Genomic DNA, 56,262 nt, shown 5'->3' with positions numbered 1-56,262 from the left:
TATTACAAATAACCATTTTCGCATCCTAACTAGTATTGACAGAGAAATAGATGGATGACTTATCAAAATTAATGAGCTGACCAGAAGCTACACAAAATTGATCCAAAATATTCTTTAGATTATGAATCCCATGATTTTCGTTTGACACAAAAAGTAACGCATCAACAGGCAAACAGAACATGAGAAAGGAGGGGACATCCCCTTTTGATCTTTAACCCACTAAACAGGTTGTCCCTAATGCCATTATAGAGCATAACCGAAAGGACATCCATAATGATCAAAAAAAGATATGGGGAGAGTGGGTCACCTTGTCTGAGGCCACAGCAAGGAAGAAAAGAGAAACGATTCTTGCCATTTGTTGTAACCGTATAGGAGATAGTAGAAACAATCTGCATCACCCAATGAATCCATATATCACAGAAACCAATCTTGCGCATAACTGCTTCTAAGAAATCCCATTGGACACGATCATATGCCTTGCTCAGGTCCAGTTTAATAGCAGCAAAGGACTCTTTTCCCTTCCTTTTCCTCTTGAGAAAATGGAAAGCTTCATGCGCAACCAGAATATTGTCTTGGATCTGTCTCCTCGGGACAAAAGCTAATTAGTAAGGAGTAATAATTCCATTCAGAAATTTCTTCAAGCGATTGGCCAAAACCTTGGAAATAATTTTCACCGAAAAGTTACAGAGGCTTATCAGGCAAAATTGGGATAAAGATTTAGGGTGGGGCACCTTTGGGATGAGCACAATATTTGTGTGGTTTAGTTTCTTGAGGATAAAACTCCCCTGGAAGAAACTCTTCACTGCCAGACACGTATCCCCTCCGACCTCATTCCAAAATTTCTAAAAGAAAAGACTCGGGTATCCATCAGGGCCAGAGGTGCTTTCAAAGCTCCCATTTGAAACACAACTAACTCTTATCTCCTCATTCGTAACTTGTTTAGTAAGAATTCTGTTCATCTCCCCTGTAACTGAAGGGGAAATATGGTCAATAGAAGTAGAGAAATCTCTAGGACCATCGTCTTCAAATAGGGAAGTGAAGTAGTGACCAATCTCCAAATTGATATCATCTTCTGATTCCTTCCAAACCCCATCATGAGCTTTTAGGTGAAGAATCTGGTTCCTTTGCCTTCTTTGAATCAGAGTGGTAGAGAAGAATTCAAATTCCTATCCCCATAGTTAAGCCAATTAATCCTGGATCTTTGGTGAAGATACATCTCCTCTCTAGCCATAATAATCTCCATAGTCTTGTGAATGGCCTGTTGAACTTGTAGATTTTTAGCAGTGGGAGCTAAATTCTGAACACAAGTGAGCTAATCTTTAAGCTCCACAAGACAAGTCCTGTTATTCCCAAACTCTTTCCTACTCCAGTCTTTTAGAACCTTCTTTAGAGCTTTAAGCCTGAAGCTCCAACAAAACATGGCAGAGCCCTGTACTTGAATAGGCCAATTATCTCTAATTGTTGGCAAGCAATTTGGGCTAGTAGTCCACAAAGATTCAAATTTGAAAGCCTTCAGAATAGGGGTAGGGGAAACACAGAAATCCAGCAGCAAGGGAGAATGATCAGATCCAATAATGGCATCTTAGAATACCTGAGCATAGGGAAACATCACACGCCAGTCCGCATTCGCCAAAGCTCTATCAATTCTCTCGCGAATATTGTCCAATCCCGATCTATTATTTGACCAGGTATAACTCAAACCCTTGAATTCCAAATCCAGAAGAGAGCAATCCGAAATAAGGCCATTGAAAGCCTCCAACCGAGAAGAAGATACAGGAAGGCCCCCCCACTTTTCCTTTGAGGAAGAAACCTCATTGAAGTCCCCGATATAGAGCCACGAAGAAAATAAAGAACGAGAACAGCTATGAAGATGAGACCAAGCTTGGGCCTTAGTTCCTGCATCCGGATGGATATAGATACAAGATAATGTCCATTTATTCCCCCCATGGGGCAAAGAGACATTAGCTAAAATATGAAAAGCAGAGCTATATATAATATTTACAGAAATGGAGTCGTCCCACCAAAGAGCCAAACCTCCAGAAATACCAACAGGATCAACATAAAATGAATGTAGTAAATTGGTTTTGCACCTTATTTTGTCAATAAAAGCCGACTTATTCTTGGTCTCCATAAGGAAAACCAAAGCAAACCGATAGGCATGGCAAAGCCCTTGGATATTCTGGAACGTCAGAGGTCAACCCATCCCTTGAACGTTCCAAGAGAGCATCAGGCTTCCATGGGAGAAATCTTATCCCATTCGCAATCGGAGTAACATCAATAGAGAAACCTAAGAGATCTTGCTGATTATGTTGAAAAGAGGGAACAATAGGGACTTCATTCAGAATACATTTCCTCTTAAAAGAAGAGGCACGCCGAGCAGCATACTTCCGAGCCTTTCCAGAATCCCCAACAGGTTGAGCCAGAGAAAGAATACCATGTTGGATAGAAGCCTCGAAGTCCCTTGGGGTGAAAGAAGGGATATCAACAGTAGGGGAGGAAGAGGCCTCCACAGGTTGATCAAGTTTTTGGAGTTTGAGGGGTGGAGAAATGTGAGAAGGAGAAGAATAGGGAGATTTTCATTTTAGACATAGAAGTTTATCAAAAATAGAAGAGAGATCAACAATCAAATGAGGGTTAGGGCTTGCAAGGGATTTGGTAGCAAGGTTTGGGTCTATTTGGCTAGGATTTATGAGTGGGCTAATATCAGATGGGGCATCAAGTAAAGGCCTGTTTGGAACTGGAGGCCCAAAGGAGATAGAGGGTTATTGCAGCCCGGACTATTGGGTGGTTCCTCGACAAAGTAATTGGGCCCCGAGGGGGAATGGTTATGGGTCGGGCCAAGACGGGTAATAGAATAGGTGGGGTTAAGGGGGACAGAATTGAAATCGGTAAAAAGGACAAAAGGGGGAGGAGATATACCTTTGTCTTTTGACGAGCACAATTTAGAAATAAAGGATAAACACGTGGCATTACGAGACGTCAAAATACCAGCTAGCTCATCACAAGGAATAACGGTCTTATCCTTTCGTACAAGAATCGTACCATCCTGGTCACTCGCAGCGGTCACCGTTAGCACACTCGCCGCCTCAACCAGAAGAGAATCCATTGCAACAAAATCCTCCGAGGAAGAATTTGAGATGGTCGGAGCAGGTTTTCCGAGGTTGATGGTTTCAATAATAGAGACTTCCGCTCTAAGATAACTCCCATACTCCAAGTTAGAGCGGTCCCCCACTGATTTCTTAGTGCAGTCATTCAAACCATGGCCAATCAGCCTACAGACATAACAGAAATCAGATAATCTCTCGTATTTAAACCTTATCCAGAGATCTTCCTTATCCTTTCGTTTCAGAAAGAAACCCTTATTCAGGGGCTTAGGAATATCAATAATAACTCTAAGGTGGAGATAATCTTTGAAAGTAGCAGTATCATATACCGTCATACCCGATGGATCCGGCTTCCCAATCAGATTTGCAATAGCCTCGCCGTTCTTTCTGTTCTTCTAGCCCAGGGGAAGACTGTGGACTTGCACCCGAAAAGGAGACAAGGAGAAGACGAGATCCTTAACCATCATATCATGATTCCAGCGGGCTAAGACCAAGAGCCCCCCCATAACTGACCATGGGGCCTGGTTCATGATCATGATCAGGTCTTCTTCTAGATCAAAAGTGAAAGCATAGAGGTTGTCCCTCCACACAGAGATTGAAAAATTACCCCTGGTTCTCCATGCTTTGTTGATAATATTATAAACACCTTGTCTGTGGGGTTTCTGAGAAGAGATAATTTTACCCACCAAAACAAAGTTTGGATAATCACTAGAACCCTCAGAGCTTTCATCCAGGAAAAATAGAGTCAGGCGGAGAGGCCATGGACGCAACTTTTTGGGTATAAGATGAGAGAAAAGGAAAAGAGAGTGAAAAAACACCAAACCTAGAGAAAGGAAAGATCTCGAGGAAATCGCAGAAAGAGAAAAAGAGAAAAGGGGGTTTGGTATTGAAAGGGACAGAAATAGGAAAAGAAATAGAAGAAAAGGAAAGCAAGACAAGGAATCAAGGTGGCATAGTAACTACGTGACCTTAATCCGGGGGGCTCTCACCTTAGAGAGAGAAACTCTCAACCTAGAGAGAGAATTTGGGGCTCAAAACTTGGGGTTCAAAATTCTAAATCCCAGTTGATATAGTGAAGGATAAGCCAACTCTTATGATGGGAACATGGAGATTACATCTTTACCCTTAATGCGCCCATCTTCTTGGTTTGAGTTTCGAGGGAGATTTTTGGAATAATGAGTCAAGAGAGATAGATAGAGAAATGCGAATAATAATTGAAGAGCAAATTTATTGGGACAGTGCACGAATACGATCTGTATTTCATAATAAAAAAGTCTAAAGAAATAGACTGGGAAAATCGACGGCCACGGGGTCCACTCTAGACCCCACGTGGATGATCCGAGCCGTTCAACGATTTCAAAAAAAAAATGTGCGGGCCATTTCGAAAAATCAACTCAATCTGTGATATATGTAGGTGCTTGATCCAATTTTTTATTATTTCACGGATCTAAAATTTGAATGAAAAATAGAAGATTAGATCAAGCACATACGCATATCGAATTGAACTGATTATTCACAAGCCCACTCAATTTTAAAAAAAATTATTGAATGCTTGAATCATCCGTGCGGACCTGAAGTGAGCCCCGCGTGGCCGTTGATAGTTAGATTCTCGTTAGCGGATAAACGTTGTGGCGTACACCTTCAATACACCTTAGACGTCCCTTTCTAACACGGCTAGACGCTAAGCGCCAGACCTGATCGGAAATCGCACGGTCCAGGAAGTAGGAACCGGCTTCAACGATGCGCAAGGTCGTATAGGCGTATATTAAGGAAATCCTTCAGATGTGTTCTAAATTGCGCACGTTTGAATGTCCGTCATAACCTAGACAGACAATTTCGTCTCTCTCTCTCTATCTCTCTCAAAATTTGGTACTTTTGGAGGCAACCCCAATAGAGTCCGTTGAAGTTACAGGTCTTACTGTTCATTTTTCTCCCTCAATTAACACTTAGTATTATTATGCTTTTCACTCCTGAAGTTAATGTAGTTTGAATTGCATAAAACCTCCCTTGCAATTCATCACAATCTTCAATCTAGGGTTCGAATGTATTTTTGTCCTACCTTTCGTTTGTAACCTCAAGTAGCAATTTTTCATAATTGAGTACTTGAGCTTGGTTTGCTGTATGGTGGTCTGACGGGTCCGAATCTAAGTTGTAATGGGTGATCAGGAAATACCCAATTGGCTCAAAGGGTTGCCATTGGCACCCGAATTCCGCCCAACAGACACCGAATTCGCGGACCCAGTTGCTTACATATCGAAGATTGAGAAACAAGCGAGTGCTTTTGGTATTTGTAAGGTGATTCCACCATTGCCCAGGCCTTCAAAAAAATATGTGATTTCTAACTTGAGCAAGTCTCTTTTAAAGTGCCCGGAATTGGGCGTAGATGCGAACTCAGTAGATGTTTCTTCTTCGTCGAAAAGGGATTCTGGAAACGAGGCAAATGATGGGGAGGGTAGGGCAGTATTTACCACACGGCACCAAGAATTGGGTCAGAATGCAAAAACAACTAAGAAAGCAGTGCAGCCCCAACCACCTGCTGTTCGTATGCAAGTATGGCAGAGTGGGGAAATTTACACTTTGGAGGAGTTTGAATCTAAGTCGAAGTCTTTTGCTCGGAATCAGTTGGGTATGGTTAAGGAGCTTTCTCCGTTACTAATTGAAGCACTGTTTTGGAAAGCAGCTTCTGAGAAGCCTATACAGATTGAGTATGCAAATGATGTGCCTGGCTCTGGGTTCGGAGCACCTGAGGGATCATTTCGGTACTTTCATAGACGAAGGAGGAGGAGGAGGACATTTAATCGTAATGGTGGAGGAAGCTATAACAGCATGAAATATCGAGTGGATAGCACGACCGATACTAGCGAAAACAAAGGGGAATCAACCGAGAGTTGTACTAATTTGGCTAAAGAGACAGCCAAGGAGTCTATTAGTTTACCAACTACTATATTGTCCCATGAAACACGACAATTTTCTAGGCAGAAGAGTTCAAATGCTTCTTCTAATGAGATGGAAGGTAGTGCCGGTTGGAAGCTTTCAAACAGTCCTTGGAACTTGCAAGTAATTGCACGCTCACCTGGCTCACTCACACGTTTCATGCCGGATGATATTCCAGGTGTTACTTCACCCATGGTCTATATTGGTATGCTATTCAGTTGGTTTGCTTGGCATGTTGAAGATCATGAGCTTCACAGTATGAATTTCCTCCACACCGGCTCTCCAAAGACTTGGTATGCAGTTCCAGGGGATTATGCGTTTTCATTTGAGGAAGTCATTCGTAAACAGGCCTATGGAGGAAATCTTGATCGTTTAGGTATGTGAAGCGTTATTATCTGGTATTAGATCAATATGGATACCTTGTGTGATGTATGGTGCTGTTAAATGTTCTGTTATTTGGTTGTTCAGACTGTCCTTTGATACCTATTGAATTTTGTTAATTGCATACATATGGAAAGAAACTGCTGCTTCTGTAGTAGGATTAGATGGATTTATGTGCTAAGACATTGTTTTGAGTCTTTTGACCAATTTTGATAAAAAGGATGCTGTTTCGATACGATATGTTGAGTATTTCTGCATTCGTATGGATTATGAAGTTGTAACCTGTAAGATTTTTCTATTTCAAGTTTGATTACTGATTGCAAGAAAAGGAATTTATTGAGCAATTTGGCCTTCTTTTTGTGCATTATTTTACCATCAACTGAGATTTTGCATTGTGTGAGGATCCTTTGGTGATCATTTTAGGTGAAGGAGTTAATTTTATCTGTATTTTAGTATTGTTTTACAAACCGTTGAAACATATGTTTGTCCTTGAGGCAACTTCATGTTGGTTTGTAAGGACATTACAGTGTGGCTTGGAATCCATGTTGGCTGATAGACGGATAGTGAAGCGCTCAGACTCGTATTTACATTCTCTCCTTTTGTGTGACCTACCTGATAATGCCTGAGAAAGGGTGGGGTTTTGTTTGTGTGTCGAGATGGTTGATGACCTTATAGACATTTGCATTTTCTGAGGATCTTAAAGGTAGTAGCGCCATTGGTTTGCGATTCTTGCACAAGTTGTAAGTTGAGTGTACTCTTTTCAAGTCAACAAGCCTTCATCTTGGTTACCTGGGTGAACTAATTTTGAGTTGATTTGGCTGAAAGTAAAATTTGATTTCACACCAATTGACAAGGTCATTTGGTTTGTGATTGTTGCTTAACGACGCTATTCCAGTCCATTACTGTTTTGTTGGAAACAGTTTCTGCCACTGACTTTTTTACGGAAATATTATTTTCATCGCATTTCCTAACCCTAGTTTAGTTTTTTTTTTTTTTTAAATTTTCAGCTGCCCTTTCACTCTTGGGCGAGAAGACTACTCTTCTATCACCTGAAGTAGTTGTCGAGTCGGGAATTCCATGTTGTAGGTGGGTTGCTTCTTAGTTCTTATATAATTCACCTTTGGTTCTTGCTTTCATTGTCATCGACTTCAGCTCATGGATGATATTTTCCATAGTTACGTCTATGTGAAGTAGATTTGTGGTGCACTGGTTGGTACTTGGTATCTCCTGGTTCCTGTTTTTCTGAAATTCTACTTAATTTTATTCGGGTTTGCTTTTTTCAGGTTAATACAGAATCCTGGTGAATTTGTTGTTACTTTTCCAAGGGCTTACCACATAGGCTTCAGCCATGGTAATCACTTTTTCCAGCTTTTCTCCTTTCAATCATATGCATTGTTATGCTGAATATAATTGTAGAATTTTGTCATTCAATTAATAGTTCCGAGCACATAGACCGTTATGACCTATGCAGCCTTTGGTGCCTTGAGAAGCTACAATTTGTTTGAATGCTGAAGTTAGAATACAATAGTTGATGGATTGAACCTTTTGATATTACGTGATGTTCGAGGACTGTACTGTCAAGGGATTCATTAAGTAATTTGGGCTGTCTTCATTTAATGTTCGACTTAAAAAGTCTCTCATCCCATCAATAGTTCTATTACATCTAACATGTTTGAAAATTGAAGTAGTATGATGACTTGCTAAATGTTCTACTAGTTTTGTCCTTTTCCATGCATTTCCCCCCTTTATGTTTGTCATTGACATCTTCCCATTGGTGATTAACAGCATGGTTATTATGCTTCCAAAATCTTTGTTTTCATGAAGTACTGTGTGTGGTTTGGTGGTATCATTGTTTATGGGATAAGTTTTGTGAAGAAAAGTTGAGTCTCTTATTTCTCTCTCTTCATTTTGACTGTTTTTGGATTCTTATGGCATTCATTACGGCATCTCTAGGTTTTAACTGTGGAGAAGCTGCGAACTTTGGAACTTCAACTTGGCTTAAAGTTGCTAAGGACGCTGCAGTTCGTAGAGCTGTTATGAATTTTCTTCCCATGCTTTCCCATCAGCAACTGCTGTACTTGTTGACCATGTCGTTTGTTTCAAGGTCAGTTTATGCTCTTTTGGTGGATTCCCTTTGGAACATTAAATATTGGATAAGTAATGCTTGTGCTGTATCACTGCTAGGACATTTTGTCATTCTTTAAATGAGCCTTTTCTTTCTATCGACATCTTGGTTTTCATTACATAAGGAGTCATTTTAATAAAAGGAGATTATAAAAAGAAAAATTAAGGTGGTACATTCAGACCAATTAGGATATAAAGGCTTTTTTTTAGGGAAATGGGGCCAAGGCCATATCACATCAAGAGGCAGATTCGTATGTGAACTTAGTAGTGTGGCACTAACTTATTATCCAATTCAAGTGGATCAAACTTGAATTGAAAAAATATCTGCTAAGTTCATCTTTCTGGGTGAATGAGAACCTGAAACGGGAGATATCAAGTCCGGATATCAGTTTGGGGTTGGTTCCTTTTGCATTGCAACAAAACGGGGAAGCCTCTACTCGTTTGTTTTAGATCCTCTGTTGTATCCTTAGAGATTTGAAATTGGTTTGAAGAGGTTTGGCTTTTGGTGCTCTTATATTGTGTCCCATTTGTTAAGAAGCTGTGTTTCTTTACATTTTAGAGTGTACTATTCTGACATAAACTTCACAGATTAATCATTCTTATAGAGGTCCTGTTTTGGTGGTTTACCATCAAAAGTTAAAAAGGAAAATAGTCAGAAGAATTGGAGAGCAGATGAAAGGGGAGAAAAGAATAGAATAGAGGATACCGGGAGCCAATCCCAAATCAAATTTTTTAGCTAATTCAGACTAGAGTCATTTGTCTCATACAACCTTTACCTAAAGCTTACTTTTAGGAAACCAAAGAAGCGCTAATTATAGTTACCAAACAAATATGATAAACGAAGTCCTGATATTTGGTTTAAGACAAGATCATGATTAGTCTTACGTCCAATACTTTTCCGTTTCCCATCCTTTGTCCCTGGCTGAGACTTGAGAAAAACTCTCCTTTGTAGAGTTGTGGAAGTAAGCAATCTTAGAGGTGAAGCTTGTATTGGCACGGGACTTCGTCAATCCTTTTGCCTTGTGATGAGGGAACATCTCCCTCAAAGGAAGTTCTGAGAGGCGGGGCCGATTTGAATATTAACATCAGTTTCACACTAAGGAGATATATGGATGGAAGGATTGTGTTGTAGCCACATATGTTTGGTTATTTTCAGTAGGCACGTTATGACAAGTTCGTTACAATGAATCTTTGTGGCTAAATAACTTTCAACCTTTAAAGCAATGTATTTGCATCCTCTAAAGTGCTATATGAAGCCAGCATCTCCCTTTGGATTTCTGGTGTTGCCTCAGTAGAAAGAGTTGGATTTCGACTGCAGCAGATACTGGCATGTAGGATAAGGTTACACAAGATGTATCCATCATATAAATTTTGAAACTTAGGGTCATACTATAAAGGGATTCATTGCATAGAACATGTTTGGAGGGTTCAAGAAGTGTACCCCCAAGTGCTGGCAAGGCATTCGTATCGTCAGTTTAATATTTTTTTTAATGACATCTTGAAGAGGTATCGGACATGCTTTCAGGAGTTTCAGTGTTCTGCACAAGCAGACTCCTGTGCATAAGTGTCTGAGCTTTGTAGACAAATGTTGATTTGCAAAATTGTTCCCCGCTTTACTTTATATAGTACTTGATACATATGATTATCTAGTACTTGCTGTTCAAAAAAAAATTATCTAGTACTTGATAGTTGATACATATGTTTCTTACATGATGTTGAGTTCCATTGTCTAACTACGCAGTCCTAGATTCTCTTTATCTGCTTATTGTTAAGGAATAAGGAGGAATGACCTCCTAATACATTTGTCTATGTAAAGTATGAAAAGTTGGGATTCTGTTGCATGCCAGGGTGCCAAGATCCTTACTGCCAGGAGCACGAAGCTCTCGTCTGAGAGATCGCCAGAAGGAAGAAAGAGAGTTGTCAGTGAAGAAAGCTTTCATAGAAGATATTTTGGATGAAAACAATCTTTTGGCCATTCTCCTTGGAAAAAATTCTTCTTATCATGTAGCACTATGGGACCTGGACTCATTACCATCTCCAAACAAAGATTCTCAACTATGCAGTAACATTGCTACTGTCCTGACCACCACACCAGGAGAAACCGTTTGCTATGAGGATAAGAATAATCATGATCTATTTAGCGAGATGAGCTTATATATGGAAAGGGTGAATGATTTGTTTGTGGATGATGATGACTTGTCCTCTGATTTTCAAATTGATTCCGGGACATTAGCATGCGTGGCTTGTGGGATTCTTGGCTTTCCATTCATGGCTGTGGTTCAACCTTCTGAGAGAGCATCAATGGACCTTCTGCAAGATGTAGCGTTTTCAAAACCTGCTGAGTCTCATTGCCCTCCAGGCTTTGATCACACAGTTGAGGATTCTGTTTCAGGTATAATATTGCTTTATTTTTCTTACCAATGTCTAGGTTATTTTCTTCTTGAATATTGGTAACTGTCTCTTTTCCTTGTTTTTTTTCCGCCATTCTGGCTAGTAAACTTCTTTTTATGCTATTGGTTGGTATTTTAAATCTTAATCTCATAAACTTAACCGTCTAACTTTGATTTCAGTACTTCAGAATAATTGGAGATTTTCCTTAAAATCTCAGACATTCCTCGCCAACACTTGAAATTGAGATGCTTGTAGTTCAGTTCTTCTATAGGATGTTCGGAGAAATGTGCACTAGAAAGTAGCAGATATAACTACAGATCGTAGCTAGTCAAATATGTTAGTAAGGAAAAACAAGGTTGGCAGGTGGGGGCTGCCTTGCGCAGCTTTGGAAAGGAGAGAATTTCAGAATGTCACTCTCTCCAACCTTTTCTATCTATCCTTAGAAGTAGGGCGAGAAAAAGTCAATATGATATTTGCGTAGATTTTTCCAATGAAACTAAGCGCTTTTTTTTTCTCTCATTCGGAAGGCTCAGTCCTAGACTCTGACTTCAATGATGGGAACAACCCCAGCGCTCCGGCGCTCCAGTTGGTGGAAGCATGTTAGCTTGGCATTCACCTTTTTATTCAGTCTCTGTAATCATTTTTCGGTGGTTTTCTACTGAACTCCTATTCCAATTCTCCATTTTATTTTAACTACAAACCGCAAATACTGACGCAACACTGACACGTGGACTCGTCGTTTTTTCAATAATAAAGGACATGGATAGTTAAACATAGGGACATGTTGAACATGTCTTTTATTTTTACTGACCTCCCCTGAGGTTTCTGACAATTGCAAGGACCTCCCCTGCTTTTTCTGAAATATCATTGACCTCCCTTGCTTATAAACTTTTATCAAGATTCCCCCTTCCATTTCCATCCAAAAACCATTAATTTGACTAGAAATAATGAAAATGCCCTCTCTTTGGCCACAACTCTTAACCATCTTTATCACCCTTCCCCATTTTAGTCATTTATTAAACCATAGAGTATCAGAAACCTGAGGGGAGGTCAGTGAAATTTACCCTTTATCTTTTGTTTGTGGTATCTAAAGCAAAACGATACTATCATCAATCGCAGGGGCGGTAGAAAAGAAAAAAAAAACATTAGTTTTGTCGAATTAGGGATGGCAAACACACGCATAAGACATAAAACCAACAGTCCCTAAATTAGCATTCAAGACCTAAGCAATTTTGGTGATGCCCCAACTTCTTAGAACTGCATTTTGGCCTCCTAACGTGTCTCCAGCGTTCCCAACAAACAAACTGAAATTTAAAGTTTGGACACCTCAGGCATGTTTCAGACATGGATACGTGAGGCAGGTAGACAAGTTTGTCTTTCTAGTGCGTAAAGATCACCAGCTGAAAGTTTCCACCGTACCTACACAAATAATTTGTGGCAAGATAGTTGTATTTCTCTTGCCAAGAAAACATGTGGGCATCACATGGTTTTTCTTTTGCAGATGGACTGAAGGACAAGATTGAAGGGAATGAGAGCAATAAGTCAAATGGAGCATCTCTAATTGCCAAATCGATCAAATCTATGGTTCATTCCTCAGAAGATATATGTACTTCTCCCAGGTTTTACAAGGGATGGAGTGCTACTAGGGGATTTCTGAGACCAAGGATATTCTGCCTGGAGCATGCAATTCAAATAGAGGAGATGTTGCGTTCAAAAGGTGGAGCGAATGTCCTTGTAATTTGTCATTCAGGTAAGGACAGTGCATAATGTTTTTGCACACCTAAGGTAGGGTTGTCAAACAACCCTGTCAACATGTGGAGCTAAATTAGTTCTCTTTTTGCCTTTTGTGATTCTGGTTTCAAAAGTTAAAAGGTGAAAATACATTTTGCGAAACCTGCAAACTTTTTTGTGGGAGCTATAAAAAGGGAAGTCAGTCTGGAAGTTATCTTCGCTTCATAACATCAACCTTTTTAAATATTGACCGGCAATCTTTTTCAACCTCTAATAATCAACAGTATGAGCTCATCTCTTCTTGGTTTTTCCCCCTATGTCAACAATATACATCTGTAATAACAAGAATATTATCAGAAATAAGTGCTGTGGAGCAAGAACCACCTATTCAAAAGAAAACGAAACCACTTAATAGTTCATGAGTGGTCAAAACTGTTAGTAATTTGTTGTGTTCGGTTTATGTGCAATACTTGTGTATTTATTTAGTTGTCATGCACTGATAAGATAGTACTGAAGATTACTGTTAGGAGTTTGTCCCACATCCGATAATCATCTCCTCCAAAACTAGTATATGAGCCTGGGAGGCCTCTCCACTCATTGCGAATTGGTTTTGAGTCGGATGCTTTAACATGGTATCAGAGCTAGGCTTTCGGAGGCTTTTGGACAAGGCTCTATTTCGTAGTTGGTTGGTTCCCCCTTTGTCGTGGATAGTTGATTGTTGCCGTATGTGTGGATTTTTAGAGCTTGTCCTACATTGGTTAATAATTACCTCCAAACTAGTACATGAGCTTGGGCAGCCTCTCCACTTATTGCCAACTGGTTTTGAGTTTGTTGCTTTAACATGGTATCAAAGCTAGAAAATTTGTTCCCCCTTATGTGTGCCATAAGTGCACCGTCGTTTGTTGTGATCCTTGTGTGTTATGGATTGTTTGTTTACCTCTCCACGTGCGAGTCATGGGTCGCACGTGCAGGGGAGAGTGTTGTCGTTTGTTATGATCCTTATGTGTTATGGATCGTTTGTTTACCTCTCCACGTGCAAGTCGTGGGTCGCACGTGCACGGGAGAGTATTGGGAGTCTGTCCCACATCGGTTACTTATCTTCTACAAAACTAGTATAAGAGCCTGGGCGGCCTCTCCACTCATTGTCAATTGGTTTTGAGTTGGATGCTTTAACAATGACAATGACAGTACTGTAATGAAGATGATGATAATACCAAGATACGTATCAAGAGAAAAATGATGATAATATCAATTGTGGTAATTGTGTAACAGCCGCAACACTTAAAAGAAATTTGTTGAAATGGAGGAGGCCGAAGTAGCGGATAGGATCAGTGTTCTAGATGATTTGGATGAAGTCGTGGGTTGGGAGAATGATGAGGACTTCGAGGATATGATGAATCTCTCTCCCTGGATCTGTTCGTGGTTTGTATTTGGGGCTTAGGTGGGTGGTTTGGTGATCTTGGATTTTTTTTGGTGTAGGCTGTTGGTTTGTCTGGCGGTTTTCGATTTTTGGGGGGTGGTTTTTTGGTTGGCTTCTTGCTTTACTTTGGGTGTGGTTCTCGGGTGGCGTATGCCGGTGTGCCCCGGAATCCTTTTAATCTTTGTAATCTCTTTCAAAGATTAATAAAATCTTTATTTTGCTGGAGAAAAAAAACAACAGCAACACTTCTAATAAAGATATTATTTTTTCTTTGTATTTTTTGCTTGTCACCTTATCCATTGGTTTGCCCTTTGCATTGATTTTTCCAAATTTTTGTTTGTGTAGACTTTCAAAAAATTAAGGCTCATGCTGCATCCATTGCTGAGGAAATCGGTAGTCCTTTTGGGTATAATGATATTCCATTAGGTGAGGCATCACAGGAAGAACTGAACTTGATTGATCTTGCAATTGATGATGAAGAACACGATGAATGTGGCGAAGACTGGACCTCAAAATCGGGTATCAACTTACGGTACTGTGTCAAGGTCAGAAAAAATTCTCCATCTAAGCAAGTGCAACATGCTTTGGCATTGGGTGGCATTTTCTCTGACGATACTTCTCCCAATTTCAACTCATTTAAGCTTAAATGGCCATCTAGAAAAACTCGGTCAAAACGGAACTTAAATAACTCGGTCCATGTGAAATCGTCTGGGATCATTCCAATGGAGAAGAAAAATGAAGTGCTGGGTACCAAGTCAGATGGAACCACAGTTAGAATAGAAAGTAAACTTATCCAATATTCAAGAAAAAAATTCAAGTCTAAGCGTTGTGCATCAGAAAGACATTGTGGAGGTTCAGATGAACACATAAACAACAGTGTAATTCAGGATATCGTTTCTAACACTGAAAATACAGGAAAGCCTTCCGATCTTGGTGACTTGGGTTCCAATAGAGATTCTGAATTTGTTAATGATCATGGGGGGAAATCCGTTTCATCACAAACTGTGGATTCACTTATAGTGGCCACTTCTGGTGTCGAAAATGTTGAGGAGGTGCCAATTGAGGACAATGAAATGATTGTGGAGGTCGAAGCTAGTGATTCAACGAGAGGAAATGGTTCTGAGAGAAATAAGCAATCCTGTGCTGAAAATTCCAGTGTTTCTCTCTCCACTGAAGTTCAAAGTACTATGGATTTTGATATTCAGAGAGACCATCAAATCACAGAGGAAATAAGCACGATACATGTGGCATCAGTGGGTAATTCTGAAGGGCAATGCAGTATGAAGTCTGACGGAGATGCGATGAAAGAGAAAGATGCATCTGATCTTATCAACTCGGGAGAGAACATAGATACGAGCATTGAGGTACTTGATTGCGTAGAAAGTATGGAAGTCGCATTAAAGACAAATGTTGTTGGTGAGACGCAGAGTGATAGTGAAAATAGTTGCTTGCCTAAGAAGAAAGAAGTGGAAAATACTGGCTTCACCGAGGTGTCCCCGAGGTCAAATGCAAGAAATGGAAGCAAAAGGAGGAGAGAAGTGGAGTTTGTTTTCAGTTCATTTATTCGGAGTCCCTGTGAAGGACTGAGGCCAAGAGATGTGAAAGATGCGAAAAGAGGCAAAACTGAGAGTACCGTAATGTTTGAGGAGAAACCAGAAGCGAAAAAGGGGAAAAAACCTTCGGATGATTTGGTTTCTCGCAAAGAAAAGAAAGAGAAGGGAAATCGGTCCAATAGGTGTGACCTAGAAGGCTGCCGAATGAGTTTCCATACGAAAGCAGACCTACTCTTGCATAAGCGTAACCGGTGTACGCACAAAGGGTGTGGAAAGATATTTAGCTCTCATAAATACGCAAGGCTTCATCAACGAGTTCACGAAGAGAGTAGGCCCCTCAAGTGCTCGTGGAAGGGTTGCACGATGTCGTTCAAGTGGGCGTGGGCCCGTACCGAGCACTTACGTGTTCACACTGGGGAACGTCCGTACAAGTGCAAGGTTGATAGTTGTGGCCTTACTTTCAGGTTTGTATCAGATTACAGCCGCCACAGACGAAAAACCGGACATTACGTGGACTCACCACCAACCTGATGACGTTCTTATTGTATTGGGATGTGTAATTCATGGTTAATCAGGGATTGTGAGTTTCTGGGTCCAAAAGTGTCTCGGAAACCTTGTGTAAAGTGCATAGGTTAGGGGTTTGACAGATCTTTTTGTTGGTACGTAGTTGAAAATCCAATCTGGGTTTTGGAGGTTTTCTTATTTTCATGTGGTTAGGAATCAGGAACTTGTTTTTCTTGTGTGCTCGATTGTTTGGCCACACTGGTGTGCTAATTGGGAAGTTGAGATTGTTCTAATTTGGGATATCCTCAACTCTGGAGGAAGTGTTGTATGGAACAGTTGCACTTTGTTTCTGAGCTAACTTTCTGTTACACAGTCAACTATAAATAAGTCGGCCGCGTGGTGCAACTGTTTCATACAATTTCTCTCCCACAACCCTCGGGGGTACATTTGTTTTTGAACTTCAGAAACCTCTCTTCTGGGATATGCTGCTTGTATTGAACCTCTCTGGGTTCTTTTGCTGGCTGATTATCTGAGGATTATGAAAATTGGGCAGGTAAAAAATCAAACTAATCAGATATCAATAGTCATCTGAATCTTTAAAAAAATGATTTCATCAAGGTTCTTAACGATATCTGATTAACTCGATTTTTGCATTGCATTTGTACATCGAGAGACCTAAGAAATAAACGGGTCAAATTATCATACTATGACAGTAGTGAGTCTAATTTCTAATCACATTGTTTCTTCATTGATCATGTCGTCGTTAAATTCAAAAATACAATTCGTTCGTGGTCTTAGAGATCAAATAATATTGGATTTACGTAATTTTAAGGAGACCTACAGCTACACAATTCGTGGTCTTAATTGTCACAACTTGTCTAAAATTCAAAATAAATCATTGGTTGATTTTCTGTATGTTTAGATTCAATGTGACGTGGCGCAATGGAGAGAGGTCGGTTGTCCGTGGATCTTTCTTAATGTCTGCAATAGATGTTTTAACTTGCAAAATCCAATTTGGCTTCTCTCTCTGTATTGTTCGTCAAATTAAATGCTAGTACTAGTATTTTTTTGTTGTTGGTTAGAGATAAAGTAATACTCCTCGTACGTGAACCAAGAGCAATTTGGCCTAACGGCACCAAGAGTTCACTTAGTTGGCCTTCCTACTCTGACAAATGCCTCCTGTCTCTTCTCTGAAATTTACAACAAACTAGTGGAGGCAGGATTTGAACCTACGTAAAAAAAAAAAAAAACACTTCAACAGATCCACTATTTTTGCTTATGCTAGTGTCCCCAGAAATTCGATTTTTTGCAATATGGGATTGAATGCTATAATACTTATTTGTATTTTGCTTTTTATTATTGGTGCTGTTGGGAAATTTGTAGAGATAGAAAATTTAGGTGCCATGACTATAAGTCCTGTTCCGCTTTTACTTCTTACAAAATAAGTGTTTATTTATAATTTTCAAACTTAAGAATAGTAGACTTACTGAAATAAAAAAATACACAACATGGATCTTATATGACAGATATATCAAACCCTACGGAAAAAATTAATTATTTTTGTAAGTCCATTATTTTTAAATTTGAAAATAAATTTTTATTTTTTAAATACCTATTTGAGAAAACGAAACAGATCGGGTTAGGAGTTTATTTTGATAAATGCTCGTTAGAAATTATCCATCCCCTTTTGTCAAAGAGAGATTATACGGGGGGGAGGGAGCTTTCTAGTTGTACACCAATTTGACTAAAGTAGGAGCAATTCAATTTGAGTAGATTTGAGGATTCACAAACTAGAGAAGAGAAATACTCCAAAAGAAACAAGAGAAGCCACCCACGATCACAATATATAAGCGTGCTTGTGCTATCAACATATACTCATACTCACTCTCTCTCTGCAACGCATACTCATCCTCTCTCTCTCTCTCTCTCTCTCTCTCTCTCTCTCTCTCTGCAAAAATGGCAGCCGCAGCGCCACCGCCTCCACCGTCCCCAGCCCCCACACTACCCCCACAAAACAACCCAATTGGCCACCCGCTTTTCGCCCGAATCCGCCTCGCCACCAGATCCGACGTCCCCCACATCCACAAGCTCATCCACCAAATGGCCGTCTTCGAGCGCCTCACCCACCTCTTCTCCGCCACCGAATCCTCTCTCTCCTCCACCCTCTTCGATAATAACCCCTCTCCTCCCTTCCACTCGTTCACCGTCCTCCTCCTCGAAACCTCCCCCACTCCCTTCCCCCAAACCCACTACTCAACTTCCTTCACACCCATCACCAAATCCTTCACCTTCGACGTCCCCATCGCCGACCCGGAACCAGACCTTTTCAAATCGGCCGAAAACAACGGCGCCGTCGTGGCCGGGTTCGTTCTATTCTTCCCGAACTACTCGACTTTCCTGGCGAAACCCGGTTTCTACATCGAGGACTTGTTCGTGAGGGAGTGTTACAGGAGGAGAGGGTTGGGGAAGATGCTGCTGTCGGCCGTGGCGGCGCTGGCGGCGAAGATAGGGTACGGGAGGGTGGAATGGGTGGTACTCGATTGGAATGTGAATGCGATTCGGTTTTACGAGGAGATGGGTGCTCAGGTATTGCAAGAGTGGAGGATTTGCAGGTTGACTGGTGAGAATCTCCAGGCTTATGCTCGTATGCCTGATTACAACAATTAGGGTTTGTTTGTGTTGGCCTCTGGAGTAATTTTTTTTTTTTTTCCGATTTATTTCTTCTTCTTCTTTTTTTTATTTTTTATTTATTATAGTTTATGAGGGAGGGAGACGGAGAATTTATTAGGGTTGTAGCAGTGGTGGTGGGGATTTAGGGTTGGGATTTTGGTGAATGTGTGATGGGTTTTGATTCTAATTTCTCATTTGCTCTTACATTTTCATTTCATGGAGTACTTAATAACGAAGTGAAGTGGTGTTAATGTTTTTTTGGGGGATAAAAATAATGAAGTGTTGTTAATGTTTTTTTGGGGGATAAAAATAATGAAGTGTTGTTACCCCTACTACCTTCGGTGAAAACTACAAACTCGATGATAGAGGTTAATTTACTTTTTGATACATGGAATGGAATGGAATGGAATGGATGATGCATTTTCCGGTTTTTACTTAATTGATGATTGGAAGATTTGGTCTGCTTTTGTATTTTGAATTTGAGAAATCAGGTTAGTTTGCTTCTTGTCTAGACGGTGTATATAAAGTCTACAAAACCCGGATTCCGATAAAGGTCATCCACCCTAGGGTTAGCTTAGTTTAACGTAATATTATTATTAATATTATTATTATTATTATTATTATTATAGAGGAATGTAGGAGTATATTTTAGTGCAGCGACATGGAGTTCAAATATCTGCAAACTTGTTTTTCTCTAGAATTCTTTGGTATGAACAAACATCTAAGGGGGGGAAAAAAAGGAGTGAAAACTCAGAAAAGACAGGTCTGGAATCATCTCCAGACTTCCTCCATGATTCCAGACTTCTCTCTGGAACAGAACCATGTCAGTATAACATTCGAATTAGAATTGGAATTAAGAATAACTAGTGTAATTTGTGTAAGGGCCCGGTTCAGTTTTGAAAAAAAGAAACTTTTAAAAAAATAAGGTAATTTCAAACTTAAAAATTATGTGTTTATGTAAATAATTTTTCTACCAATATGGATCTTATTTGATAAATCTCATTGAGATCTTTTAAACGGTGAAAAAAATAAAAAAAAATTATTTTTTTATTTTCATTATATTTTAGTTTGAAATTACCTTCTTCTTTTTTAAATAAGATTTAAAAAAAAATGGAACGGGGCCTTAAATGTGTTTCTGGGGTTCTCATCCGAGCCAAGACTTGGTAGGCGTTTGATATGGTGGCCCTGTAAAGACTGTCGATTGTCGATTACAAATAAAAATTGGGAATTGGTTTTAAATTTTAAGATTCGCAATGAACCACACCTGGCATATGATAGATTGATAGCAATTCATAAAAAACTACTAACTACTCCCTCTGTCTCTGTTTTATGAAAGTCTCTTTTATGGTCTACTATTTTATTTTGTCCATTTTGAAAAAATAATGAGTAAAAATTTGGAACTTATTAAATTCTAAAGAATCCCATAAAAAAAGTGTAATAATGATGCAAGGACAATTATGAAAACTAATAATTTTTAAAGTGAAACGTAGATATCTCAAAAAAAATCGGAATTTATTGAAAAAAGTTTACTACCGTAGTCTACAGCCACTTAGCTAAACGAGCCCGTTAGTGCAGTGAAACAGATGCAGATGATGTCAAAGAAACTTTCATTGTGAGTCATCCCAAATTCTAATTGATCTTTAGAACAATTTATAGGAAGAAGCACACATGTAGAGTGTTATAAAAATCACCAAGCACCATCTTCCGATCAGGAATCCTGTCATCGTCCATTAACATCTGCAAACGAAGAAAGCAGAGCTTTGGAGCGCTCTACAAAGTCGTATGTTGTACAACATAAGTGCCCGATTTCAGTTTCTCTTGAATCACTTTTTGCCATCGGTTGCAATGCAACGAAGCACAAGCCATTTCAGGTTGGAGTTTCGGGTTTGATAAAGATCATCCGTCTGCCGTGTCCATTTTCAATTGTGCCACCTAAATCGCTCAGTATTCATTACCTTCTGTGCAACAGATCTCAGATTCAAGAACAGAACAATCAACCCTGGTGCACACGCAAAAGGTAGGAGGAATAATACAAACTATCCTACCAGAGATTGCAAATATCATTGAACCGAATCACCAAAAGCATCATTGGCTTTCTAAAATACTTCTTTCCCAATTGAATAAACCACAGTTTTCTAAATCTTGATGTGATAGGAACTGAGAATGTAGCGACTTCTTTCCAATAACATTAGAAATTATCACTAAAAGAGATTGGCAAGCATGAAGTTCATCCATCGTCTCTGAATCAGTAGATTTGGACGAGAGATCCTTCCATGGCTGGCAAAATGACCTGTAAAAAACAAGGCATTTAACAACATTAGTTTTAGACAGGTATGCTGTGTGTACATTTCATATACAATCCGACATGGCACACTAGCTAATAGCAACAAGCCACAAATTCAGGAGCACGAACTCCTTGGTCCAAAACCAGGCGAGAGTACCATAGATTTTTCATCAGTGGCTAAAAAACTTTCCGGTTGGCATGGAACTTAAATTGATACTGAAACGCTTTCACTTTTACGATCAATAAGTACAATGGCATTTACTACCAAATTTCAGTCCAAACGAGTTTACTCCTGGCAGAAACTTTCAGCAATTTACTATCACATTAAAAGTAGTGAAAAGTGACAACCAAAGCATGATTCAAGCCAATTAATCTTCCAATCAAATTTTCCTATCTCAACAATATAGAAAAGCAAGGGAATCATATGCTACTAGTCCCCTTTCCTTATTGTTTGCAAGGAAAACATCTTACCATCTCCAAGAAGGATTAGCTTCAACGGGGCAACGAACTCTCAACCAAAGTGATGCCACAGTATTCTCATTACCAAGTAAGTCGTTCATTTCCGACCCTACAAGAGATAGAAACAAAACCGATACATTGGCAACAAATAGATAAAGTCGGAAAGTTTACCTACCAATCAACTTCAGATCAGCATTTACAACAATCACATGAAAATCGAAAGAAAGGTAACACCCAGCGTTTACAATGTATCGGTTTACAACAATCAATTGCTGCGAAGGTTGCGAAGAAGGTTGTGCAAAACTAATGCCAATTTCAATTCTAACTACAGTCATGAAGCATGGCACATCTCAGCAACTTTCACCAGATCCACATACCATGTTAACTTTGTTAGAACACTAAAACTCGACCACTCTGAAAAGATAACACCTTTTTTTGGAAAAATGAGTAGTAAAAGTTTTGAAACTGAACTACTATTTTTCTGACATCACGTGGGTGGGTTTTTCAGAAAAAGTATATACATTGCATGACAATAGAATCCTAAAATAAAAAATTGGTCTTAGGTCCATTATGTGAATTTCATAAGCCCAAAAGTCCACCTATTAGTTTTGTAAGAAGTCAAGTTCATTTTAAAAAATTCTTAGTAGGCCCAGTCTACTCCCTAGGGCAGGGTACCCTAGGATTTAAGCACTTTCATAGGGTTTTAGGGTGCACTTTCCTATTATAGGATAGGGTACCCTAGGGTTTAGACACTTTCATAGGGTTTTAGGGTGTACTTTCCTATTATAGGGTTTTAGTGGTTTAGGCACTTTCATAGGGTTTAGGGTTTTAGGCACTTTCATATAGTACCCTAGGGTTTAGGTTACGCGTGTGGACTTGTGGGCTTATGAAATCTCTATAGTGGACCTATCACCAAATCTAGTCATCTCTTTATCATAGACATGCTCATAGACAATCCACAGAAAATTTATTCTTAGACACTTCATTGCGTGATCAAATATCCCCTACGCAATAATGGAACATAGCACAATCAACATCCATACTTTATTCACATAATGTATCCATAAGTATACGAAACAAACCCCAGTCCTATGCAATTGGATCCAGGTACTTGATCACTATTATGCACTATGTTTTATGTACACCGTCCGGATATGGTAAATGACTTGTTGTTCTTAACCTCCCTCTTGTTGTGGCCTGTTGGACCAACTAAGTTCTACTTGTGCAGTATATGAAAACAAACAAGTCAATGACACACAATCTAACCCATCTAATTTTTCCTTCTTCAACTTCACATTTTACCTCCTCCAAGCTGCCGCAAATCCTTATCCAATTATATATACTCCCCTTCAAATTCATTATTCCATTTGAGAACACGTCTGTCAGAAGCCAAGCATTTGTCAATGTGAAGTCACTGAAGTGACTTATCTTGACAGCAATCACAAAAATACAACACCAGAAACACACCTACAGTTAATGACCTGTTGGTCAAGAGTTGACCTTGAGATACTTCAGTGAAAGGCCGAGGTTTCAAAACACATGGGTGAACTTTATTCCACTTTATCTATACCCCCCATCATTTGTACAAGTAAATCACATATTTCGGGAGGGCCAAGCCCAAACCTGTTGTAGACAAAGGTTCTCAACTTTATCTATACTCCCACCATTTCTAGGAGTAAATCACATATTTTAGTAAGGCCAAGCCCAAACCTAAAAGATAAGGGATCAACTGGAAGTCTAGAATTACTAATTCTGAGTAAATCATTAGACTACCAACGTCCTTGTCATGCATATCCTTAATCACTTAAAAAAGACATTCCGTATGTTCTAACTTTAGAATCCCTATACGAGGATTTTCCTTTTTCCCTTTTCCTTCAGTTGATGGATGGGTGCTGCAGGTATGCCATCTTAAAATCAGATATGTAACACTAATAACAGTTTTCTAATGGTGAAAATTTACTGCATAAACAGTTGCCACAATACCTAAAATAAAAAATTCCAAATCGTCCAACAGATGGGTAATGCGATCTACTTCTAACTATTACCCACCCCCAACTTATCAAGATTCCACATCCAGGGAATGCAATGCTTTTGAGATTGGTATAAGAGCCCTTATTACAGCTTAATTTTAAGACCATGAGCCTTGAAACTAGGCCATAAGCTAAAGGTTTTCAAATTCAATTCGCAAAACCAACTCTATGTTCAGCCTCAAACAGTGGGAAAACAAATGATTGGATTAGTGACCATATAAGTAATAACCAACCTGCTAAATGTAAGAGATCAGATCGAAGGAGCAGAGAGAGTGCAGATACGACTGAAGGAAGCAATCTGCAGTCCATGCCAAGAAGCTGTTGGAGGCCAAATATACTAGCCGCTAGCATCTCTTCACAGCCAAAGCCACACTTATTTTCTCCACATCCATTCTTATTGAGTTTCAGTAAAGACTGCAGTGTTTCCAGGTTTGACTTTTCAGGAGCAAAATTTAGCTCCAAGTCAACAGATCTCAAAGAAAGCCTTCCAAGGATCACAGATGCAGTTAGCCAACGCAGAAGTTTTGATATTAAAGAATCTTCAGATTGCTCTGTCTCCAACAAAATTGCAGAATCGCAATAAGCATCTCTGGGCTGAAGCGCTTTTGCAGAGCTAGACTGTAAAGCAGTTGAAGTTGCCCACCTTACAAACATAAGCAGCTTATCTCCCTCCTGTTAATCAGATGAGAAATAGCTCATTCACTTCCAAAGAATAGAATAATCAGCAATCTAAGCCTCAATTGACACAAACCCTTAAGAGAACTACTAAATTATAGGTGTATCAAGTACTAATATATTTCACCTTTATATGGAACAGGATTTTAAGTTGCGGTCTTCTCTGGCCTAACGGTTACTCACGCCTAACAATTATGGAGAGTATTGGCCAATGTGTCTTGACCTCGTGGGAATTTGAGACCAAACTAGCAATTTTTCTCTCAAGTGCTAGCAAATTCCATAAATCTCATTGATAGAAGTTATTTTCCACAAAACACATGTTTGAGTTGGTTTTCAAATACTTACCAAATTTTTAATTAAAATTCAGCACTTACTGCATCACTAGTTCAGTTATACTCTCTATTTTACCATAATATAGATGACATTTGGGGCACACTATGCCAATCAAGCCAAATAAGCTCAAAACCATCTCTATGTACATCGCAAACCCTCCATTTGGCTACCGAAAGCTTTTTATCATACATGAGCATGTGGATGCACCTAAGAATCAATATCTACGGAAGTCACCAACCGATACAGTGAACAACTATCAAATAATTGTATCAGTTTGTACCAGAAAAATGAAAGGACTACTTATAAAATGCAGAGAAGAAAGATAAAAGGAAGGTTGAATTTTCTACATTTTCTAAATAAAAATCAAGCCGACCCCAAGCGATTGGGACATAAGGCTCGGTTTGGTTTGGTTTAGTTTGGTTCTAATTAAAAATCAACATATGTGTCCCTGAAAGACAAAAATGTGTGCAAAGAACTTGAAACTACATAATTAGCCATTCAGATTTGCAGTCACAATATACAGAGTCAAATGCACGACAATCAAGCATGCTTCCGCACACCCAGATCAATGGGTGTGTAAATACGGCGCGCGCTCACAGAGAGAGAGAGAGAGAGAGAGAGAGAGAGAGAGAGAGGTACCATGCATAATATGGCCCCTGGAGGAGTGCTCATAAGTATAGCTTCCAGTCCTAATTCGGCACAAGGACTATAATTTCCATCACGGCATACATCAACAACTTTGTATATCTGATACAAACCCTCAACAGACAGGGTAAAATGTGGCTGATAAACTTTTCGTTCTTGAGATATCTTCAAGGTTAACGTAAGTATCTCCAGAACTGAAGTAACAAGATGAACTTTTTCTATCAGATTGCCACCAACTAAGAGTTTGTATAAATGAGTTGAAAGTTCAGAGAGCTGCTCCAGGGCGAACTGCTGCAACCACTCAATTACGTTTTGGGTAGAAATGACATCATTGACCACCTAAATAGAAATAGGAGTTAGGAGTAGGAAGTTTCTGCATTTAGCAACAATCTGTCAAAAATGAGACACTACACAAATTTTCTGCTGTTAACATCATTCACCTTGATCACCCTTCAAGAGTTAATAAGAGCTAGGATATCACTTCCAGATTTGAATAACACACTAGTGGAGATCCAATAAATCCGGGAATTCCTAAATCCCCACGAATGGAATATGACAGAGCAAGGAGAGCTTAAACACAGCATTATTATAGGAGGCACTACTACTATTATGGCCCTCTAAAGATTTGTTTATGTATAACAAGAACCTCCATATATGAGAAGAGCATTACATATAGAAAAAGAAGAAGATTATCAGACCATTCCCAACATTAGAAAGCACCAGCTTCGGACATAAATACTGATTGAACTCTATCTCTCGTGGAAACCCTAATCTGAAAAGCTACCCACTGATTGAAGGACCCTCTGGAAACATCTATGTTTTACACAGATAACAGTGTGAGTATCAGGTGCGGGGGTATATCTAAGGGTCGGAAACCTAAAGTTTAAAACTTGAGGATACGTGGATATGGATCTAGATTTGCTTCAAGCATTAGATCATATCCAATATCTAGATATGGATCTAGATATAGATCAAGCATCTAATGCTTGAAGCAACAAGAGAAAGAAAGCCGTATGTATAGCGTGATGAACTCATCAGACAAGAGCTAACTTCCAGACTCCCCTTTCCTAATATAAGACCCAGTCCAAGAAGAGCTAATCGAGAAGGCAACGAGGATCGGAAGCTATGAAGCACCGACACCTCTAGAGGTCGATGAATCGCATTGTCAGGACACGGGGACACGGCGGGACACCTCGGAGATACGTACTGGACACGCCACGTGGCATGTCCCATATTTTAATATTAAATTTTGAGAGGGACATGGCTGGGGACACGGCGGGACATCGATGGGGACACTACGGGGACATCGATGGTGACACAAGCAGGGGCCAAACTATAATTTTTTTTAAAATTTTGGGGGCCAAACTGCAATTTTTGAAAAAATTGGAGGTCAAACTGTAATTTTTTTTAAAAAAATTTGGGGCCAAATTATAATTTTTTTTAAATTTCTGGGTGTTAAACTATAATTATTTAAATAAATAAATAAATATACACATGGCGTGTCCCCCACCGTGTCCGTGCCCCATTTTTTTAGAATTCTAGTGTCCCGGTGTCGGTTTCGGTGTCCGTGTCCGTGCATCATAGATCGGAAGTCTTTCAAGACAGAACGGAATTAGTAGATAGATTGGACTGAGGGCAGAGACTTATTTAGCACATTCTCATTTATTGCACTAAATAAAGATATTGCACCACGGATTGACCAGTTATAGGTAAAGGAAGGACAGGTAAGAATGGAATGATATTTTTTTATAATTAAGTTTTTATATTTTCAAATTTAATATGTAAAATAATAGATAATTTATGCAAACTAAGTATATTGATTCTTTGTTTTGAGATAAAATGATAATAAAGGCCCATAAAGAATTATGGAATCTATTTTAATTGCCCAAAAGTAAAAGCCCAGTAGTAGCCCAACAAGAATAAATAGGTCCATACTGTCCATTATACAATTTACATACCCAATTCGCAGCCCAAAAGAATAAAATAAACCCTAATTGTAAAAGGAAAAAAATAAGTGGCCGTTCTTCTTCACTTTGTAACATCGACGATCATTGAACGTCTTCCATGCTTCCACGAAGTGACATTTTTCCTGCCAAACCAGGTACCACTCTTTCCTCTTCCTTTCTTCTTCTTCTCCCTCTTGTTCTCTTCTTCTTTTTCTCCTTCTTTGGTGAACCAGACCTGTACAAACAGCCGTGTCTGGATTTTTTTGGCCGGATCTAGTATGAATTCCGCACCCACGTGTCAACACGGGTTCCTTGCCCAAAACTGGGGATCCGTGTATCATAATGAAACACTATAAGCCAAAACAAAGCGACTTGTGCTAGTCTACAATGATTCTCACTTTTTGACAAGTGCTAATCTACAAGCATTCCTAATTAATAGGAAGGATGAGATAATCAACACTACTAACCAAACCAACACTCAATGGATCTATATTACACGGACTCGGGAACGAGTATCGGATATGGGTACATGTCTAAGACTCCAAGCGTCTGCTTCATCCAATTATCTTCTCAAGGACTCGGGAATATGCAAACATATTCCATTAATTTCAATTTTCTCAGATAAAAAGTGCTCACAAAACACCTCAGGGCATTTCATGCATAATATAAGAGTTCCACACAAATTATAAATTACGTTTGCTAGGTGTATTCCCAACTAGTTATGTCGGACACAGATTCCACACCTTATCCTAGTGTCATGTGTCCGACATAGATATTTTACACATTTACGATGATCCATGTAATATAGCAGCAGATTTGTTCAATTTAGGGTAATCGTAATAGAGAGGAAAAACCACTTAGGGTTATTTTTCATTCAACGTGGAAATATATATATGCTGTGCAATAATTGCACTATGGTCCTAAATACTTAAACTAATTACATGATAATACACATAATTACATCTAACACTCCCCCTCAAGTTGGTGCGAAGATATCAATCAAGCCCAACTTGGATACAATAGGATGAAAACTCTTGCTACCCAGCCCTTTTGTGAATATATCAGCTAACTGATCTCCAGATCTCACAAACGGCATACATATCAAACCATCGTTCAACTTTTCCTTGATGAAGTGTCGATCAATCTCTATATGCTTCGTTCTGTCATGTTGAACGGGATTATGAGCAATGTTGATGGCAGTTTTATTATCGCAGTAGAGTTTCATCGGAACACTGTCAACAAACCCCAAATCATGTAACAAAGTTTGGAGCCACAATAGCTCGCAAACCCCATGAGCCATAGCTCTATATTCAGCTTCTGCGCTAGACCTGGCGACTACCGATTGCTTCTTACTTCGCCAGGTAATCAGATTACCCCCAAGGAAAGTGCAATAACCAGAAGTAGAACGCCTATCATCCACAGAACCAGCCCAGTCAGCATCGATGAATGCCTCCAATCGTAAATGGCCATGATTAGAGAACAAAATTCCTTTTCCTGGAGTTGATTTCAGATACCTCAGAATACGATAAGCTGCATCTAGATGTGAAATACGAGGATCATGCATAAACTGACTAACACCACCCACTGCATAAGTAACATCTGGTCGAGTGTGGGCTAAGTATATTAGTCAACCCACAAGTCGCTGATACTTTTCCTTATCAGTACGCTCCCCTATATCTCCACTAAGATGATGATTCGCCTCAATAGGAGAATCTGCAGGTCTACAGCCCAACATACCTGTTTCTTCCAAAAGATCAAGTATATACTTGCGTTGGGAAATAAAGATACCTCTATCAGACCTCGCTACTTCCATTCCTAGAAAGTATCTCAATGATCCTAAGTCCTTAATCTCAAACTCTTGAGCTACAAGACTTAAGATTATGAATCTCACTCACATCGTTGCCTGTCATTATTATATCATCAACCTAAACAATAAGAACAGCAATCTTACCATTACTTCGCTTGATGAACATCGTATGATCTGCATGGCTCTGCTTGTAACCAAAACTCAACATAGCCTTAGAAAATCAGCCAAACCAGGCTCTAGGTGACTGTTTCAGCCCATAAAGTGACTTCTTCAATCTACACACTTGTCCCTCACTTGCAGGAGAAGAGAAACCCGGTGGAATATCCATATAAACTTCCTCCTCTAAATCACCATTAAGGAAAGCATTTTTCACATCGAACTGTTGAAGAGGCCAATTCAAGTGGGCAGCACACGAGAGAAGAGCTCGCACAGAGTTCATCTTCGCTACCGGAGCAAACGTCTCTTCGTAGTCAATACCATAAGTTTGAGTAAAACCTCTGGCAACAAGCCTTGCTTTGTATCTCTCAACTGTACCATCAGCCTTTTGCTTAACAGTGAACACCCACTTGCAGCCCACTGGCTTCTTCCCTTCTGGAAGTGACACTAGATCCCAGGTATCATTCTTTTTCAAAGCTGTCATCTCTTCTATCATAACTCCTTTCCACTTAGGTATCCTGAATGCATCCTGCCAATTCTGTGGAATAGATATAGAAGAAAGAGAAGAGACAAAGGCATGGTACGAAGGAGACAGACGGTCATAAGAAACAAACTGTGAGATAGGATGTTGAGTACAAGATCTAACACCCTTTCGAATAGCAATAGGAAGATTGTCAGGATCCATAAGAAAAGGTTCAATAAGAGAAGAATCATTACCAGAAGAGTCAACTGAGGAATCTGGAACTGGAGTGGGTGATTGTGATTGACAAGGTGGTAACGTACATGAAGACTTTCTATTTTTCTGTCTAGCATACCTCTGTAAGCCAGCTTCCTGCAGTCGTGCAGGTAGTTGTTCCTCAATGTCACCACCAATATCATGTGTTTCCCTTTCGACAGATACTGGCTCCGCTCCAGTTTTTTTCTCTCCAATTTTTTCCTTCGCCCCCTCACTATGATCAGAGAACAATTTCTCCCCCTCACTATAATCATAAAAGGTAAACATCTCTTCCTCCTGCTGATGCTCCCCCTGAAGAGATGGTTTGGAGGGAGGATAAAAAACCTCTGTTTCCCAAAAAGTAACATCCATAGAGACAAACATTTTCCTAGAATAAGGGTCATAACACTTATAACCTTTCTGGGTAGGAGAGTACCCAACAAAAATACACTTATGGGCTTTATGTCCCAGTTTGCCCCCAGAAGGTTTGGGGGCATGAACAAACCACACACAACCAAAAACCCTTGGTGGAAGAGTTGTAACGTGATAATTGTTTGGCAGGCACTCAATGGGTGTTTTAAAATTGAGGACACTGGATGGCATACGGTTGATAAGATACGTGGCAGTCAAAATAGCTTCTCCCCATAAGTATTTGGGAACATTCATAGTGAACAAAAGAGATCGCGCGACCTCAGCAAGATGACGATTTTTGCGTTCAGCGACTCCATTTTGTTGTGGAGTGTCAACGCAAGTCGTCTGAAAAAGAATACCATTATCATCTAGATATGTCCGAAAAATCTTATCAATATACTCAGTCCCATTATCACTCCGAAGGATTTTAATATGTGTATCGAATTGAGTGCACGCCATCCGATAAAAAGATTTGAAACAAGAAAAAACTTCATTTTTTGACTTGAGTAAGTACACCCATGTGACACGAGAATAACAATCAATAAAAGTAACAAACCATCGATAGCCTTTTAAAGAGGTCACAGGAGAGGGACCCCAAACATCAGAATGGATAACCGTAAATGGAGAACCACTTCGTTTATTAGTAGGTGCGTAAAAAGAACGCTTATGTTTTCCAAACTCACAGGCTTCACAAAAAAACTGATCCCTAGGACAATGTTTAACTAAAATAGGAAAGAGTTTCTCTAATATCCCAAAAGAGGGATGACCCAATCTACGGTGCCACCGATGTAACAAAGAAAGAGTGGAACTCATATCTGCCTGTAGAGCTTGTCCACATGCTAAAGATGACTGAGATGGATGAGGTGCGTTCTCCAGATAATAGATACCACCATGTGCTTTACCACTACCAATCACCTTCCCCGTTTCCAGTTCCTGAAAGACACAATGAGTAGGAAAAAATGTCACAAAACAATTTGCAGAACGGGTAAAACTACTAACTGAAAGAAGGTTAGTAGAAAAATTTGGAATATGGAGAACTGAAGAAAGAGAGATAGAGGAAGAATAGCGAACGGAACCTTTCCCTGAAATAGCAGAGAACGACCCATCGGCAATTCGAACCTTATCCTTACCGGAACAAGTAGAATATGAATCAAAAACAGAGGAACAACCTGTCATATGATCTGAAGCACCAGAATCGATAATCCAAGGGATATCAGAGGAGGCAGTAAATGCACTAGCTGGAATACCTGAATGAGCAAAATAGGATGTAGTAGGAGCTGCTGTGGAAGAAGGAGCTATAGTAGAGGAAGAATCAGCCCGAGCCATAAGACGCCTGATAGCTTGCATCTCCCCTGAGAGAAACCGCCAACAGAATCAGAAGATGGCTGAACTCCTGTACTGAACCCAGAGTCAGACAAGATAGCAAACTCTGAAACATGTGTCTGAGCCTGAGAACGCCCGGGACCACGACCTCGACCTCCACGCCCACTAGCTCGCCCACGAGAAGGACGACCATGTAACTTCCAACAGAAATCCTTGGTATGTCCAGTGTTGTGGCAATAATCACACTGGAGTGACATACGGTCGATGGTCCCACTGCTAGTACCAGATTGAGACTTTCCACTGCCAGACCCAAACTGTCCCTGTGGAATAGCAACCAAGGCAGAACGATCAGAAGTAGGAGCTTGCAACATAGCACTCCTCCTGCTCTCCTCCTGCTGAACAATGGCATAGGCCTCTCCCAAAGATGGAAACGGAACACGACCCAACACCTGCACTCTAATTGGATCATATTCCACATCAAGACCAGCAAGAAAGTCATACACACGCTCCTTCTCGATTCTCTTTATCCAAGCAGCAGCATCAACAGCGCAGACGGCCTGAAACCCCTAATAATAATCAAATTCCTGCCATGCCCCACTTAGGTCAGCGAAGTAAACAGCAACAGACCGATTGTGTTGATCCAAAATACGAAGTCTCTTCCTCAACTCAAAACACTGAGCATCATTACCCTGCTGAGAATAAGTCTGTTCGGCAACAGTCCAAATTTGATACGGAGTGTCAAGGAGCAAAAAAGGACTACGAATATTAGCTTTCATAGAGTTAAACAACCAGGTCATGGCTAAAGATCGATGAGACTTAAATGTCTTAAGTTCAGAAGCAATAGTAGGCTCAGTAACAGGACCTTCAATAAACTCAGACATCCCCTTAGCCTCGATGGCTAAAGTAAAAGTTCGAGACCAAAGTAAATAATTTGTGCCATCTAGTTTGATAGGACAAATATCCAGTGGAGAGTTATCTAGAGTCACAACCTTACTCACTCCACCTGTTTCCACAACCTGAGCATCTTTATCTTTTGAATGCCCTAACATAGTTATTCAATATAATAACAACAGGACCAGCAAATAAACAAAAGAAAGAATGACCCAGATGTAGCAGATAAAAATACTGAAGTCCACTTACTCACAACCCTATTCACTGTCCACTTTATATATCTGTCGAAACCCAACAATGGCAGCAAAAAGAAAAAAAAACAGTCGGTGAGAACAACAGAACTACGCCGACAACAGAACTAATCAACGGCGACGGCAAAAGCACAGCAGCGACAGCAAAAGCAGATCAACGATCGTGATCGTGATCTGAGTAATGAGAACAGGGTGCACCAGAAGTCAGAAAAAGAGCCAGCGACCACAGATCAGTCCTTCTAAGTACCTGTCAGAAGTTTGATGAAGGCCAATGACGGTCCGGTGAAGGTCGTCGGAGCTGCGGCGAGGGCCAGCAAGAGCTGAGATGGCTGGGTCAGCGTCAAACGACGTCAAAACAGTGCAGGTCCACGTCGGAACAGTACGGGTCAACCTCAGACGACGTCGGAACAGTACGGCTGAGTTCGAACAAGGCTGGGTCGTGATCGAGAAGGACGGAAGAACAACGGAAACAAGATCGCCAGGTTTTACCGCTCTGATACCATGTTCAATTTAGGGTAATCGTAATAGAGAGGAAAAACCACTTAGGGTTATTTTTCATTCAACGTGGAAATATATATAAGCTGTACAATAATTGCACTATGGTCCTAAATACTTAAACTAATTACATGATAATACACATAATTACATCTAACAAGATCTAATGGTGAACAGTTTCCCAAAGAATCAGAGAGAGTACGATGAGAGGGTATTGACTGGTTCTGTACGTTAATAAGTCCAGGGTATCTTTGCATCATCTTCTCCTTCACTGTCTGGTGGCTATCGAGTAGTCCAGGAATCTGTTATGTGCAGTTTAAAGTGAGGTGGCTCATGCCTCATTCAATAAGTGAAATTTTCTTTTCTCAGAGTTGCAGTTGCCCAAAGAGGTGCACAAGGAAGGCTTGGCAAAAAGCAACGGTATCAGGTATGTGTGAAGAAAGAAAGACGGAATGAGAAAGGATGATGGTGATGAGACAGGATATAAAAAAGATACAGGTGAGGGAAGGAAAGTGAATTATATGTTGGGTGCTAACTGTTAGGGAGATTAAAGGTCAAACAGTAAAGGATAAAGAGTGGTCAAGACTCAAGGGTGTTGAATTTAAAGCACTTCCACCCTCAACACTTCAGAAAAGCCTATAAAGAAATTGCGAAGAATTAAGGCACTACAGGAAATGGAAGACATAATCAGAATAACTCATTACCTCCAGTGCTCTGTTTAACAGAGCGAATGGTAAATTTGTCTGAGCTTGGTATTGCTTCCCACAGAAGACTGAAACAATTGATGATAACCATGAAATAATACTACAGTGCTCAACTAGATGACGAGCCAATTTACGAACTTCAACAGATTTCTTTACCACCTGCAATGCAAGCAAATAAATTTTTGAAACTAAGGTACACAGATGCAGATAATGGGGCACAAGAAGCGGGGCAGAAAGCTTATTGCCAATATATAAAACATTCTAATCCAACTGCAACCAAGCCAAAGTGATTCTGATGAACCTCGCTAGCGTAGCCAATATTTTACAGAGGTCATAACAACCTCATGGAAAACATGAGCAACAAAGCTTAGAATCACCTGAAGAATCAGTTCTTTTGACTCAATATCTGAAAAAGGAGAAGCGTAGAAACCCAGTAGAATCTCAAGGATGTTGTTCCTGATATATATTTGAGCATCATCATCTGAATCAAGTCCTGCATATAGGAGACGAAGCATCCATAGTCTGTCTGTTCGAAAATTAACTGAGCTGCTCCAGAGAAAATTTGCAAACAGTGGTACAGACTGCAACAAACGCCAAAAAGTATTGTCAGGATTCAGAGTTGATCATTCTTCACGCAAAAAGTTCATCAATTGATAATTATTCAAATAGTAAATTGTACAACACCCGAGTCAACAAATTTACAGATGACTGAAATATATGCATAGAAGCCTTTTGAGGCTGACTGAATCGACTGACAACATAGAGGAAAATAGAAAAAACCAAGTTTTCAGATTAGAAACATAAACCTTCATATTAACCCTCGCAGAGCCCATCAAAAACTTGCTTATTGTTGAATAGTGATCATGTGAAGGATCCAATAATATGACAGAAGCCTCTGCAACAAACTTAGCAGTGATGGAAGGAATCCTCTGCCATGGCTTTTCTATACCATTTTGCAAATATGTCAACAATAGCCGAAGTCGCATTAAATCTTTCCTCTTCTGACACTTCTGCAACAAAAGGCTTGAAACTTAAAATAGCAGGAACCCAAAGGTACATACATTGGCAAAAGAACAAAAGTATAGGTAGTACAGAAAAGTTCAGAGACAATTCGATGAATAAAAGAAAACTATGCATCATTATGAAAAAGAGGAGGTATAAACCAATATTATGCATCTCTCGATAGTAAAAATTAAGTAGCATGGACATTTCTAAGAAAGTGCCATAACTAATATGTCAGACATACATCCGTCTTCTTCTCTCCAGCCACATACCATTGTTCAATAAGCCACACCACCAAACAAAAACCATAAAGATCTCTGGAGATCAGACAATGAATAGAAAAGTCTGCCCCTAATTCACCATCCCAAAAGCACATGCAACACCAGTTCACAATAACCATCGTACACCATAATATTCTTCATAGTGAGAATCCTATCCTTAGTTCCACACAAAATGAAGAAAGAAACCTTGCATGGAGTGCGAGCGCCCCAAATGGCTCTCCAAGAAAAGGAAGTATTTGGTTCTCCAGCCAAAACTTGGTAAAACGACTTCACCCGAAAAGACCCATTTGCCTTTGAATTCCACTTCAAACAAGCCTCACCCACCCCCAAGTCCCTCGTCTCATATAATTTCCCAAGAAGGGCTAGTAATTCCTCTAACTCCCAGTCATGTACTTGCAAAATATCCCACCACTTCATCTCCCCGTCATATCTGAGATAAACCGCACTGAAACATAGCAGGATGAGCGTCTCTTAACTTACATCCCCGCACCAAACATGGTCCCAAAACTTCACCCTCCTCCCCGCCCCCACCTTTATATGTGTATGCCTAGAAAATTCACCACATCCTCTCCTAAGTCCTTTTGCTCTTTGGATAATAGTTGAATCCAATCAGCACGGAAACAAAAACATTCGAAATAGGCATTATGAATGTGAACATACATAAATATTTAGAAACAAAAACTAGAACTCATCTTAAAGGGTAGAAGGATATGATGGTTTAACTAGCCATATTCAATTCTTAGATTTATTCTTTTATGGTGCAAAATATAGATAAGCAGATAAGCTACTCCACATATCCGTCAGTGAGAATTGCACTCAACACCACATAGCCATCTTCAAAGAACCCCACCACACCCATGGTGGGGCCAAAGCTAAGGTCCCACCGCATGCTACAGGCACAAAAGAGTATGTTTAGCCCCACAAAGAGTCTATGGAGACTTGAACCCGAGCATTGAGTGAGGAACTCCACGTACTTACCCAAAAATAATAAAATCTCAAAAACTTAGGAATCAATTAACTTAATACTAATGAAAATTGCTTCCTATTGTCAAATAAATTAGTGTTATCAACTACAAGTCCATATTCTCTATGTATGTCAATAAGATCCCAACAGAATAAAACCCACAGATTCACTAAGATAATACTAAGAATGATGTTATATAATACAGACGATAATTCTTATTGTAGTAGGCTTAATATATTTTTTCTTAAAAATTAAAGACATTTTAGTGAAGACTGTCCTGTTCTTGGCCTGATGGTTCTCATACCATAATAAGGCTACTGGTTCTGTATGTTTCTTGTGTTTTGCTGCGTTTCTCAAGGTCCTGTAGTCTTCCCGTGGAAACATTGGAATTTCATTACTGCATTAGAGTTCAATTGTTAGATACTTTAAAAATATAAATTTTTTGTATGTTTCAATGGAAATGAAAGGAAATTTTGTTCCCAGCTTCGAACTCCACATTGAAAGCTAATGGGGCCCCAATCATGCTTTTGTATTAGCATATACACAATAGAAAGAACCAAAAAAAAAAACTAAACTTCATGATGATTCTGCAGGATTCACAGCATGTTCCAGAAACAGCAATTCTAGTAGAACACAAAACTACCTCTAATGCATTCTTGAATCCTCCAAGAACCTCGTACCCCAATTTCCTCATCTCATCATGTGGTGAAGATATGCTCACAAATGCAATGGCAAGCAAGCCCAAACTAGCAAACTCCACTGGTTCAATGTAACCCATCAACAGGCTATGAATTGAGAAGCGCAAGATGAAAACAGGATCATATGTTTGTATTTGCTCAACATTCGGATAGTTTATCTGCAAAAAATGAAAGCGACCTAATCAGGCTTCCAACTAGCCCATGTACTAGTTTGCAAACAATAAAAGTACTAATAGAAACATAAATTACAATAATCAAATGACTAGTAATTATTTAGAGAAACACCTCACCTCATTCATATCATCAGAATCGCCATGTTGAACCTCAACAACATTTCTTCCATGAGGAAAATGTAAAACAGTATATGCACACAATTTGGGGTCAATGGGGAGGTTTTCCCTGAATCGAGTTCTTCGGCCTTCTACTGCTTCAACATCCTTCATCATATGAGACGACAGATCCTGCTCCTGTTCTCGTTCTTTTCTAATTCTAATAGCAGCACTTCCCCACAGGTAATCCATTTCAGCAATGCTTCCAGAGTTTGACACATTAGCAGACTCAATTTCAAGCATGAGACTGTATATTTCCAAGTCAACTTCACTGAGTGTCGCACCATAAGAAGATAGAAGCAAGAAAAGCAATTCTCTAGGATTTGCATTAGTGTCCTTTTCAAAATCAAAACTACGCTGCTGAGCCTGAATACAAAACAGAGCCCTAAGTAACCTCACCACTTCCAACTGTTTCATGTACATCTCTGATGTTTTTTGTTGCCTAGTTTCCCCATAAAGTGCACTTTCATCAGTAGATGGAACAACGAGTAACCTCAGAATGCTAGCCATAGGCCTAAAGATCATACCAAATTGAGAACCCCCGGAAGATTGGAAACAGGAATGGATGGAAGGTGCAAACTGAGAGTGGGCAAGCAGCAGCTGAAGTACTAATATGTGTGAGTTCCCATCAGATAGCGAAGGAAGAACACCTCGGAGCATCTTCAGCGTTGAAGGGTCCCCAAACCTATGAAAAAGAGATAATCTCGCCAGTTGTTCTATGAACGGACAATTACGTATCTCTCTTGTTAATTCTAAAATATTTCTCGAGATGAAGACTTCCAAAAATCTGAACACGTAGTTTTTGCCTGTCAATTTTTCAGGGTCATCAGAGTTTGAAGGGAATTTCCTGACAATTATATGCCAAGTATGCACCAGGATGTTCATGAACCGGACTCTTGACGAGTATTCTTTATTAGATCCCACTTCCGAATAAATCTCCTTTGTGTTGTTCCCATCTTCCTTTGGCGAAGACCGAATCTGATTACTCTTTGGAAGTAAAAGCATCCTACACAAGTATATCTTTGCAACAACTCTATTTACAAGGTTTAAAGATTGGTCAAGTGAATAAGCATCAATCTCTTTAACATCACAATCTAGTAAATCCTCATTGGCTGCACCAGAATATGGACAGATGGAATTAAATAACTTCAATCGCTTTTTCAATTTCACAGCATCTCCATTGAAGGCGAAATAGTACCGAAGCATGCAAATCGATTTTCCTAGAAGACTGCGAGAGAGAAGATTGAGAAGTTCTTCCATAGATGGAGGCAAGAACTCAACACATTCTTTATTAAATATGTCCATAGTAACGTAGCTCTTCCAGTCTGAGAAACTGCGAAACAGAATTCTGGAATAGAATGAAGACATGCTTCTAACACATTTGTGAAACTGCTCCCCGTATTTCATGGAAGCTGAAATTAAGTATGACAAAGCAGTAGGTAGAAGCATCACAAAGTTATCATCCGAGAACGTATTGCTACACGTTCCATCAGTCACATTGTCATTTGGAAGCAAATATTCATTCATCACATCTGAAAAGAAGTGTCCAAAGACTGAAAGATGAACGGGGCTCAGTTCAGTAAGAAGAAACAACATCTTAGCTCTAGTCATGCTAGTTTTGCGAATGAAGTGAGAAAGCACTTCTATAGGAGTGTTATGAATCACCCTTGATAGATCCATAGTAAGTGGAAACCAATGGGTGTGCATAACTTTACGTTTGTTTGTGACATTAACAGCTTTCAGCAAACATAGATCTGCAGCATCTAGCTCGAAACGCATGGCAAATTTGATAAGTTGAAAATAAATACTCTCAAACAGAAGAATATCAAAGGGCTTTTCCTCCATTTCCCAGAAAATGTTGGATGATATTCCTTGCGTATTGGGCTGCTGCAAATATGCTGATAGCATATCGAAAGCACAACCAGCGATTGATAATCCAACCAACAGAGCAGAAAAGTCAGATGATACACGAAATGTAGAATCACCTAGGTCAATCTTGGAGAAAATCCAAAGCACCAGTTTGAGCAGCTCAAGGGGGGATATGAAGGGAATCAAAGAGTGTAGAGCACATAATGTAGGAGTAAGGGGCTTCAAATCTCCAGTTTTTATGCACTCGTCAAACCTATCCCTGAATATTCGATTTAGCTTTTTCACCAGTGCTTTAAACGAACTGCGGAACCGTTTCTTCAAGTAGTCAACTCCACTAACAGAATTCTGACCATTGCAACAAGTTACTAAGCATTTACAAACCGACGCCAACAAATTCAAGACATGATGATCCATTTTGTGAATACCCTGTCTGGCCAAAACAAAAAAATTCTCTGAACTCTCCCCAAAGATACCTTCTGGAAACTCCTTGTGGCCCAAAGGGTATTGCAATGACAACATTACTGAAGGATGAGAAATAATAACTTCAGTCAATTCAAAAATAGATTTTGTTGGGGAATCCTGCAGGAATCCCAACATCTTCTCTATGAGAATTGAGCATGTTCCAGAAATCTGTTCAAACTTAGCCAATGGTTTAATTCCATGCGATAGCCGTATCTGATGGAACCAGAATAGCACAAGGAGGACAGAGGAAACAAAGTCATCAGTGGCCATTTCAGAGAATTTATCCTGAAGCAAGTATTGTAAGTTTGAACCCTCCAGTAAACATAAGCCATCAATTCTCACAGTGGAAGGAAATAGCACATAGAATGGCGCCTGCTTCAAAAAGAGGCAAAATGCAGCCGAAGATGATTCTATTGCATCAATATCTATGTCACCAATTATTGGTTCTTTGCCGTGAACCATATCTACGAAGCTTTCCAGACCATTACAGAACATCTCAGGCCATAACTTAGAAACTTCGAAAAGAAGACTTGGTTCGAGAAAAAATATAGATAACAACACTGAGAAAGGGAATCCAGACAGATTCTTCGAAGCAGATATAACTGACGGGAAATGTTGTAAAATCACAGCTGGTGGTGTTGACAAGATTGAAAGCACGAATGCTTTACTAATACAGATCAATTCAATGTCACTACCACTCCTCAAAACTCTTTTAACTTCACCTAATATATCGGCGAAAGAACTGTTGGAGTGTACCACTTTTCTTTCTACACGAGAAATGCTACATTTTTTTTGCGGATTTTGGATGTTCCTTGAAAAGAGAAACAAGTTCTTCAATGGTCTCCACTCGCACAGATCCTGAGCATCACCATCGTCTAAAGAGAAACAATCCTCAACCTCAACCCTTTCAGATAATAAGAGGTCAACCAGAGAACACAGCAATCCAGTTTCTCCCTACAAAAGTTGAGTTTCACAATTATGACATGCATGAAGATTACACAAAGCAGAGCAGAAACAAAAAAAATGTTACCTGAGTCTGCAAGAGATATTTTATTGTGTTGCAGGCATATAATGCTATCATCGACTTCTCGGGTACGGTAAAGGTCCCAGATTCAGAAGAAACCACTCTTAGACACTTCTCTAAGATGCAAATGAAAAGAGGGCCAAATTCAGGAGATACATCTGCAGGTACACAACATCTGGATTAGTGGAAAAAATCCATGCTTCTTCATAAAGTAGTAAAATCACAAATAATATCCTAGTTATCTTTGATTCTATTCCTCTATTTATTTTATCTAAGCTAGCTACTCATCTTTGAGAAATACTAGGTCTTCGAAATACTACACTTAAAACCTTATTTACGAATTGAAAACACCTTGCGTAACCATGAGAATTATTATAGCATGGCACCATAGTTTTGAAGTTATTGTCACATTTATTATACCTACAGCGATAACGTAACCATGGGCATTGAATCATCAAAATGCAACCAGAATGACAAAAGCTTGTAACATGGCTGGCCAATAATAAATCAGGGTTTAAAACCAGCATATTTTACCTGAAATGGACAAAAAAAAATGCAATACAATCGCAGACACGGTCGATTTCTGCAGAGATCATTTAAAAAAGCAGCACGCAACAACCTAGAACCTCCACATCTTTCTTACCCTAACAGCTAGACCAGTACCACTTCACCACCAGCCTTCTCTTCAATATCAAGCAACCCTCTCCCTACTTCCTCCTCCTTCTCCCCCGCTAGGATTGCTTCTTTCTCAACTCATGCAATTCGAATGGCAGTGGCAGTGGTGAAATAGGTGGAAAAGAAGGAATTGTCCATTTGATGTCCGATCAACATGTAAAAGATAATGGAATCTGACAGCAGAAGTCTCTTATCATTCAACTTCATGAGGACAAAGGGTGAATTTCAAACTCTACAGTTACCGAGCCAAAGCAAAGACAGTAACTGAAGTTTGCCCAACCTTCATGCATAGGGCCTGTAACCCCTCTTAATTATTACACAGCTCCCTGGTTTTGGCTCTGTCCATCTTTACCAAAGCCCCTGACAAAAATCTACAACAAAGAACAAAAGAAATAGGAACATGAAGGATGGATGAGCTTTATCTGACTATCTACATAAATCTGCACCGAATGCACAGTTGGATTTCTAGACAGTACACAGCCTGACATATGTTGCCGAGACTGACTTTGTTGGAAGTTACAGACCGAACTAAACAGAGGCTACAAGCATTGGCCTACAATATAACCTTTGTTGAATGGAAGGGTTGGGCATATTTTAAAAGGGCACGAAACAAGACTTAAAAGAGAAAGGTATATCCCGAGCTCAACAGCCGCCACATCCATACTAGAAGGCAATAGATTGCACCACAAGAAGTTGAAACAAAAGAAATAAAGAAAGTTCGTTTATTTCCCAGTCTTTCCTTTCCATAGATTCCTCTGTACTAACCCTACCCCCAAACTAGCTTAGTAGTTGTTTTTTGTGATCTCTTATCTGTTATTTTTTAGTCTAGTACTCCTCTCTTGTAGTTCGGATCCATCTCACTTCAATCATTAGCTGGGAAGACGATGGCAACTTCACACTCCCCGCCCCGGACTCCACTCAGTTTACAATGAAGCTCTTCATAATACGCTCACAGCCTCGCCTGCGTTAAGTTTGTTGGCTGTGGAAGATATGACTTATGAGCAAGATGAGGTGAACATCAGGCATAACAAAAACCATAAAGCATCCTTGCCTACAAGCAGCAAGTTTATCACATAGGATAGGAATCCAACTAAAAATGAAAATAGCAGCCAATACCATGTAATATAACCAGAAAACTTCAAATGAAAGACAGATTACCTTCAACACCTTTTAAATGGCATGTGTGACGCCTTAAAACATCCCAGTACTTGAGCAAGTTATTTCCAACTGTGGAAACAGCATCACATAAAAAGGAAACGATGACTGAAAACAAGTTCTGGAACACTTCAATGCCTCGGTCACCAACAACAATGTTGCCTGTCTTATAGCCAGGTAAAAATAAGAACCATGCACCAATTTCCCTTAGGTTTTTGTCAAAGGCACCAGTACTTAACATGGCAGCCTGTGCCAGAATATGCGCTTGATCCTTTATGTCTCTACTCGGTGAATAAAGCAGCAACTTAACAAATGGTTGGAGATGTTTGTACATAAGTGGTGGAATTCTAACAGGAATCTTGCACTTTGGAGACCATTCAATAAGTTCCAAAAGCAGCGATAGCAGAGATTGCTGAAGGATGGTTGGTAATGCCAAAGGGTTACTGGGGAGAAATCGAAAGAAATCGAAAGATCCCTCTAGCGCTGCGGGCATTGTCCGCTGCACAAGATAACAAAGTACCAACTATGAGCCATCAACATTGAAGACAGCTTAATATACAAAATGCAATGAGGAACTGCTGAAGTCCATATTTTAAGCGAAAGAACGGCGTTCACTCTCACTGATGATATTGAAATACAGACTAGGTGTGCATTTGGTGCTGCAGGATCACAGTAAGTAAGAGCTAGAAGCTCAAGCAACTAAAAATCCCTAGAGCAAATTCACAAAGGTCAAGTGCATCAACGAAGATATAAATAACCGAGTACAACAGTTAAGAATCAGTGACATGAATACTCATATACAGTTAAAGCTCATAATCTCCTGCTGGCTTGGCTAAGTGCACCAGGAAGAAAAATGATAGGGAACACTCCATCGGGCTACTCATATTCATGGACGATCTTTTATTTGTGTAATCGTTATTTATGTAATTATACTATTTAGATTTAGTTGTTGTTTCACATTTATCTCTTATTCAGACCTTGCCATGAGTAGTCTTTAAGTATTGGTGTGGATGCCTAATTCCCCTAAAGTGCAGGTCTCTAAGGTTCCTTAGGTGTTCCTTAGGTTTTATCTTCTATATTGTTCAGGTCTTAGTTGTCCTACATCATTACAACCCAGCTCTTCATATTTGATACTGGAAGATACTTCACTCGAGTAATTATTATTTATATAAGGATGTGATCTAGTAGATATAGCTGTTAATTAAGATTTATCTATCAGGTAATATTGTTAGACTAGTTTTATCTTTCTATTGTTGTTATTAATTGGGAGAACCTAAGGGAATTCCAGATAATTTTTAAATTAAGTCGTGAAATGGAACTGATTTCTGTTTAGTATTAGTGTGGAATTGTGGATGCCCATGCAACCCCTAGATGCAGATTTCTAAGGCTCCCCAGGTGTGGATCCCTAAATTTTTATCCCTCCATCCCATTTTAATAGGTCTTTTTCACCATTCAACACATCTCACAAATAACCTTTATACTCTTGTACTTTTTAGACAACTTTGAAAGCTTTGTCTAAAGGAACTAGCCGATATCTTTCAATAGCTGGGCAAAAATTTTGAGTCTTTTTACAATAATACGTTATTTGTTAACTCGATTAGAGGGCATAAAATGGATCAATAAAGTTGGACGGAGGGAGTATAGTAGACATCATGTCCAGCTTAAGAATTTTCTTTATTGTCAGCGTCTACATCGTCCTGCAACTCTACATCAGTTTCTAATTACTTAAAAAAGTACAATGGCTGTCATGATAAGGGCTCAACAATGAGGAGAGTATGTAGGGCCTTGAAGGAAAGTATGCGAGGACAATGGGTGTTGAAAAACTCCTGCGACAGAAGTTCATTTCAAGAGGGCGTTTTACAGTCTGCTGGATTACAATATACTCTCCTTTATTAAGGGACTGGATTCCACGCTGTTGTTGCTAGTGTAATTTTGTCTGCTCTAGCATATGAATACCTACTGTTGTGACTTGTGAGATGGCTTGAATATGGGTGACATGGGGCTAGCATCCTGACACGGATGAGTGCCATCTTGATGCCTATCACCTCCAGAAGTGATGTGCTCTCAGTTGTTTTGCACCTTGATGGTGTTTAAGTCCGTCATCAAGATGGTCTAGGATGCAAGATATATCTTTTTTGCATTTGTTTTAGAATTTTTGGAAAAGAAACATGATAGTAACTGGGAGGCACAATTGAGAGGGCGGTTGTGGTTTGTGGAGCGTTGTAGTCCTTATTGCGCATTAGCGGATTATCGTTTCCCTCTCGGTAGATGTAGGCGCATCGTCGTGTGCATGAGTATATCTTGTGTTCTTGTCCCCATGTGTTTTTGTTTCTCTTTAATGTGCATGATAGATTAATCCCTTGAGCTGTTTGCATAACATCTATAATTGGCACTTCTAATGCAGTACAGATAAAATGCATCCTTTGTTCGTGCAATGGTGGAGGTGATCCCCTTAGAGTTGACACTATCAAGTTTTGCGGCTGTTTCCTAAGTCACTGGCTTAGCTTAACCAAATAGTTTCTTATCAACCCCACCTGCCCACACCCCAAGACAAAATACCCAAGCCAGCAGCACCTTCAAACTTTTAAATAACTACCCAAGCCTTCTTCTTCGATAGCCAGTAGCCCTTGTTGCCCAAATGCTTTAAGGGAAATTTTCGTGTTGAACTGGCTGTTGTTGAAGGCTTGGGGCCCATCAAGGCTGCCTATGGCCATTAAATGGCCGGATACACAAGATAAAAGTAATAAAGAGGTCATTTTGGTAAGAGGAGGCATTAGAACAAGTGCAACACCTAGTTTCTACACAGACTGTCCAAGAGGGAAGCTGAAAGGAGATTGGCAGGCTTAGATATGGCATGTAAAATAATTAACTATAGTACTGCCTTTTGCGTAACCAATCTCCCCGGAACACGTGACACATAAAGTAGCACTGTTAGTAGCAACTAATAAGCCTTTGAAGTAGCTAATCATTAGCTAATGCATGCATACAAGAACTAACATAAAAGCACATTGCATCAAATGTCACCCCTGACAAAAGCCCCATGACAATCACAGCAACTCCCAATCCCACTCCATAAGGAAAAAGTAGAGATGGGTAAAAGCAAGGAAGCATAGAAGAACATCAAACCTGGGTATCTTTTTGAACTAAAAATCATCAGAGAAAAGGATACTACTCTCTTATATTATACAGATGAACAAGAAAGTATCAAGATAATTTAGCAATAATCGATTCTTAGAAAATATACTCAAACGTCATTCACCATTATTGACCCAAAAAACCAAAAACAAACATTATAATTCATAACTTACATGATAAATTTTGAAGGCATCGAGTAACCTCGAGTAAAAGTGTGTTTCTTCATCCTTTACTGTCACACCACCTTCGGAGCACTGGCGCAACCCCCAGATATCTGCAATAACAAATGCATTATCATCTCCATCGTTCACATCATCCACATCATTCATACCCTGAACCACACCAGTGTCCCTCTGCAAAGTAATTTCAGGCAGATTGCAAACCCCACTTACAAGAATGTCAACATCATCCATATGACTATCAGTTTTAAATCTCTTGAAAGCACGAACACCTTGTTCAAGTGAAATTTCGGAATCTCCAGTTCTTTTAAGGCTTGACTCCAGACTCTTGGAATGGGTACTCAGAGAAGAAAGTAGAGACAACAGAACCTGGGTATCCGGAAGCAAAATCCGGACTTCATTCTGAATATCTTGCTTCAAAGACAACCACTTACTCCTCATATGGTTGCTAGAACAATAATTACTTTCTATAGTGGTAGTAAGAGAGTCCAAAAGCTTCAGTTCCTCCAAAACAAGCCTCAGAATTCCATGTTTCATCAAAGAATTTGTGTGAAGTAGCCCTTTGTTAACTATAGCCCGGGTGAATGGGCGAGGACATATGCATTTTATTAGACTCTGCACATCTGGATTGCTAAAGGAAGGTGGGTCCTCAGGTTTGAAATCGAAAGATAGACCGCTGCCCACTGAAGAAACCAAGTTAGCTGCCAGAGAAACAGCAAAAAACCTGCAAGTAAAACAAAACACCGACCACAAAAAACTAAGTGCACCGAAAAACATATAGTAGAATAGCATATGGAGAGCAGAAAGCAAGAAACCTAACCAGTTGGGTGATGCATGATCTTCAACATTGTAAGGGAACTCATCCATAAACGCTGAACCAAACAATGGCCTCCCTTTAACGATGGCCAAGAGCAGGTCCCTGTGGTAGTCAACCTCAGTTGCTTTTAGCTTTTTCATGAGATCCAATAGTCGCTTTAGATTCCCTTTTAAAGGATTAGGTTGTCTATTCAAATCTGGCATTAACCCATTAGAAGGGTCTGTACAAGCAATGACCAGAACCCTGTGTGCTAGCTCTGCAGCAACACCGCCATCCTCTCTCCCAGAAATATTAACTAACTGCTCAAGAGTAACGCTTCCAAACAAAACGCTACGAAGACTAGGGGGTACCAATGACTCTGGAATGAGAATCATATCCCGCAATGTAGACAGAACATAAACAACAGTCTCATCATCATCACTCCCAATCCCGCGAAGTACCCCAGAGTACATCTCCTTCTGCTGTAGGACCCATCTCAGCAAACCTGGCTTCCCCACTTCCAAAAACGACATTGCAAGCCCAACAAATGCTTGTCTCGTGGAATGCTTCCTTGTTGCCCCGATTCTTTTCACTTTGTACTCTGCAAGTTTAGGGAATATCGGGAGCTTGAAATCAAAGCTCTTAGCAACATCAGAAGCCAAACCTGAACCCCGTCTAACAACCGAAGCTAAAAGCAACAATGCAGCATTTTGGCGCTTCGCCTCTTTACTATTCAATTCCTTGTAAAGTTCTCCTAATTTTTCTTCAATAATAGAACGGGCAAACTTGTCAAGAGCCCTACTAATACCAACCCCTCCCGTATCATTCGAATTATATACCCCATCTGGATGACACAAAATTGCAGAAATTACCTTCAATACATATGACAAGCCTGGTTTCCCCAGTTGAAGATTCCAAGCTTGATCAAGCTCTGTTAACTTAGACGAATTCTGGACATACAAACGCAACAATTCACCCCCAGCACGGCCCCTAAGTAACTTGACGAAATCCTTTGACGCATTCGAACACAGCTTAATTTCAGCCGAATTCAAATTACGCAATAGTTCTTTTAGTTTAACTTCATGAGACAGTTTTGAAAGTTCTTCCCCCACAACTTCACTATCATCCCCGTACCCCATGGCTGGCATTAGTTAAATACCTATAGAGTGCATCAGTCACTGAAATTAAAGTAGTTGCAAAACTATAATAGGTGCGTAATCTGAATTGACGATAGGAATACAAGTTCGAATCACCAAAGATCAAGACAGAAAAAACACTGTATGGAAAATCTTCAGGGAAAAAATGCAAAGGGCTCCGTTGAATACAAACCGTGCAATCAACGTGTGTGCGATTCGTGTGTGTGGGAGATGGGGCACTTACTCAAAGAGGAGAGAGAGAGAGAGAGAGAGAGAGAGAGAGCTGGTCTGATACCAACTGTAAGGTCAATATAGAGAACGTAAAACCCTAAACCCTAGCGACGAATGTAGGGGAAGCGAATAAAGTTTCGAAGGGCCTATTTCAGTGACCCGCGGTTCGGGCTGTTTAGGTCCGCAATTTGACCTAAATTGAAAGGCGGCCGCTATTTGCAACGCACTTTTTGCTACTCGCAGACGATTAAAATTTTTATCAATTATGAACAAAAATGCCCTTATTCAGTTTGACCATTATACCCCTAAAATCTCATGTTATTTGACCATTTTACCCTCTTACATAATTCATTACATATAACCACAAAAATCATCTCCTGTTCATCCCTCCCTCCCTCCCAGAACATACAACCACAAAAAATCTCCCCGTCCATCCCTCCCTCCCTCCCTCCCGAAACGTCTCCTCCCTCCCCCATTCAAACTCCTCCATTTTCATCCCTACCCAGCTGCCATCACCCACCACAAGGCCCCTCCTACCAGCAGCCAAGTCTGCCCATCTTCTTCCTCTCCTCTTCCTCCTACATTGTCAATGGAAACCTCGATTGCTTCTTCTCCCTCCATTGATAAACAAGAAAAAGTTGACCCATCAATACATCACAATTTGGAGTCGGAAGATCACACAATAGATGTTGAGAAACATGTCACAGATGTTGTAGTGACGGAGCAAAAATCGCAGCAAGAGGTAAGCCCAGCCATTTCAATTTCAGAAGCCCTCCATTTTCAATTTCAGTTCTGACCCGACACAGTTGGACACGCAGTGCCAAAACTTTACTAACTTTTCGGACTCTAATATCTAAATTATGTACAACTATTCGGATATTAATATCCGAATTTATTGCCAGTTTTCAGATATTAATATTTGAATGAAACTGCAGAGAATCCTGCACTTACAGTTGGATACACAGTACCAAAACTTTACTAACTTTTCAGACTCTAATGTCTGAATTATGTACAACTATTTGGATATTAATATCTGAATATTGTCAACATTGTTGGACTCTTATATCCGAATTTAGTGCCAGTTTTCAGATATTAATATCTGAATAAAACTGCTTAAAATCCCACACTTACCTGGTTTGTCTTTGAGTGTTACAGGGTGACACTTCAACACTTGGTAGTTATGTAGGACCATCGACTATACCTACTTTGACTTGTCCTCCATACGATTATACGGAGCATTTTACAACGGAGACGGTGAGTATTTTTTTTATAGAGTGTTTATCTTGTGCAATCTTATATTACGGGCTATAATTTTTTGTTATGTGTGTGTAGGTTTTTCCATCCGATGAAGCGTTGGTAGAATAGATAAGATGCACTGGTAAACAACACGGGTTTATCATTGTGATTAAGGGTTCTGAGAAATATATTAAGAATCGCACACCTATGATGATGTTTTCATGTGAAAGGAGTGGTAAGTATAGGCCGTTTGTAAAGAAAGTTGATGGGAAGGAGGTAGCTGTAAAGAAGAGAGTGCGGTCCACGGGCACCAAAAAATGTGAATGCCCATTTGAATTGAAAGCTATAAAGGGCAATGATGGTTGGACTGTCTCTGTCCATAATGGCACCCACAACCATCCTCCAGCGGTGTACTTGGTGGGTCATTCGTATGCCGGGAGGTTGTCGGCAGAGCAGACTGGCACGGTGGTTGATTTGTCAGTTGCTTTGGTGAAACCTAGAGAAATCCTAACCCATTTGAAGGTTCAAGATCCTGAGAACGTAACGTCTATCAAAACCGTGTACAATGTACGACAAAAGTATCGAGTGATAGAGAAAGCTGGAAAATCTCAAATGCAACATTTGTTGGATCGGCTAGAAAAGTACCACTATGTTCATTGGACCCGTGGGAACAAGACTCAGAATGTCACGGAGTTGTTTTGGTCTCCCCCATCTGTCGAGGAGATGTTATGTGTTTTTCCCCACGTGTTAATGATGGATTGCACATACAAGACGAATAAGTACAAGTTTCCTTTGCTTCAAATTGTTGGTGTAACATCAACGGAGATGACTTTTTGTGCAGCGTTTGCTTTCATGGAGTGTGAAAAAACGGAAAACTACACTTGAGTCTTGGAGAAGCTAAAAGGCATGATGGATCCCAACGCGCTTCCGTCCGTTATTGTCACGGATAGGGAGTTGGCGCTTATGAATGCCATCACAAATGTTTTCCCTCATGCTTCCAACCTCCTATGTAGGTGGCATATTGGCAAAAACGTATTAGCCAAGTGTAGAAAGATGTTTGATGACAAGATGTGGGAGGAGTTTATTTGCAGTTGGGGCCTAGTCGTCCTTTCATCGAGTGTTGCACAATACGAGGAGCGCCTTTGTGCTTTGAAGCGTAATTTTGAAATGGTTCCTGCAGCACTTGAATACGTCGAGAAAAATTGGTTGGTACCCTACAAAGAGAGGTTTGTAGGAGCTTGGCCGGACAAAATCATGCATTTCGAAAACCTAACAAGTAACAGGTAAACGCTTCATTCGCAACTCTGGCATTTTCCTTAATATTCATGTTATTCACGCATTTTTTGGAATTTTCATATATTTATGTTATTTGCTATGGTTAATATCTTGCCATATTTATTTATAGGGCGGAGAGTTCACATTTGCAACTAAAAAATCATCTTGAAAACTCGCAATGCAATTTTGATACTATATGGGAGAAGATTCACAGATTGATGTTGTTACAAGTTACTGAAGTCAAAGCTTCGTTTGAGAAGAGCCTTAATTCTATACAACATGATTTTAGGACAACTCTATTTGATAGGCTAAGGGGAGTTGTTTCGTCGAATGCCATGACACTTGTTTTAGCGGCATCCCATCTAGTCGAATGGTTTGTGGAATCGAAGCGTCAGTGCGAGTGTTCTTTGAGGCACACACATGATTTACCTTGCGCTCGTGAGATTGCTCTTTACAATATGGCAAATATCCCCCTACCGATTGAGTTAATCCACGACTATTGAAAGAGGCTTTCTTTGCTTGCACCCCAGAATGAGGGTTCGATGGAGGAGACGCTTTTGGCTCACTTTGATTGTTTTTACAACAAGTTCTTAAGTGGTGAAGATCAATATGATGTAAAGCTCAATTATGTTAAGAAGATGCAAGAGCTTGCTCATCCGAAAACCAGTACTCTCCTTGAACCCAAAGTGAATGCACAACCACGCGGTCGAAAGTCAACGAAAGAAAAAAATGCAGCCAAAGAACAAAATTCTACGCGTAGGGATCCCTCGGAGTTTGAGCATGTCCTGGCCTCCCTTCAAACCCCTAAGCCCATTAAAGAGAAACCGCGGCGCAATGTGAAAGGGAAAGCAAAAGTTTCAGTACAACTTTTTATATGCCCCTTCATCAATCAGTTCCCGGAAGCAATAAGACCTTACATAGAATCGATCAAGGATGTTGAAGATGATGGGAATTGTGGGTTTCGGGCAGTGTCAGGCTTCATGAAAGGTGATGTTCATGAGTGGTTAATGGTAAGAAGTGATTTACTGAAAGAGTTGGAAACACATTTACACCTTTACGAACAAGTGGTAGGGGGGACCCAGAGGGCTAAGGAATTACTTCACATCTTATCATGCTATGAAAGTCCGACGCCACAGGAACATTGGATGACACTGCCAGACATGGGTCACATCATAGCATCTGCTTATAATTGTGTCCTTGTCCATTTATCAAATGTTCAATGTCTTACATTCCTCCCTCTCCAATCGAAGCCTTTACCCTCCATGAAACGAAAGGTTATTGCTATCGGGTTTGTTGACGGCGGACACTTTGTACAGGTATTATTTTGGTAAATGATTTGTTGTCATCTATATAATGAATTGTGCTCCTTAGGTCCAACTTAATTTATCTTTTATAAGTACCTAATGCAATTTGACAGGTATTCCTAAAAAAAGGTTCCCCTATGCCGCCAATAGCTTGCAATTGGAAAAGACATCGTCTTTCTATCGCTAAAAATTGGGATGCAGCACATGTTGCGACCATTCAGAAGTTCAACGAGATCATCGGCGTTGACGTAGCAACAAAAGAGGTCATCCATGTCAATTAGCCATTTTTAGATTGAGAAACGATTTAATGTGTTGTATTATGTAATGTGTTCTAATGTTATGAAAATTGGATGATTACGTCTGCTTGTAGTTTTCGGATCATCAAGAAAACTCTTATATTGTATTTTTGTTTGAAAATTCATAGTTGTCAAGTCTGTGACATTCTGTTTAGAAACAAGAATGGTGTCGTGCCATCTCATAGTTTTCATTTTATTCGGAAATTAGAATCCAATTAAAGGTATACAAATAAGATATTAAAGTCCGAACATGAGTATAAATTTCGGATATTTCTTTTCGAACTTATTGATCCAATTCGAACATTAGTATCCGAATGGTGTCATGCTTAAAGGTATAAAAATCAGATATTAAAGTCTTAACATGGGTATAACTTTCGGATATTTGTTTCCGAAATTATTTATTCAGTTCGAACATTAGTGTTCGATTGGTGTTATTCTATTTGATAGTTCTCATTCTGTTCGGAAATTAAACTCCATGTACTGGTATATAAATCAGAAATTAAAGTCCAAAACTTGTTATATATTTCGAATATTTATTTCCGAATTGAATTTTCTCCGAATGAATGGGCTATTATGGATGAAAAAGAGTGTGGAAATTAAAAGGAAAATTTAAAAATTAACTCCCTTATTTATTATTGGTGAAAATGGGATGTAATTCTTCCTCGTATAACGTGCCAACATGAAAATATACATTTGCAGGAATTTTAGTCCTCGTAAAATGTGTTCGTGTCCAAAAATTCAATGATGCTGCCATTTTTATGTAGTAAGTAAAAAATGGGTTATTTGGAGCGAATTTATTCCTCGAAATACGTGCTGACAGGACTATTAAATGACACTCGAGATTTTGTCAAATAAGACAATGGATTTTGTATAGAAATTTTTTGACATGACTATTCAATAAAATTTCAGATTGCCCCACTACGATATCCGCTCCTTTCCCCTAAGAGTCGACGTTTGATTGCGCTCGGACACGTTAACGGTGATCACTTTGTAACGATACATTTGCGACCAAATTCCCCCATCCTGCATATTGCAAGGAATTGGTATATACATCACTACTCATTCGCGGATGGATGGGATATACAATATTCAAACAAGATCGAAGAGTTTAAAAACATAGTAGGGAACGATGTGGCAACGACGGACATAATCGAACTAGACTAGGTTGGCTCGAAGGACTTTTATGTAAAATTTTAGTTCATAGAATCTTATTATAAAATATGAAATTTATGCAAACTCTTATTTTTTGTAGTGTTCTATGTTTGTCTACAGCATTGTCGGTTCGTACGGCACTCCTCATTTAAATCTAAATTTTGACATACGAGTATTGTATAGCGAATTATCTGTGCCTAGGAAAGTATCAAGAATGATTCAAACCAGCCAATATACGTTTAGGTGCCCTACTTAGCATTCATATTTTAACGGTATCCAATTATCACAAATATCCTAATAGTTATCCGCAATAAAATAAAAGTCATTCCACCACGGAAAGTAATCCATAAACCATGGCCATAAAGTGTCCAAAATAAATACAAGGCCATAAAGAGTCCATCAAAAATAAGTCATAGAACATCAAGTCTCAAGTATGGTCATGGCGCCGGCACTTAGTGTAACGACTCGAGTAACGATCCGAACTAGGGCCTGCTGTGCTCGCTTCAGCAGTCTCTGTTCCCCTCAAAGTCCTCTGCATTTCAACAAGTGCTTGTCATAGTTCATACGGGCAAGTTGAAGTCGTAGCCCCAGTACCACCCAAAACACTGTCCAAAATAGCCAAAGCCGCTGCATTGCGCTCTTCTGCACTCTCGGTATACGGCACCTCTACGGGACGGGGTGAGACCCTGAAGTACGATTTCCGCAAAAACGATACGAATCTATACATGAATCAAGGTTTATCACATTATTGCATTTGACTAATATGAAAACACATACAAAACTATAGTATTTATTTTCCTACTAGGTACTAAAGTCTATCTCACGATGTTGCTCAACCACCACATCCTCCTCACCCCCAACCTCTTGCCTTTGCCCTCGTTCTCGTGTTTTGCCTCGTTTATTTTCCAAAATTAAAGCTTGCTCGGCCTTCCTCTTCCTTGCAGAAACAGTAGGAGGAACTTGTGTCATTGTATTTTCTGTACATTACAAACAATACATTAGTCTAACGCTTGAATTAAAGGTAGGTGAATTGGATACTAATTTTTGAATAAAGATACATCAATCGGTGTCACACCCCGCGTCTAGAAACACCCAAAACAAAGTTTAACAAAGAATAAACTACCGTGTCAGGTAATACCAACGACATGCCACATAAACCTTGGCTATAGAATTATATCAGCATCTATCAATGGTAACATGACAAAAACTTTCCATCAATAAACTTTTTACTTTCAAGCTCATAAGAGAAGTATTAAATTGGCATAAGACTTGCACATGTAATAAAATATGAGCCAAGTGTCAAGAAAACCCCACCTCTAACTTCTACACAAAAGATTCACCAACACGTCTCTCACGGACTACGTATCTCGGACAACCTCGGAACCTCGTTAACACCTAGTACACAATTGATATCACCAAATCACCTTTACAAAAAGAAAAAATCAAGTTTACTTGCACAAAGCAACATATGAATGCATGAAATGCATGTCCCTCCCAAATAGAAGACTCTAAGTTGTATTTTTAAAGACTAATCCGTACAGAGTTAAGAACCACGAATTTATAAGATCAAATTAGATATATAGAACAGCAACTACTCAAAAAATTAGAATAATACGACCTCGTTAGGTCGCTCAATTAATTCCACAAACTCAGACCACATGCTATGGTCAAAGTATTTCCAGCAGTGTCACACCAATTTGTAAAATCTGCCAAGATTAAAGTATACACCCAAATGACCTGGGATTTGGTATAACTCATAATAACACATCAAAGTTCATCCTTGATTTTTTCCGGAATTTTATAAGCAAGAGAACCAACTCAAATTCAATCTCAAAGTCAGAAATTCTGTGCAGGAAACACAGTTTTTCAGCAGAGCAGTCTGTGATCGAATATTCATTACAAATTGTGTACTTCATATTTTTTGATGATTCCATCGCCAAAACAACACCAACTTAACTATCTTTAAGACTCGAAAGGACCCATAACCAATAAACTTGTCTAAGTGTAACAAATTTGATGAAAAACGCAACTTTGGATGCTGCCCAGATTTTCCAAAATTTCTCAACATCAATAGTAGTAAGCAACTTCAAAATTCTACAAGTTCATACTCATAATCCATCTATATACCAACCAACATGCATCAATCTTGGGTTTCCATGATCAAAATCATAGTATCCATACCAATTAACAAAATTTGAGAATTTGAGATGAATTAGGTATAAAATCACCATGTAAGCACTATAGAACCCTAATTCTTAAATCTCTTCCATGTAGGTTGATTCTATATGCACATATTCATCAATACTCATAGTTTAAGGAAGATTTCTTACCACAAGAAGAGAAATTTTCAGATTACATGTCAAACTCCAAGAAATTACTTCAAGTTCTTCAAGCCAAATTAGGGTTTTCCTATTATTTTTCAATGGAGAAGAAAGAACTCCGAGTGGGGTAATGTTATGAATGTTTATGGGTTCTCACACAATCGGATTCTAATGACTGAAATAGAGGGGACAAATCGGACTCTAATGTCCGAATGGGGTAAAATACTTTGGATATTAAAATCCGAATGAGGCAAAACATTTCAGATATTAAATTCCGAATGACCTTACCTTACAAATTCAGCTACATATTAAAATTCAAAAATTTTGTCAATCATTCCTGGACAATGTCAACGGGTTCGTGTCACTGTCTAATCGGTTCACATCATATGATGAAAACGTCTAGAGTGAAAAACTTACAGAGACCGATTACAGAATTGGGGTAAAATACATACACGACTCGGGTATAATTTAAAGTCCGAATGAGATCAAATATTTTGGATATTAAAATCTGAATGAGGCAAAAAAATTCAAATATTACATTCCGAATGAGCTATGCTAACAAATTCAGCTGCTATTGTAGTACATATGGGCCAATCGGCCAATTGGATACTAAAATCCGAATGAGGCAATAAATTTCAGATCTTAAAATCCGAATAGGGGCAAACAATCAGACTTTAATATCCGAAACTGTGGAAAACAAACGGACTCTAATGTTCGATCAAATCTGAAATACACGAAATAGCAACATACTTACTGTGCGTTTCTCAAAAAAATTCAAACTAAAATTGAACAAAAATAAAAAACA

General features: G+C 39.5%; 4 protein-coding genes across 7 annotated transcripts; 3 read left to right on the top strand and 1 right to left on the bottom strand.

Annotated features, from left to right (window-relative positions):
• Positions 1–4,796: 4,796 nt before the first annotated feature.
• LOC131318696 (lysine-specific demethylase ELF6) lies at positions 4,797–16,435 on the top strand. Its single transcript, XM_058348633.1, has 7 exons — positions 4,797–6,414; positions 7,427–7,505; positions 7,703–7,770; positions 8,373–8,523; positions 10,391–10,935; positions 12,436–12,684; positions 14,431–16,435. Exons 1-7 carry the CDS (start codon positions 5,259–5,261, stop codon positions 16,167–16,169), a joined length of 3,987 nt encoding a protein of 1,328 aa, XP_058204616.1. The 5' UTR covers positions 4,797–5,258; the 3' UTR covers positions 16,170–16,435.
• A 1,584-nt stretch (positions 16,436–18,019) lies between these two features.
• LOC131318694 (uncharacterized) lies at positions 18,020–48,036 on the bottom strand. Of its 4 annotated transcripts, none has more exons than XM_058348627.1 (13): positions 46,531–48,036; positions 45,705–46,434; positions 42,400–42,895; positions 40,573–40,724; positions 37,173–40,496; positions 36,828–37,040; positions 34,744–34,947; positions 34,315–34,518; positions 33,938–34,096; positions 25,233–25,577; positions 23,819–24,257; positions 21,568–21,664; positions 18,020–21,102 (listed from the first exon to the last, which is right to left on the bottom strand). In XM_058348627.1, exons 1-13 carry the CDS (start codon positions 47,652–47,654, stop codon positions 20,898–20,900), a joined length of 7,692 nt encoding a protein of 2,563 aa, XP_058204610.1. In that variant the 5' UTR covers positions 47,655–48,036; the 3' UTR covers positions 18,020–20,897. The 4 variants fall into 4 exon arrangements, with proteins under 4 accessions (XP_058204610.1, XP_058204612.1, XP_058204613.1 ...); XM_058348629.1 differs by having other exon boundaries at positions 42,409–42,895; positions 46,531–48,003; XM_058348630.1 differs by lacking the exon at positions 25,233–25,577 and having other exon boundaries at positions 46,531–48,009.
• On the top strand, positions 18,099–19,122 carry LOC131318695 (GCN5-related N-acetyltransferase 8-like). Its single transcript, XM_058348632.1, has one exon. The coding sequence runs from the start codon at positions 18,099–18,101 to the stop codon at positions 18,807–18,809; it is 711 nt and encodes a 236-aa protein (XP_058204615.1). The 3' UTR covers positions 18,810–19,122.
• A 426-nt stretch (positions 48,037–48,462) lies between the features above and the next one.
• LOC131321140 (PKS-NRPS hybrid synthetase cheA-like) lies at positions 48,463–49,994 on the top strand. Its single transcript, XM_058352146.1, has 4 exons — positions 48,463–48,615; positions 49,029–49,127; positions 49,206–49,229; positions 49,284–49,994. Exons 1-4 carry the CDS (start codon positions 48,463–48,465, stop codon positions 49,992–49,994), a joined length of 987 nt encoding a protein of 328 aa, XP_058208129.1.
• Positions 49,995–56,262: the final 6,268 nt, after the last annotated feature.

Source organism: Rhododendron vialii, chromosome 3a (genome assembly GCF_030253575.1).
Source record: "Rhododendron vialii isolate Sample 1 chromosome 3a, ASM3025357v1".
Lineage (NCBI taxonomy): Eukaryota > Viridiplantae > Streptophyta > Magnoliopsida > Ericales > Ericaceae > Rhododendron > Rhododendron vialii.
Note: the sequence above shows the minus strand (reverse complement) of the source record. Positions and strands in the feature narration are given on the sequence as shown.

What these genes read in the sequence shown, in the direction of transcription:
- LOC131318695 (XM_058348632.1), top strand. Translation starts at nt 18,099, where the DNA reads ATGGCAGCCGCAGCGCCACCGCCTCCACCGTCCCCAGCCCCCACACTA.
- LOC131318696 (XM_058348633.1), top strand. Translation starts at nt 5,259, where the DNA reads ATGGGTGATCAGGAAATACCCAATTGGCTCAAAGGGTTGCCATTGGCA. An exon ending in ACCATGTCGTTTGTTTCAAG is followed by an intron (nt 8,524 to 10,390) that starts GTCAGTTTATGC and finishes GTTGCATGCCAG; the next exon opens with GGTGCCAAGATCCTTACTGC. An exon ending in AGTTGAGGATTCTGTTTCAG is followed by an intron (nt 10,936 to 12,435) that starts GTATAATATTGC and finishes TTTCTTTTGCAG; the next exon opens with ATGGACTGAAGGACAAGATT.
- LOC131321140 (XM_058352146.1), top strand. Translation starts at nt 48,463, where the DNA reads ATGGAAACCTCGATTGCTTCTTCTCCCTCCATTGATAAACAAGAAAAA. An exon ending in AGCAAAAATCGCAGCAAGAG is followed by an intron (nt 48,616 to 49,028) that starts GTAAGCCCAGCC and finishes TGAGTGTTACAG; the next exon opens with GGTGACACTTCAACACTTGG. An exon ending in AGCATTTTACAACGGAGACG is followed by an intron (nt 49,128 to 49,205) that starts GTGAGTATTTTT and finishes ATGTGTGTGTAG; the next exon opens with GTTTTTCCATCCGATGAAGC.
- LOC131318694 (XM_058348627.1), bottom strand. Translation starts at nt 47,654, where the DNA reads ATGCCAGCCATGGGGTACGGGGATGATAGTGAAGTTGTGGGGGAAGAA. An exon ending in CCATTTAAAAGGTGTTGAAG is followed by an intron (nt 40,725 to 42,399) that starts GTAATCTGTCTT and finishes GTGTACCTGCAG; the next exon opens with ATGTATCTCCTGAATTTGGC. An exon ending in AATATCTCTTGCAGACTCAG is followed by an intron (nt 40,497 to 40,572) that starts GTAACATTTTTT and finishes CAACTTTTGTAG; the next exon opens with GGAGAAACTGGATTGCTGTG.